We start from the raw sequence: 72,089 nt of genomic DNA, 5'->3' as shown, positions 1-72,089 counted from the left end.
TCAGTGCAGCAACATCTGCAAGAAATGACTTCTCTCCCTTCAGGCTGGCTGGTTAAAACCCTAGGAGATGCTATCTCTGCCCAAATAATTCACACCTTTGTTACCACTCAGTCAGGCAGCAGCAACACAGCCTACTTCAGCATGAAGCCTTCAGCCATGTAACAGTAACACACATCACCGTAAGCATGTTGCACTGAATTTCTAATCCAGTGGCCTGAGTGCAGGATAACTAACAGCTAACAGACCATTAAAGTCTCAGAGACAAAAAAAAAAAAAAAAAAAAAAAAAAAAAAGGAATTCAAGGTCAATAGGTAGAAAGCCTTTCTCAGCAGGTCAGAAGTTTGCATGAATTGAAGACTACTTGCTTTGGGGCCAGCCCCAGACTGCCAAATTTACTCTGTGAAAAAATAAGGACCATCATAAACTTCATTATCTTCTACACTAATTGAAAAGGATAGATTTCACATTAGGCAAGACCTTAGTATTTGGGAACTAAATGCTAAATGCTTGGCATTTACCCAATTTCTGTTATATCTTGCTTTATAAGAAGGAACTATAGAGCTTGATGCAGCAATAAATATTTTTTTCTAAGTTTTATTGCAGTGCTATGTGCCATTAATGGACAATTCTGTATTATTTTCAGGAGAGGATGGCAGGCCGAATCACAAAGTGGCTGTTGTGGCCATTACCATTTCATTAAAAGTGGAAGTCCCTTACCTATTCCATTACAAACACCAGTTAGTTTTCAATGATCATTTCTCATCTTCCACCAAATTACGTACAAATTCAGTTCTTTCCATCCACCAGTAACGATCTCACAGTCTCCAGCCCTCCTAGAAGACTGTGTAATTGGGTGCCACTTTGTTGAGGAGAGTTTTAAAACAGCCATGGCTCCTGACCTTCAGCCAGCAGCCTTCCTCAGATTCATCTACAGTGGCTGCACACTGACTGAACTTCTTGCATCTACATTTTTCCTTGAGATTAATGAACAATGGAGAAAGTCCTTAAACCTAAATGTGCGGAAATAAAAATTCTGAAATAAGCTTTGCCTATTAGACAGCGTTGGAAAGAGATTTTCAGGGAAAGACTTTCTCTGGGAGCAACCAATATCAGATAGAAGCTGTTTAGCCTCATCATTCAGGAATCCAGCTAAGACTTAGCATGCAGTAGTTCCTCTTCCACCTTTACTACACCCTGTGTTTCCCAATTTGGGTGCCCCTCCTTATTTCTATCTTTCTCTGCTGTTGATCCTCAAACAGCCTCAACCATACACAGCCTGTTTTGATTTGCCTTTAGATCATACGGACTCTGGAGTACAATCAGATCCCCCTTTTCAGTATAAATTTGAAATGAAAAGTATTCTATTTTCACAGGTCTCAATTCCTAAACTAAAAGTATTGTTTCTAATTTCTAGCTATAAAAAAGGGGGAAAAAATCCAGTGTTCTAAAGATTCTGCTAAAAATTCCTTCAAATTCTTGAAGTCCGGAGAAATCAGAAACAGTTAAACAGAAGTGGAGAAGACTGCAGGAAAGAGGAGTGAAGACACATAATTAAAATCAAAGTATTTGTAATAAAACACAAAAGAATTTTGCTAAGGGAAAGAAAAGTCTTATTCTGTACATGATACACACTCTTCTTCCAACTCCTTCCTCCAATAGCCCCTCAAAATTGCATAAATTACAAACAGTTTGTTTGGTTTTTAATGCATTTTTAAAAGGCTTTTTTAAAAAAGCAAACTGCATAAGGCCAGGTTGTTGCACCCTGTGGATGCAAAAACACTCAGCTTTGTGGGTGTCGCTCTCTGAAAATGGACAAGGTGGTACTCTCAATCTGTCAAGAGATTCAGAAGCCACAGGCATCAAAAACCAGAGTTGTTCCGCTCTGCCTGCCATACTAGGAACATCCCATGACACCATAAGTGTCCTTCGAAGGTACCCTATTTTCTCCACCCCATACCTACCTATGCAGTGGACTGCCTATGCAATGGTGCAACTGTAGATGTATTGCTTACACAATAAACCAGTTCAGCTGCCCATCATCAGTTCTGTGTTTCCTTGCCCTCTACATACTCAGTCTTGTGCTCTAGACGCACATGAAGAGCTTCTCAGTACATACCGACCAACAGTCTTCAAAACCAACTGTGCATGGCACGGAGGACCTGCCTTGTTACACTCTCCTGGTTTTTCTCTTCTTTCAAGCTGCCACGGCACAAACACTACCAATCACATTGAGTAGGTGACTAATGTCACTTTTTCATATTACACACATAATATAGTTTCAACAGAAGGGTGTCGCTATTATTAATAGAAGCAGGTTGGTCTGAAGAAGATGAAAAACAGACCGTAGGATGAAATTTCTTCCAAGAGTTGGTCTGTGACCTGGGAAAAATTCAGTTCCACTACAGTTTTGGAATATGCAACATTTTACAGCTCTCTATTGAACTCTGTTGGTTAGAAAAGGATGTAATTTAAAATCAGAATTCATGTTTAAAATCCAATACCTGAGAATTTTGCAAGAATAAAGAACAAAGAATAGAAAATGTCCAACCTGAGTTCTCTTAAAGGATTTATCACTTTTACAAACACTTCAACTGCAGGCTTTCATTTTAGACTTTTTTTTAAAAAATCAAAAATCAATTGAAGGAATACCAGCAGATTTTCTAAATGAACTAGTTGTAATGCACCATGTTATCATTCAGTACAATATTGCACAGAGTTAACTTGCATAATTCACATAAAGAATGTGCAGAGAATGCGAGAGAATCTATTGACACAAATGTTTTTCCTGATCACTGTTCCTCATCTACGTTGCACTTAGCAGAAATGCAAAAACAACAGAGGTGGAGAGCAGATGCAAACCTGAGTCGGTTGAAATGAAGTGACCTAGGACCTGGCAGCATGCAATGAAATACGGCAGGTTCTGGTAAGCTACACCAAGCAGTAGTATGTACCAGCAGAGGTGAATTCTTTCCCACTTTCTGCATGATTTCAATGCATTTTCATACATTCAGAGAATATCAGATTGAAAGGCCAATTTAAAAGGATGATGTGAGATCATATAAATGAGCTCAGCTGAGTGACCCCTCGTAACGCACGCACTAGCCAGAAGGCAAAATATTCTCTCCAGCGAGGAAAAATCTGCCTTGGTCAAGTTTCATTCCCTCTCATCAACTAAAGGAGCGCAGCAGCCTCTTCTCTTCCGCCTCATTTGGAGATAACTGCCCTCAGGGCAACCCTGATTTTTGCCTCTTTTAAGCTTATCGGAGATTCCATATCAGCTGCAGGCTCCTCTTACAGGGCAAAGTTTAAAACACAGTAGTCAAGTGTATTGACTAATAACCCTCCCCCCATAACACTATTTCAAGACAGTAACACTATTTTAAGTCTTGGAATGTGGGGTGGGTGTATAAATATATATACACACATACATATACATATATGCACACACACATATATACATATATGTGTGCGTGTAGCTTCACGACAAAATAACTCAGCAATGGCATTGAAAGAACACAGTACAGTAACTGAAAAAGGCTCTTACTTTACAGAACTTAGATTTACAAGAGGCACTGTCAGATGGGCCACGCGCACTTTCCGCCTGTCCCCTCGAGGCACTCGCAGAGCCCAGGAGCCGTCACACCCGATCCGCTCCTGCAAGCGGCGAGGGCTGCAGCGGCTCGCTCCGGTGCGCAACGGCAGCTGAGTTAGAGGCGCAGCTTTTAATTACATTTAAAAACGTAATTTGTAAACTGAAGGGAACTGCTCTCTGCCTGCTTAAAAACAGATTCTCTCGCTCTACAGGCTACAAACTGTAACGTAAAGTAGAACAACTGAACTGGCAAACTCGTCTCAGTTTAGCTAATTTATGTAAGAAGGAAAACAGCTGAATTTACATCTGAGTATTCAAAGAGTTTGGAAGAATTTGGCCCTCATGTTGTGTAACGTGTGTCTTTAACAGCAGACGTTTTCCATGCTGTTCATTTTAAATCTAGACACCTGCATGTTCACCCTGTCTGATATCCCTAGAATTAAAAAACCACGCATGTCTGTCTGTCTCTGCCTCACATGCAAAACAATTCATTATTTTTGGTTCCCTGTGGGCCAGATCCAGAGTCCTTCAAATCAACAGGAGCTTTTCATTTACGTCCATGGGTTTTGGATCAAGCCTTTAATTATAATTGCATTGCCCCTTTAAGACGTAGGACCCTCTCATTTCCCCTGCAGGTTTCTGCTGGCAACTCTAGGAGCCTACACAAGGCTCTCTTAACACCTGATTAAATATTAATCCCGAGGTGGGAGCCTCACTCTTTTATGATCCTTTCCCTAGAAGCTCCTATTAGTAAATCACAGTCCAGCACAAGAGGAAATGTGGCCATTCCATTATCCTCAGCTCACGAAGGGGCATTAATTCTTAATAAACTGGCCTGATTATAATAATACTTGAAGGATGCAAAATACGGGATAGACAGGTTTACATCCATGTCTAAGATTAAACACATGCATGGTGCTGGGAGAGGAGGGAAGGGCTGAGAGGAAGGAGGGATGTAAACTGTGTCTGAAATCCTCAGCGCAGCACGCTCGAGCCACGGTACGCTGGAAAGGTCTTCCGTGCCTTCTTTACAACCAGCTATTTCCAAAGTAAAAAATAAGCTTTTCCTTTTTAACTCAGAGGCCAACTCTACCCCTCCCCGCTCCCCAAAAGACAATATCATTCTCAGCTTTTCAGACTTCAAAATAAGCACAGGTTTCAAAGATTTGCGATAAAATCCTGTGTTGTCATTCCAAAAGGTTGGATAACACACACATTTCTGCAGCAACCCACGAGGACCCTCAAGTTCCAGTACAAAAGAAAGAAAGAAAAAGAGCGACTACGGCAGTATCCCTGCAGCAGTATCCCTGCCCTTTTGCTGTTTTACAGGCAGTGATACCAAGGAAGTAACCTGCTGCAGAACACGTGCTATTTTACTCTCGCACTCAACTCGGGCTCCTGTGCCTCTTTTAATTCTAGTGTCTCCTGACTGCACGCAACACTGGGAGGTCGCAGGGGCAAACCGCTGCCAGCAAGGTGTGACACGGGAGTCGCTGCAAACCTCTTCAGACGTCTTGCCAAAACACATCACCTTTGTTTTAACTGAGCCACATCCCACATCTCCTTCCACATCCTTGCCAAATACACCGGAACGACTAGCAAGACTCCCCAAGCACCTTTACAACGGGCTGCTGGAGCGCAGGACTCGTAACACCGCTTCCCGGCCAGCTCGCACGCACTGCGGCTTACAGCACTCGCACAAGAGCAGCCGGGAGCACGCTGCGCGCTCTCCCAGGCTCTGGGCCCAGCCACCCCGCCAGCAAGGGGATTACTCCAGCTCCGCTGCCTACAAACTCCCCGCTGCCTTGCGGCTAACAACTTTTTATTTATTTATTTATTTACTTATTTTGAGGAAGGAAAATGGATATCTAGTCTGCTCTACTCTGGCCCTATGATACCGCTGCATGACATTATGTAGTTGGTAGAAGACGCAGCTAGCCAAACAAAACAGCCTTATAACTGTGCCTTTAACGGAGAAGTGTGTTCATGGAAAGATGAATTCAAGCTTCCCTCATCCTATGCCAGATCCCAGCCAAAGTCCTCCTCCCGTTGTGGTCTTCTATCCAAACTACCTAAACATGGGATAAGTTTGGACTTGAGCATGGTCACATGCTTAGAAAAATCCTACAGCCAGGGCCATCAGTGATAACAGACGTTATCATACAGCAGAGCCATTCCTCTGCCATGAGTGGTGGTGATGGTCCTTGCTGATTATGGCAGTTAAAACTTTATAGTACCCCATAAGGCAAGGCTGCTGCAGCTTCCAAGGATGGACAGGCAGCTTCTCACGTACAACTTCCACATTCAGCTTCTCCCGAGAGCACTATTACCTTTTTACTGTAGTGAACAGACCATGCAACTCATCATATCCCTTCCAACTCTTAAAAATAAAATAAAACACCAACCACCTTAGGGAATCGTACAGGAATACCAGGAGTTTAGCAGGAACCTCAAACTGGCAAATCTCTCCGGAATCAACTCTTCCAATCTGGGAAAGGCAGGATTAATATTTTGTATGAGATAAACCTCAGGCTGTGCTACATTAAAAAAAAAATCAATTGGTATATAAAAGGGAGCAGTTACAAGATATTTGAACCATTTGATGCCTAATCATCAACCAGTTATGCCAAAATTAAATGCAAATTTAAGCAATGTCAGAGGATTTCAATGTTTCCATTACATGGGCTTGATCATTGGCTTGATTTTAGTTTCACTGACACATATAATCTAACACAAACAGAGCCTGCTGGTCACCAAACACACTAAATGAGAAACACAAAAAGCTACAGAATAAATACATTTCTCCATTTCAAGTGATCCAGAATGCTGAAAATGCCTAGAAATTAAATAATACCATTTCAAAATGTCTATGTTAAAAATATCCTGTGATGTTATCTATCATTTGTATTTGCAGCTGGAAAAACTAGTATATGTAGGATCATTTCCTGTTCACATCGGTTTATCCACTGGCTATCTTTAGAAACTGTACTACCATTTAAGTCAAAGTTTAAATGTAGGAACTAAGGAAATAGCTGGGATAAAATTATACTTTAAAAACATAAATGACAAACTTTATTTAGTAGGTGTTTGAGCAGTGGTCCTACTCAGACTTCCGCTGCTCAGGTTTCTAGATACTCTGTTCTCACCAGAGTTTAGATGTTTCAGCGCTTTAGTCTACCTATAGCAGGTAGTAATAACAGCATGGCTGTAACTTGTCCATTCAAGCCCTCTGGAGACTGATGCAGATGATAATGGTTCTCGGTATTTTATCTGAACTAATTTTGAACTAGCTACCCATGCTGCAACGACATTTTCCAGTGCTGTGCAAATTTAGCCATTTGCTTTCCTTGGGGAGGATACCACAGCTAACATACACAAAATACGAAGTCCAGAAGACCACAGATTGCCTTAGCAATCAGCAAGATGCAATTATTGCTAATCCTTTATTTCTTCTCCAGTCAAGGGCTAGTCACCCTCCATAACTCTTGCTGACAAAAAAAAAAGAGAAAATTTTCAGGTAATAACAGACCTATTGTCTTGCAGCACAGAAAAAAGGATGCTATGAACTTCCTGAACCAAACCTGAAAGCTAGCAAAGCTCTGGGGGCATCTTGGCACTAATTTCAGCAGACTCTAAACAGAAACTCTGAAAACTATACAGAGGTCTCAGCAACTCCGATATGGTACAAACCCACCCCACGCTTACTGCAGAGGAATAGCTCAATGGGGCACGTTGCCCTATTGATTTGACTTTGTGCAGTTTTGTACAAATTAAGTAGTCCCTTTAAAAGGTCACAACTGTTACCTCACCATAGCAATGAGATAGTAGCGGTCTCAGGTGCATTGGGTATGAAAGATTAAAATAGATTTCTGTGGCGGGGTAGCCTGCTCATTACCTCAGAGTCTATTCAAGGTCTCATAAATAGCCTTGGACAGATTCCACCACAATTGCAAATATGAGCAAACACAGATTTCACACCACCCCAAAAAGATAACTGTCCAATATCAGCAATGCAAACTTACAGAGAAGGCAGCTTACGAACATACCCAGCCCAGATCTGCAGAGACCTGGTGCCCTCTTTTGCTATCAGTTTTACCCAAGAGCCAATTAGGATTTATTTTATTGCTGCGCCTGTGACACATTTTTGACTTCTGCATATGCTACACTTTGGAAAAAAACAGTAATTAAGATCAGAGATTGTTTTACCTGACAGGACAAGAAATCACTAAACATCCAAGAGAAAATGCCACCAAAATATTTGCAAATCAGCTTCAAAGCCATTAAGGTATGTTTTCAAGCCCAACAGAATGCACCCGAGTCTTTGCCTTCATTTCAAAGGGTTTGAAGCAGGCCAGCAGGGATTTCACCTACCAGTGGCCATCGTTACCCACTTACACAGCCGCCTGTGCCATATGTACTATGTACTGACAACACCTGACCTCATGTAAATTCTCAAGCTGAGCCTTGGTAACTTCCAACATAGTTCACATGAATAGCAAGTAACAGAATTATTTACTACAGGTTACACTTGCAAACTCAGTCTAACTTCCAATTAAGGTATTTTTCCTGGGTGAGTACCAATCCGAGTTGATTGTATTTTTTTCCCCCCACTAAATTAAGTGGCATGCATAAATTCTTGATCATGACTTGCCTATGAGGTATTTATCCTATTTGCTACTCATTATTTACAGCTGGTCATCCAAAGCACATCATACAGTTTCTGCTTCCTGAACAGATGACGTAGTTTTTAATTAGAAAAATATCCAGATCTTTTAAGTGGAAAAACCAACCAAAAACAAACAGGAATGTCTAGACTAATTACCTTGCACCTCTGGTATGCATGATTTCTTTCACTCACTGTCAAAATACAGTCACATTCTTAGAGAAATGGCAGCAGTTTATCAATATATCCAAAACTATCATATAGTAATAGAAGATAGGACATGAAGGAAAAGACTGGTTTTCTTAGATAAAAAAACAAAGACTTAGGTAAATAAAAAGAATTTCTTTCTCTCCCCCCTTAAACAGTGAAGAGCAATTGATGTAGAAATTGAACATGTTGGGACTGGCTGCAAACCCTGATTACCCATTTTTCAGAATTTGCAGGGATGAAGGTTCAGATTTTCATCAAACTTTCCAAAAATCATCAGTTTTGGATGCCTCAAGTTTTAGGCAATCCTCTTCACACTTCCTAAGTAATGTTTGATACAATAAGCTCTTTCAGAGTGCACAGAACTTAAGGTACCCAAAATTATAGGTTATTTTTCATTTGTGCTGTCTTCTCCTTCTACTCTGTTACTCTCTCTTTATGACCCTATCAGATTTCTGGAGACTACAGTCTCCTTTACACAATTTTTCTCCTCCTAGCAGTCAAGCAGTACATGAAGAAAACCATAAATAATGTATAGCCCAGGAGAAAGTCTGGGCTTCAGTCTAGAAGGAACAGGTTCCAACCTGGATACAGGATACAGACACAATCCACAGGCATCTAAAAGCCTTAAGCAAGCCACTCTTTGACATAACTCATAGAAAAGGCTCTAGACAGGCACGGACTCTAGTAGAGTGCTCACTGCCACCAGTGCTTCCTCAATTTTATCATGTTCGTATGGACAGCTAAGATGTTCACTCTGCCTTGTTATGGAAAAAGCAGAGTCCGCTTGATTAAAGTTGTTCACTTTTTTTTCCATATTTCACCACTTGCCCTTCCAGCTAGGGAGGAATAAAAATCAAAATAACTGGACAGTGAGGTCCCCGAGGCAGGAAACAAGTTATTCCATCACTTTTCTGAGATTCCTGTGACTCAGTTTTATCAAGGCTTCTGTAACGGGCAAGCTGGGCAAACCTTTGCACACCTGGCAAGTCTAGAATCCTTTGTACTGCAAGCAAATGGCATTTGCATATGAAGCAATGATTAATGATTCCTGAACAGAAAATCTTTTTACTTATGAATGATGGAAAAGTGCATAGGCTCAGTGCTGCTGCGAAAATTCAGTCCTTCTGCTATGTTTCAGTGACTCTGAAATGTTCAGACAAATGGACTAAAGAACTAAAGGCCTACAACACGTTTCACCATCACACCTTACAATAGTCTGAAGGATGTTTTCCACAGACCTTTCATCAACGAATGATTTTGCAAGAAAAAAATTATCTTATGCTAAAATTACTAAAAATAGAGATACTCACATGAAAAGGCGACCACACTAACAGTACTTTTCTGTTCCCTGAAAATCAATTAAATTTAAAGAAACTTTGATCGGGCATGCTCGGATTTCTTCTACCATCATAGCCTGGTGCCAACCACTGGTTTAGAATTTCATGACATCATCATGGTAGTTCAAAAGAGACCACAGGTGGAATAAGAAGTAATATTGGATAAGATGGTAGTAAAGAAAAGAAATCAAAGCTTTTAACAGGAACAAATGATAAGAACATTTTCAAAAAGGGCTCAAGACCAAATCTTCAGCTATTTCATATCCAAGCTTCAGGTCATATTTTTAAATACACTTTGCACAACACAGCTACACCATACTGCACCAGAGACAACTGTTCTTCATCTTTTGCAAGAAACAAGTAGAACAGAATTCCAGCTTATTTCTAATGATTACAGATCCCTTGAAATTTGGGGTCAGAATAAGGAAAACAAAATTTAGTGTTGTGGATAACTTCTAAGTTTTAACTAGTTATGTCTTCTCTGTCTTGTTTATCAAATGCTGCTGTGTGATTCCAAATAACTCTTTCACCTTAAATACGAGTATATCTCTCGCATTTGATATTACTATTCATGCATCTAATAACTTACATATACTTTCTTGTTAAAAACAGAGAAATTTATGGAGAAAAAACACACTTTTTTTCAGTGTGTATTCTGTATTTCAACAGCAATTCTGGTTTAAGCTATTGGAAAAGGAGAATAAAGACAATGAAAAAAGAGAGATAAAAAACTTGAAGAATTGCTAGAGATGATGGTACCAGGACCTGCAATTCTTTCATGGTTATTTGTACTAAACATACACACAAACTCAGGACACTTCTCAAATCAAGGAACATCAAACCTGTAAGGAAGTCTCTTCATCAGAAGAATGCCTGTAATGCCAAATGAATATTTAAGTGAATTTGTTTCACCATTTACATTCCTGTGGAGATCACCTCCACCTAACAGTTGAGCAATTAAGCATCACTCACATGAACACTCAGGAGATGTGAATATTAACCTTGTACACTCCAATAGGTACAAGTCTGGTCACATCCTCATACTTAAAACTCAAAAAATTACCATACAGCAGCACATTTGAAACTTATCTGTATTTCACTTACAATGGCACATTATTTGACAAATACAACGCTTTCTGCATTCTGTAGGAAAAGTCACTTCTGAAGAAGAGAAGTAATTTTAACACTGGCCAAACTTTTGCCTTTCTGCCACAAAGTCATTGAGATATAGGTAGACAGGCATCAAGTAATCCAAAGATGTGTGTGAGCTCCCAGAGGGAGAGAACAGCATTAGAAAGCTGACCTCAAAGCAACGTTTGGACTGAGGAAGATCTCAAATAATTTTGAAATCGAAGTTTATGTTTCCTTTTGGCTTAGTGTCACTTCAGTTTTAAAACACAATGTTAAATAAGGTAACAGAAATCACAACTAAATAAAAACTGCAAATTTCAAAAAACAAGTTTTAAATAGATAAATGTGACTTAATAATACCTTTTCTTGGCTTTCTTTATGGGTAGGTGCAGAATTATCTTCAGTGGGTTTGCCCACATGTATCAAGTAAATTACCAATGCCTATGTCTTTGCTCAGTTCTTCTAGCCATTTTTGTAAGTCTGTTATGGACAAACTTTGTTCAACCACCTTTCTCTACTGAAAGTAACAAATGATGTTGGAAAAAGGCATGAAAAGTGCTAATCAAAGAAGTAGCATTCTTTGTTTTTCCTGATCATGTAGAGAGTGACCAAAAATAAACCAAGAGCTAAACTGTATAGTTGCAACTCTTTCAGTATTTCAAACCAGAGTTGCCAGAAGAGTTTAAAACATTCAGGTGTTTTAGCGCAGTATATTAAAGAGAACACAAAACAAAATGGAAATCTGAACACTTTGTTCTAACGGTGGATAAACTGAGAGCCAAATGAGCCACATTCTCATTCAGTTCAGTTTGCACTTCAGAATTGATATTAGAGACATCATTGCAGCATAAAAATGATATAATAGAGAATCATACCCTTTCTTTTATCCTGTACAGTTTATAAACTAGCATTTACACTCACAGTTATGTCTGTCAGTGACATCTTCAAAGTGATTTAAAACAGACCTTTAAAGTGTGGACACAGCTACTTAAACTTGCAAATTAATAGGGCTTGCATGTCCAGAAAGGATTTGTACTTGTAAATCAGCTATTCAGAATACATCAGTACAATGCAGAAAACAGCCATTTGCAAGTGGAAATGACTGTGAACCATTTTTGAAGCCTGACTCTGGTAAAAGGGTCTGAGAAGTCTCTTTCAGCTGCACCCTGCACACACAAGTTAGTGTTTTCCAATTCAAAGGCTAACTTTAGTCTAAAGTTGGGGCATGCTTACTACAGCAAGAGAGGGAGAGAACATTTAAAAAAATGTAGTCAACGTACTTCAGATTAGCTAAAAATAATTTGATCAAGAGGAGAAGAAAAAAGTCTGAAGTACAATGAACAAATTAGTTAATGTTCCTTTAAGAAGGCTTGGAAGTCACCTGTGAACCTCTTGATTTTTACACTTTTACATCCAGAGAGATAGTTAGACACCTAGCTAACCAACAGCCTGCTGAAAATACTCAATATGCTTACACAGCCACCAAATTATACAGGAAAATGATATCCAAATTGTATAAAAAGCTGTAATCCAGACTCAGATCTCCTATTTAAAAAATGCCAGCAAGAATTTCACTTTCCAAAGCATCTCACAGCTCCCATTCAGTTCAGTTGTAATCACTTGTGCTCAGGACTTCTGAAAAAAACACAACCAGCACTAACAATGGTTTCAAAACTGCATCCTTTGTAGTACCATTTATTCTATATGTTGAATTATATGCCATAAAGTGGCTCTGTCAGGCATTCAGAGCACAGCTGTGATGAGCAAGAGCCCATGATTAATTCCGTCCTTGCTCCTCATAAACTATTTGCCTTGTCTAATTAGAAAAAAACACAATAGAAGTTACAAACATTTTCACCATTTCCAACTGGCCATCAAAAACACAAGAGAAGCCAAGTTGCTTTTCACTAACCGCAATGAATAATGTATGGAAAGACAAAATCTCTAAGTTTATCCCATTTTGTGCTGCATTATTCACTCTGCCTTCACACACACTTTTATTTTGCAAAAATTGTTCTGAAACCCACTGCAACACTGTTCAGTGGACCCTTAGCAACCTCAAACGAATCATTTTTTAGTGTTCTTACTAAATTCTTAAGTTCTCTCTGTTCCTTCAAAAATGTCAGTTCAACATCCAAAGTCCCAGTGTCACAGAATTTAATGAAAAAAAAAATATCAATCTTAACAAGTTGTCTCAAACAGGGCACCCCCCTAAACGCCGAACAAGCAGAGCATGCAAAGGCAGCCATCCCCTTAGAGGGGCAAGCAATTACCAGAGCTCAGCATGGGGCAAGCCCACCGCTTCTGGAATAACCACTAGTTTGGGGCACCAGGGAATGACCTTCCCGCTTTTTCCCCACGCAGGGCCGTGGAGGAAGAGCTGCCTGAGCGGCTGCTCCCAGGTGAGAGCTGCAGGAAGAGACAGCAGCAGCAGCCAGCAACAAGTCTTGCCACAGGTGGACTTAATGGCTTGAGGTATTGCAGCATATCAGACCAGGCATGAATGAGCTCCATGGTGAGCTGCTGAACTACAGCAACTTACTCAGTTTATCTGATGCCTGAGACAACATACCTTGGATTTGTGAATGACTTGATCATTAGTCATCACATCGACTAAACTGCTGGAATAAAATAAATGTGTTTTCAATGATCTTCTGATACCTAAAGTTACCATAGGGAACAGCATTAAATCTAGGAGTCCTAAGACATGCTCAGGTTTTTGTAAGTACATTGTAGTGTATCCAGAGTCCCAATTCAGACAAAACATAAGGAACAACTCACCGACTTTTATTTCCCAGTAACTTTACAGAGCTTTGAATCAGCCCTTAAATGTTTCAGTTCCATCATTTAAAGGCCTGGTGGAGACCTGACAACCTCAGAAGCACTACTACAGCAACATGCATGTAACAAACCATGCCATTGTAGAAAAGATTTTCGAAAGCCCTAAATGGACGTGCAATTTAATTCTTGTTGCTTTAAACAAGACGAAGACACCTAATCTGCTACGGTCCCTTCCTAAAGTGAACTTCAGGGCATTCTGGAGGTTTTACAGACCATAGCTCATATGTGCCTTGTTTTGGTACAGAGATGAGCACATCCTGAGTGAGCTTTCCAGTGCCACCATAAGACAAACCACCACTACAGGTGTGGTATCCATACAAAACACTTCAGGACGAATAGGAGGGTACAAAGAGGGGGCTAGCTAAACAGCAGACCACAGCTGAAGAGGAAACCTAGACCAGCTCTACAACGTTTGGATTCAGGTTACCTCCCTTGCCTCCCTAACCCAAATTTCTGTAATTGACTTGGGCTTAACTCTGTCTGAAGTTTTATTTTGAGGAAAGACCTGAATTACTCAAAATTACTCTGAACAGAAGTCTCCTCTCTCCTCTCAGTACCCCAAAACAGGGTTGTTTGTGCTAAGTCTATAAAACCCCATGGTGGGAACTCCACACCAGCTACCAAACCGAGACAGTGCTGTGCGCTCCGGAGGAGGGAAAAGTGCTGCTGCTCAAAGCCTGCTGCCAAGCAGGCGCTGCTTAATTAGCAATGCTCTGGTGCAGCAGACTCTCTCGGGGGTTTTAAAGTGACACATGCCTGATAAAGAAAACACAGTAAAAACGTATTTATCAGAGCTTAACCAAAATCCCTCTCCATTTAGATGAAGTTTTGGTTTTTAATCTGAGATATGAGCCTTTGTGACTAGCCAGCTTGAATGAGGAAATCTTTGCCCGCTGCACAGAAGAGTCCAAAACATTCCCCAAGTTTCAGTAGGTTGTTTGGACCAGGGGCATTTGTTCAGCTCCTTGAGGAAACTGGGACAAGCTGCCAAGTTTGGATCTTGACCTGCACTTTCAAAACAAATAAACAAAAACATTCAGGATGTTTCAAATAACGTGCATCCTTTGTTAACGGGGAACTTTTCCGAGGCTGATTTCACTTTCAGAGCTAAAACAGTGCCTGGGACAGCAGAGGTTCAGCTGATGCACTACACGCACAGCGGCCGCCCCAGTTTCTTCCTTTGGATCTTGATGAGCTCTTCCCAGTGGATGGTGTCAGTCACCTGGACTTGCAGATTGGTGGATCAGGCATTCAGAGGCAGGCCTGTCATACATTAGACAAACAGTATTTTGCAGCAGTGCGTGTGTTTCTGCGAAGCACAAGATAAAATGTGCCGGGAAACCATACACGTCCGTAAGAGAATGGCAGCCATCTGCTGGCAGGTAGGAGGCAAGGAGAGTTTTCTCACAGGGTTTCCCCAAAACTCTGAACGTTCAGGAAAACACACGAGCCACCTATGCACAAAGGCATCTCAGTGTCCAAAAAAATCCACTCATCTTTACTATTTCAGATGAAATCCTTGAAAGAAACATCAGATGAATATAAGTAGGAAAACACACATTTAAAAAGTAGGGAAATACAATAAACCTTATCAAACAGTCCTACAGAATGGGATTTAAAGCCACAAGTCATTTTCTGGAATTCTGAATCTTATCTAAAGAACGAAAGATTGCCATTTCTTTAATCTACAGACGAAAAGGAGCCAGCTGTACATCTGAAAATCAGCTCCGTATTGATCCTAGCCCTGTTAATATTCATGAAGCTATATCGTAAGACTGGAGATTTTAACACAGTGCCCCTGGACTCTAAATCAATTCCCATTGATTTCAATTGGCTTCTCCCATCCAAGCATCGACCTTACCCCTCCCTTGGAAACACGCTCTCAAGGTCCTTTGAAACACGCTTGCCAGATAATGAACTCTGAAGGATTGCATGTGCTTACTGGTACGCTCTGCTCTTCTCCTCCTGTCGAGCTTCGGAGGCGGCGGACACCAGTCTCTGATTCGGTGTGAACATTGAAAAATCTGAACCTATGCACCGCAGGGCTCTCGAGAGTTTCCAGAAGCCAGAATAAACTCTTTCCTTTCACAGAGATTTTTCTGAAAAGTTCAAGGCTAATGCAGTCATCTAACAGAATCGCATTTCTTGACACCGATTGCTTCCAGGAGAAATATATGCTGAAATGTTTCTGCTTCTGCTTGGTAGACTTCTAGGGACTGCAAATGGGTTTATAGGAGTGGCAGATTCTCACAGTAGAGGGTTGAAGTGTGAACTTAATTTGCTCCTGTCTCTTGAAATGCTCAGCCTTTCGGTCTGACCTTGTTCTCTGTTAAAACTTTCCAGCACCTGACATTCAAGTCTTTTCGCAGTGAGTTATGAGAAGTTAAGGGAACTCAGCAAATAAGAAGATACATACCAAATCCAATGCCGAAATTAGGAGTTAGCATCTATGTGTTCAGTGTTCTACTTAGACATAAAAATAGTACTTAGATATCCATTCTTCCATTTATACTGTAAATGCAAAACATAGGAAAGTATTTTTTTTTTAATTACACCTTCTCCTATCAAAGCTTTTAGTCTTCCAAGTTTTTGCTTTGCCAGCTGACAAAACACTAGACTCGCCTTCACAGCACTTACCACACAGAACTGGTGGGAGGCCATGCTAGTTAGTCTGCACAAGTTAGGTCCCTGAAGGATGCTACACGAATACAGAGCAATACCTGTGAGTTTCACTTATGAGTGACTTTGTGTTATTACATTAGGCAATATCACAGCCAAAATGACAGCCCTTAATATCCAGTTGTTCACAACTCAGTTGAATATGTGCAAGGCACTCTCCACAACATTCAACATTCACTTCCTTCTCTGACACTTTGTTTACAGATTAATTAGCTGTGCCTACACCGTAATTATTTGCACATACAGGATATGAAGGTGACGCATTTAACAGCTATTGAAAATGATAATTTTAAAGACATGGGTTTTGCCGTAAGTGTTAAAATCTAAATAACCAAACTTAATCTAATATTCATTTCTAGCTGCCATCAAAAGGCTTTCAAATGTAACTGATGGAGTTACAGTTTGTCTGTTCCAACCAAACACGAGGATTTTACTTGTATCTTTAGAAAAAAAAAAACAATTAGTAGAATATAGGTTTGTAATGAGTGAGTCACATCTAAGCTTCTCCAAATATTACAGCTCTAGACAGGGCAGTCATCCACTCCAAACCGGTGCAACAGCATCACCCATCACTTCAACATCATCTCTACAATGAAGCTGACTAGCATGGAAATTCAAACTACCCAACACCAATTAGAATTGTAAAAATATATATACAAAAATCAAGTGTATTTTTTGTTCTGCAATTCCTTTTCCTTTCCAGTCTTCATACCATACACTAAGGAAATGCAGACATTGACCCTTTTATGGAGGTTTATCATCAGCCTCTCTCTATATATAGTGATACTCCTTTCAATAGCATGCATAAAATCTGTGTCCCTTGAGAAAGGTACCTCAAACTGAGAGCAGCGCTCTCTGTGTAAAATCATAGAATTGAAAAAATAGCTACACTGCCTCGGGGAAGGGGAATGATGGATTTCAAAGACGCAAGACCCCTAACCGAGGAGGACAACCTGTGCACCTCGGCAACAACTCCGTGGGGAACGGCACCCACACGAGTTGCTTTAATTCCATAAAATTCAGAAGTCGGCGCAGCTGTAGATTTGGAGAAAATATTTCAATTAGCCCTAAGCTAGCACGTCAGTCTGCCCGGTACCTGTTCTGTATTTCTAATACAATACTGAACTCCAGCATTCAGTAAGACAGAGGCGGTGAGTACCTCCAGGGCCAAGCCCACAAGCAGTATAACCCTGGTAACCTTGACACAAACACAGAATTAAGCCTTGTAATTACACATATCCCTTTCACAGCTTCCTGAGAAGCCAGCGCGAGATGCTACTGCTGTGCCCTGCTCCATTTCACTTTTCTCTGTTTAAGCGTGCACTCCTGCGCGCCTCCCGCCTGCCGTTTTCCCTTTCTGCAAGCTCCTTCCTGTCTCCAAGTGGCCTTCTCCTATCTCCTTCGCAATCAGAGAAGGCCGGACATCGCCTTGCTGAATGGGAGGAAGGCTCTGTAATTAACTGGATCCTTTGCTGTTTACATAAACACTTAAAATATACAGACAGCTGAAAGGTCAGCTTCAAATATGTAGTGCAAATTAAACCGAATATGAGGTGATTATTATTACAGAACACCATTTAACTAATGATGTGCTGTCCTTCTTGCGATTTGTATTATTATTCTAAATTAAATGAGTTTTAAATGCATTTAGCAAATCGATCTATAAGCAGCACATGAAACAACAGAGCATAGCTGCTTTCTGAGCTGGACTAGCTCGCACCGGCGAGGGACAGTCCAGGCATTATAAACATTTTGACTGAATTCCCTTCAGCTGTGAATTGTCTTTTCTGTTTTCTCCAAACATTTGGAGAAATGAGTTTAGTATCAGGCTTATTTACCGAAACAAGCAATACTTCTGGAGTTTATGAAAATGGACGTAAAGTCTTTAGTGTAAGGAAGAAAACTAAAAACTCATTAGAAAATTACACGTAATCAACAAAGAACCTGGAAAGGGGCACCTGGCATGCTTCTGTCATCGTATTGCCATAAAACATTTTCCTCGATCAAAACAGCTCAAATTTTCATGATAATTTTTCCAAAAGTGTTGTTTCAGAATACTTACAGAAACAGAAAATCAATGGAGATTTATTCTGGGTAAAATAAATAAATTAGAGTTTAATGGTTAATTACCATTAACTGGAAATCTGGAAGAACCTCTGTTCTGATTTATACCTCAGCCATAGTAAGCTACGTTCACGTCATCCATCTTCAGAACACTGAAGTACATACTTAGCTTTAACCACTTATTTAAGCACCGCTCGAGACTACTGGGTAGAAGCACATGCTAAAAACTTCTCTAAAGTCGAGTCCTCCCCCAGCGAAGGCTGACAACTATGATCCATAGAGTTGCACAGCGTCAACAGTGACCTGCTATTGTGTCCACCATGACGTTCAGACCTGACCAACATTAGGCCAAAAAAGGTATGTTTATGAAACTTGCCAAGTCTTAACAAAAAAGGCGTTTAAAAACAGAAATAATAAACAATAATGAAAAATGCCTACCTTGGAAATCAGTTCAACATTAATAAAGGAATACATTTAAACATATCTTGAGTCGCTCTTGTGCTGTGCTTTCTATTTACAGTTAAGAAGTCAAGTTTACAGATGGCAATCTTCACAGAAAAATATGTAAGTTTATTCAACTGAACGTAACCAAAATGCTTTAAAAGTTGTTTTGGAGTACTTTTAACACACACACACACACACACACACAAAAAAAAAAAAAAAAAAAAAAAAAAAAAAGGCACCAGGAAACCTACATTTCACTGTATTTGACACAGAAACACAAAGTAGCAGAACAGCATCTTGCCTACCTACCCACTTAATACACTATAATTAGAGATGAGGAGGCAGTGTTAACATCTAAGCTAGGTTTGATACAGGATATTAATTTGAACCTGAAAAAAAGCACTAGGTACAGAAAGAACTGAGAGTTACAGACTTAAAAATGCAGAATGAAAAATCTTTACTTATGGAATTTCCCTCAAATTAGGTGTTCCAAGGTCCCATTTGGATGATATGTATACATATATATATATATATGTATATATATATATAAATCTTTTGCAAAGCCTAGGCTACATCCAAAGCAGAGCTAACCTTTCTAGTTTTGACCTGCATCTTCGGCGGACTGATTTGTAAGCATAAGGACTGCAGGATACCATACTATTCCCCTTGTTTTTTTCTAACATGAAACAGAAAAAAGCCATTCTGTTGGAGAGTTCTCCATGCTCCCTTTTCGATCAAGGTGGGAAATGTTAAAGGAAGACGCTTGCCTCTGACAGTTATTTAATGATTTTGTCTTTTGGCTGCTGTGCCATGACAGATTTTAAATTTTGATAATCCCTTTTTAGCCCTTTCAGACTAAGGCCATGAAATACCAGAGCTCAAACAAAACCAGGTCCTGTCGGCCCACGTTCATACAAATAGCCCAAACCAAGATGATTTATTTACAACAGTTAATACAATTGGTAGTAACGACTTTATAGGCAACCTCTAAGTGCAGGCGAGATGAAAAATTTACTAAATTGGAGTATAAAAATTCATAAGAAAATGTACAGAATCAATATTTCATGGGCCTTGCTTTACCTTGCCTTACACAAATCTACTCCAGAGCTCACATTAAAATTTAAACCAGCTTCGTGCGACAAGTTCAAATGCTGGGGCTGTTTCATATTAGTTTAACTTCGGAGGGTATTTTTGTGTTTTGTTTCTTTCATAAATTGGAAAAAAAAAAGCACTTAGAGAGTTGTACAGTTTGAGTGCTTGTGTGCTTTCTTTCTATTTTCCTCCCTTCTTTAAAGAATAAACTAATTGCTGACATAAACGGGAGAAGCATTGTTTAAGAAAGATAATTCTAAAACACCTTTGCATTCTCTTTAATACAGCATGAAAGACAGTGGAAAAAGTACATGGAGAATATTCTTAAAAGCACCCATGCTGGGAACAGGGCATGAAACCCCTTAAAAAAAAAAAAAAAATCCCAAGACAGAAAGTCAAAATTTTCAGAGAGTAACAGCACTTGTACAGGAACATAAAGAAGAAGCTATGTCTGTAAGAGTGCTTAGCACCTAACAAAACCCACTGCTCTCCAAGCAGCTCAGCACAACCCAGGGAAATCCCCTTGCTGAATCTAGATGCTGCAACACTCTTGAAAAATCTGCTGCTATCTGCAGACAATCGCTGCAAAAGTGACCAAGACTGTTCTCGTGCAACAGCGGTTGGGTGCCAAATAATCGCAGGTGAGGGCACCTCTTCTAACTCGAGTGAGCACATTGCAAAGAGTGACTTTATTAACGTTCACTCCATGAGAGGGACCAAGTCCTGAACTGGTCTTGCAAGAATGAAACAACTTTCTGTGCAAAGATGCTCGCAACAAGGTTGAAACACAACAGCAGCACGTTGCTGTGAAAAATGAATACTTGAGATTTTATTTCATGGGTTATTCACTGGTGTGTGCAAGTCCTGTCCTTCAAATCAGCCTTCTTGGCCCTGTTTACATGATCTCGTTGAAATTTTATGCACCTCTTATCTTGACATAAGCCAGTTTGTCCAGAACAACAAGTGAGATGTCTTTCTCTTTGAAGATAACAGAAAGGAGTGATTAAAAAATCAACTCCTTGATGTTTGCATATGGTTCACAAATAATAGAGGGAAAAGATGAAGCCCAAATAAAGCGGAAAAAAAAAAATCACCTGCAAGTATTTTATTTGTGCCTGCATGCTCATATACATTCAGTTGTTGTTCACTGCAATGAAAATAAATAAAAAAAAAAAAAAAACACAGATGTTTTTGGAGGACAAGAAGTACACCTGAAAAAGGATATCTGCACCATCGCACTAATAATTTCCATTAGATTATCTTCATCAATTTGAATAAATGTGGGGCTGCATTTTCAGTTTAGCTGTGCAATTGTGTGTGAAAATAGGGTTAATTATATAAGCAAGTAACTAATTGGAAGAAATTGAAGTATTTGCACAATTCAGGGGCAAAAATGACTTTGTAAATTTATTCAAACATTTGACTCTTAAGGGTCATTCTGACTCTTACTTCTTGACAACATCTTGCTGGACAATAGAAGTCTATATTCTGCTAGTTATTCTATGCTTCTTAAACATGATCTGAGTATTGAAAATAATTCTTACTGATGCAAACAAGTGTATTAGAGAAATTTAATGATCACTTTTTGAAGTTAACAGCAGACCTCTGCACGTTAGCAAAAATTGGTGATCATTTATTACTTATTATACTGTAATTCATTAAAGTTGAAAGAAATATTTAGATACTTAATTGGCATTTAACAAGATAGCTATAGAGAGTAAATGAGACATTAAATCCTCTTCTAAAATGCCCATTAGGTTTGCTTTGGAAATTAATTGATCTAATTCACTTGTTGTAAACCGCTCTGGTCTCTGCCAGTTTTGAACTTCAGGATATTAGTAACAGAAAAAACCAAGGCTGGTGGATGTGCTCACACACGGTTATGCCAAAGGCTAATATGTGGGGCACCTGCATTTACGATACTAATGAATATACCAATAGCAAATATATCTTTTAGATATAGCCATTCACCACCAGAATCTCCACCCATGGCCGTGATTCTCCTGAGCATCGCCCACATGCTAAAAAAAAAAGGGTATATGAAGACTGCACAGAGCCTGTCTCAGCTTTTGAGTTGCATTTACTATCCCGATTTATACATACAGTTGTATTCAGGTTCTGCTAAAGTCTGATCTCAGCCTGCAACCCTAATTGAAACTCTCAAACTTCATGGATTTCTACTTTTAGAAGTGTTCTACTTTTAGGCTCACCTGGCCTTCAGGTGTCCATATATTTTTTCAAATGCATTTTTTTCATACAAGCTTTCATTTTCAGAGTCTATTTCCTCCTCTTCACTCTCTCAGAAATTCTCATTTTAGTCCCTGAAACGACAATATATAGCAGGGGAAAAACATAACAGTTTTTGCGACTTCCTACCAACTTCTGCTTGTGACCAGTCTAAACCAATATGGGAAATCCCAGGAGAGTCCTAACTCTTCTACTAAAGCCTCCATTAGTATTTCACACCTATACATGCAGACAATCATACTAACCACAACACTATATATGAGCAACATTCCTTATTTGTTAATAAAGTTCCTTGAGCTCCATCAGTTTCTGATAGATATTAAACACTTCTTTTCAGCAATGATTTCTAGGCAAATTATTGCTCATTTTTAGGAAGTAAAACAAAAAAAGGCTTTGGTGTTTATCTACATTTAAATATCTATAAATATAAAATATTCATACAATCTTGAGCACACTTTGATTAATTCCCAAATGGAAGAAAACATGGGGGCCTCTAAAGCTCTCATAACACTACTAGCAATATTAAACCTCAGACACAATTTTTATTTTTGGTTCAAAAGGCTGTTCTCAAATTGAATCCTGTGGTATGTCATGAGCTGATATCTTTGCCTCAATCTATATCTTTATCGGATCTAAAGAATATGTTTAAGAAACAGATACAGTAGCTGTTTAAGAGCAGGGTGCAAATTCTTTTCATGGCTCTGGAAATATTTACAGGCCTTAAAAATAATGCTAAATTCACTGAGAATATTCACTGAGAATATATAGCTGCCTTCTAGTGATGCAGTTATTACATATATCAAATCATGCCGACAGTGCACACCTTTGCTAAGGATACTGCTAGCCAGGAACACCGTGAGATGTGATTTCTAACCAATATAACTGTGTCAGAGAAAGACATGACCGTAACAGCAAAATTCACCTTTGAGTAGAATGACTTCTCATCCTGCAATGGGAGAGGGCTGGAAAAGAGGCCAGGAAGGACACAGTTTTTGCTGGCTTTGCTAGAGGAAGTTTGCCTATAAAGTTTGCTAGTAGCCCAACACGGACAAAACCTCCGAGAGCTGACAAGGCCATAGGTACATATTTCTGTCAAGGACTGTTTACAATTTATGAAGGTCAGCTCTTCCTCTGGTGTAAATAAATCTTGCTCTGCTGCTCGCAGCACAGACCCACCAGTACATGCCAGTGTAAGAACTGGCTCTTTCCAATCCAAGAGTCGCATTACGGACATGAAGGTAGCAGCAATCAGCATACATGTTCAAGCACATCCAACCCTCTCTATTAGGGTGACAGTCTTCAGTGCTTGTTTCTTCCACCAGGGAAACATCGAGGACCTACTGTTGCATTTTTTAGGTGGTTCATTAGTACCAACAGCAGCACGGTAGCAGTGGATGTCTGCTGTGAAGAACTTCTCCAGTTAAGGAGAAAAGCACTAAGGGCTTAGCGAGAAGATGCTCCCAGCATATTGCCTGAAAAGACATTACAGAGAACTTCTGTGAAGCACGTCACAGTATTCATTTTAATGTAATAAAAAGGGTCCTAAACTATCAGAATTAATTGTACTCTTTCTCCTAGTTTTGAAATCTCCATGCGCAGTATAAGACCTTCATCTAGCTGACCCTGGCAGCTTTTTCCATCTGCCAAGTTTTGTGCATGCCCTCTTTACAAACAGCATGCCCTTTGCCTCCCAGGGCATTTGAGGGTTAATCCTGTCATCCCAAGATCTTTCTCAGATGCCAGCCAAGCTCATGATCAATTTAACATAGATGTCTTTTGGGGGATCTGGGTTATTCTTTCTGGGAGTGCTGTCCATTTGACAGACAGAAGACTAGTGCAGCAGGCCCATCAGAACTTCTATCATGGCTGCTGTTGAAATCTCTGTATTAAACATTTAGAGCTGCAATTAAATCTTGAAAAAAAAAAGCAGCAAACTGATGTTTACAAAACTTCATAGCTAATTTACAAACTTTTTTATTCAAGCTCCCATTTTGTTTAACTACTTCAATTTGTAGAGGGAATGCATTTCAGATTGTGCAGGATGATGTATCAGAATTTGCCTAGGGACAGGTAGTGAAAAATGCAAAAGGCTGAGCTGACATCACTGGGCTAGTTTTTGACATGAATCTAGTTTTAAACAGCTGCTCAGAAAATTAGGGACATTTATTTTTAAAAAGTTTGTCACTGTGTGTGTCCATCACAAGCGTGCTCTTCCACAAGTGCTTATCCTTTTGTGCAGGAGGTAATTCGGATAGAAAAGAAACATTCACAGAGAACGTAGGTATAATTCTTACTTAATTGCAGAAAAACTGGTACAAAGACATCCCTGCCTGTATCTATGCTTTGACAGGGATTTTTTTCATGATGGATGCACAGGAAATCTTTTCAGTTCAGGCCAAATGAATCCTCACTAGATACCTATGTAAGTGACTGGATTTTCAGAGATGCTAAAAATAAATGTGTGCGATAGTTTTACAGCAAATGTTCTGCCTCTGATGGAGTCAGTGCTAAGTTCAGGGTTGAATACAATTTAGTGCAAGTTTTGCTGAAAATAAGTAGCTTCAGTTCAGTGTGGTTCATGGGAAGTCTGTTTTGTTTTCATCTGAGCTTGCAACTCTCGAATTTCAGAGACTTCAGAAAAACTTCAGGCAAGAACTAGCAATCATGTAGCAATGTAGAGCCCATGCACAAACAGTCTGAGGTTTGCAACATAGGTTCACATAAAATTTTAGTGAGGGTTTTCCACCAAAAACTAGACTGAGGTTTGACTTCAAAAAAAAAAAAAAAAAAAAAAAAAAAAAAAAAAAAAAAGGCACAAGAATTACCCATGCTTTGGAATTTCAGGATATAAGCCTCCATGCTTGCCGGCTCACACATGATGCCCACACTCCTTCAGAACAATTTTATCTATAATAGAGACTGTGGCTCCAAGAAGAATCAGTAGGATTATCAGAGAATTTGGGACACATGGGAACACTACCTGCAACTATAACATACAGAACAGATTTTCTGCAGGACTAAGCTACAGCTAACAAGAATCACTTAAGCCAAAACATCAACCCCCTAGAGTGGTTTTGTGTCCTTTTTCTTTGTGGGCATTAACTGCACAGCATCATTTCAGTTACTGAACTTTCCAAAATTTCCTCATCTGAACAAGTCCTGAAACTAAGAGCTTTTGGCTACCGCACATTTCAGCCAGAGTCAGACAGTGTGGACACTCAGCTCTACTTGTGCACTACAGCCGAAGAGGAGGCACAGTTCAGGGGAACCGGAAACAGGCGCAAACCGGGAGTCATGAAGAAAGGAAAAGCTTTGCTTTTCTTGGTCAAGTAGATCCAAAGAGACATTAAACTTCCATATATACCCATGGTTGCCTGTGTTTCAGAAAGCTGCCCGTGATGTCCAGCCATTTCTCATTTCACTGTTTCCTCCCTCCAGAGCTTGCCTGTTTGAATTTCTTTTCCAGGGCCCTGAGGATTCAGAGCTTCTCCTGGCAACTCAGCAGGCTTGGGCTGACAAGAAAACTGAAGTATTTTCCCAGCAGCTCTTATCAGGAAACAACGTGTCAAACAAGATGAAACTAGCTCTCCATTCTGGGAAGATTTACTACAATTCCCCTTATGCTCACAGAAGCAATGTTAACACTAACCAGCTACACAGTCATGGAGTGTAAATACGAGCTCCTCTCCCAAGTAACAAGTCCTATAAATGCTTTCTGCAGCAAGCCTGCGCGGGTGTCTCCAGCCTGCCATTTGCACTCTGATAAACATCTCCACGGGGGTCTATTAACTGTGTTCTTTCAAATGTAGGTCTGCCTGAGGAAAAGGCACAGAAGGAGAGTTTCCCCTGAAGAGCATCCATGCTTTACACCTCTCTCCAGCCTTGCTCTAAACGAGCGGCGCTTGTTGCCGCGCTGCTGCCGGTTCACGTGCTCCTACGCGAGATGTCACATCTGTGCAGGGAACAGTTGCGGTCGGTGGAATAAAGGGGTGACAGCCCCAAAAGCGACTGCAGAAGTGGAGACAAGGATGGGAAGAGAGTTGAGTATGGTTTTCTGAGACCCTGGAAAATCACTGACACAAAGAGAGATAAAAGGAAAAAATATGTAGATGCCTGCCTCTCACCAAATCTATTACACTGTTTATGACCATGTTTTTTCCCTGCTTAGAAGTAGAGATGTGAGTGGATTGTTGACTCCTTTAAAAATATATGACCACAGCTAAATAAACGCAAGTGTTTTCTGATGTCTGGGCTGTTTCCAGCCTTAGGCTTTTTTTTTTTTTTTTTTTCCATTTTATTTCTGGGGGTGGTGGGGCAGAAGATTACGGGTTAAATGAAGACTGATAAAGAAACAAAGCAAAAACATCTTATCTTGTGCATATGTTGGTTTAGAACTCTCCTCCTGAGATTTGTTTTTTGTTTGACCACCGGGGTCTATCTGAACCCAAGAGCCTTAGTTAACTCCTGCCAGAACAACAGTAAATCATGATCACCCTCATTATGCCATTTGATATGGCCTAAATACAGAATTAGGACAGTGTAGGATCCTGAGTCTCCAGTGCAAATTAACTAATGCTATAAATTAAGAAAAACTCCACTTATGCCAGCAATTATATCTTCCAAAGCAAGCAGCAAACAGAGCCTAAATATTTTGCTAAGTGCTTGTCTGTACTAGACTGCGGGGTTGAAGGAATTACGGGTTGATAGCACTGGAATTTATTAGGGACTGGAAGGTTGCTGGATTAGTTAGGAAGCCAGGAATCATGGAAGCAGAACATGCATCTGGCTGAGGCGTTGGCCACGAGGGGAGAGGCAGCAATGTGGAACCCACCAAAACGAACTGCTCATCTGCTATTTCCTAAGCTAAAAATGATCTGTTGCCACAGCGGTGTGCACTGCCAGGGTCCTTACAGCACACGGGCAGGCCAAAAGGACTCTGGTGTGGCACAACTGGGCCCAAGGTACTTCTTGCAGACATCTTTGTCTCGCCCACTAAAATTGGCACTCACCCCTGCAATGTCAGCTGCCTTCTGAACCCGTCTGACAGATTCCTCGCTGCCTGTAAAATGACACCTGCTGAAACTTAAGCTATTAGCGCAGATAATGGAGCCATCACATGGAGAGCATTCATGTTTTCCATGTCGTCAGATAAAATTGTTTTTTCAGGATAGGTTCTACCAAGCATAAATATTTATATCTGTATGGATGTCAAATACTTTAATTAAGAACTGCACCTATAACTGGACTAGGTTTAACTGAATCTTTGAGCTAGCTAGACAATGCCAAGACTTCAACTGTTCATCATTTAAATATATTGGACCGGACCTCTATGGGGATAAGTTTTCTTTAGGGAAAAACTCTCTCTTATTATGATTGCTTTGGGTATTCTAATAAATGTAATAGCTGCTAAGAATCTAAGAATGAAGGACTGGCCACCTGTAGCTAGTAGAAACCTTAGAATACCTGCAAGAGGAGCAGCAAGGCAAAAAGCTGGATAACTAGATTCCTTGTTTTGCCCTCCTTATATGTCTCACTTCTACCTCGAAAGGTACTGCCAAAGCGCAGCGCACCTCGCATGACCCAGCCAGATCAACAAGCCGGTTCAGAGGCCACACACCTTCTCCTAAACTGCCAGTCATAACTTCACATGCTTCTCCTTATCACTGCCCCTCTTCTGCAGTTTTGCCCACCATGCCCTTCCTTACAACCCCTGGCACCTATTCCTGAAAACAGATCTATCACCCATCCACAGCCGCCCCCTCGTCGCACACCTGCATCACCTACAGCTTCACACCCTCACCGCGCCTTACAAAACCAGGTCCTGACAAGTCACTTCAGGCATCGTGCACTGATCACCTTCACTACCCACTCGGTCTTTGCTTGGTCCAACTCTGCCTTACACACACAGATCTCAGACTGGGATTGACAAATGAGCATTTGTCCCGGAAATATGCCGTTGTGTCATTCCTAGACAGCAGTGGCTTTTTCACGTTCACAGGTTTTAAGATCGTAAAAGCCCGTTATGACACTCCAAGTCAGGTTCCTTGCTGGGCTTGCTGCTTTGCTGCATTTTCAGAAGCCAAAGAGCTACCACCGCAGTAGCCTCAGACAAGCTCTATGCGACTTCCAGGTTAGCCACACACTTTTTATATGATCTTGGGCAAATCCTATTCCATCTCTTTGCCCAAGTTTCTCATTTTTCCCACAGGAAATACTTTTGAGGATAAATATACTGTTGCTTACAAAAAAGGATAGGATGTTGTTCGAGTACTTTAAGAAGATCATTCAAACTATGATCCTAATTCTGATTAAAGAAAGAAAGAATAAAGCATAAATAAAGTCTCTTTGAGAGAGCACAGTGTGAGCCCTGTGTATAATAAAGCACTAATGGCTCTCAAAACAGCTACCCATCTCTGCAGACGATGACTTTAGGACTTAAAAATGTCATATATCAAAAATAAGATCCCTCCTCTAAAGCCCAACCCTGCAAGGCTGAGCACATTCAGCTCATTTGGGGATTTTTTAAGGGCCAAGAAGTTAGCAGATCACTTCCTTTTGTGTTGTTTTTATGTTTGGGACACCTAATCTCTGAAAATTACATAAAACTGTATTAAATACACTTCACATAGTGTACTGAACATCCACCTCACAATAACATCTGTCATCATACTGCCTTGGTCTGAATTTGAACCTCAAAACTCTCAGAGAAATAGTGTTTATCAAAGATACATCTACAGAGCACTAGGCAGAGAAAGCTATCAACGTGTAACCATGGTCTGTAAAACAGCTGATGACTTCAGTATGCTTTTGCTACACTAAATAATCCCCCATTCCTCTCAGGAGCATTAAAATCTGTCCTTTGGAAAATAAAGTAAGATACAGTATTAATAAAAAGTTTGAGTGCTGTGCTAGTTCAGTTGTATTTCTATTGACCGTCACACATTCAAAAAACATTAGAGAAGGTTGGTCCTCCAGAGACCCCGCCACGACTGCAAAAGAAAGCCTTGGCAATTATGTAAAGGCACCACGCTCCTGTTTTATTTAGCAGAGAGCGAGTTTTTTCTTCTTACAGTCCTTTTGTGCTCCCAGATGTTTTAATTACTGAGGAAAGGGAGCGGATGATTCTGGCCATATGTCTCCCTTCCGCATAAATAAATATTGTCGCCAGCCCAGCTAAGTTTCGCAGAGCTGTCGACGATCCCGCTGACACTAAAGCTGTCGGGCCCGATAAGCATCTTCAATCCTTCAGTGAGCATTGTAATTCCAGGAACACCGAGACTGATATCCCATGAAAATATTCAATCTAGAAACAATTAGGCTCATATTGCTGCAAAATGGTACCTCCAGGAATTTGGGTGCTCGCTTGATTGGAACCACGAGTACAGGCTTTAAGTGGAGACAGTGACGGGAACGAGCGAGGAAGAGAGAGCAGGTGAATTGCTCTCTTCAAAGCAGCAATTACTGTGCCATGTGTTGGAGTTGCTGTGGGCCATGTTTGCCATTCTCTGGCCTATTCCCATGGACTTGGGGTGCCACCACTTACTACAGGGATTTGGCTTTAAGTGTGTTACAGCTTTTTTGATTAATGCACGCAACATCAATTGTTTTTACTGCAGCACATGCCGAAATAAACATTGGTTAGGGTTTGTTTGTGCTAGGAAGCATGAAAACATAGTTGCAGACCCTCCCTTAGCAGTTTTCGGCATAAATAAACATTCTAATATATCCCCCAAAATGGAACATGCAACTGCAGCGACTCCAGGGGGTGCAAACAAGTTGAGAAGGCTGCTGAATGGAAGGGAAAAATTTAAGAAGGCCTTAGCTAAATGAACCGACATTGAGGAGGACAGGAGAGGGTAGCCAGTGACAATTCTTAAATGCGAGATGGAAAACGCATCCCCTTTTCCTACATTAACACAGCATCAAAATCCCCCAACAATCCCTAACTTGCCCACAGCAGCCTCAGAGAGCCAACGCAGACTGGCCCTACACGGTAGGTACTGAAGGACAATAAACTGATATGCTTTTTGATCAAACAAGAAGCAAATTCAAAAGCTGAAGTTACAAGACACTAAATTAAACTACAGGCAACTTCCAGCTGCAATCCCAGTTCCCACAACCAAGCAAGTCTGTCAGAAAGAATCTTAGCTTTCTTTTAAAATATTTATTTTTTAATACAGAAAGCCTCAACACACACTCTGAAAGCCAGTGAGCTACTGCAGTCACTGCCATGAAGTTTCAGTAGCAAGCAGGAATCACTGCTTGCCGTGTTCTGCTGACATCACTCTTACTAGAGACCTGCACAGCTGGAGAAAGGCGCACGAAGACTAGTCCATACACCAGAACACCCATATTCTGGCTTGTAAGGACTCCTCTGTCTCCACCGCTGATGCCCCAGAGATGGCAGAACCAAAGCCCACATGCTGCCACAGCTGCCCTGCAAGCAGAGCCCCCACCACCCATGCCTGGGGAGGTCCTGACGAAAGGATCCTAACAGGCCTCCAACCCCTCGTAGGTGTACATTTTATAGATGGCTCAATGGTAGGCAATAAGTATTCAGCTGTTGCCTCCTGACTTAACTCTGTGCTTACTGATTCATAGATGACTTCTGATTTTCATTAGCAGAACAGAACCAAAAGGTCTATCTAAAGTCACATAGAAATAGAGGACTGAAACATAGATGTTTCAGATGAAGAAATACTGAACTAAATGAATGGGTAAAGAAAGTGTAGTTCCACCCACTCAACAACACTGTATTCTTTATCTAGGACACTACATTAAGGAATAACCACTTTAATGAGTACTTGCATACAGTAACTCCTCAGGAGACATGCTGTCCAAAACCAGGTTATATGGACACTACAGAATACTGGAAACATTCTTTTGTTCTCTGTTGAACTTTTCCCATCAATTCTTAATTTCAGAGTCAACTCCCTCTAAGATGACACACAAAGTAAAACAAGCTGAGACAGGAGCACAACCCAGAACACAGAGCCACCTTGAGTGAGCCAGGCTACCTGGCATTGCCTCCCGTTAGCACAATACATAAGATTGGCCACGAGAACAATTACACGCCATCGTAAATACCTGAACCTAAATCAAGAGTCAAGAAGAGCTTGCTGAAGATGTAAAGACTTGCCTCTGAAAGGGCAAGTCTACTAAAAAAGTTTCATGATGTTTTCTCCAAGCTACAGAGCACTATTTTAAAAATATGAATGCTCTCAAACAATTGCTAAATGAATCAGGTAGAATACTTTTCTTAAGTATAAACCCCCAGAATATCAGTTTTGCTTTGTACTTGCTGATATTGTGAATACAAATAGAAACAGCAGCACCAAAACACTGCAAAGAAAGCTCCTCTTGAGAGATTTCTGACCCAACCAGAAGAAAAGGCCCCAGCTGAGATTTCCAGTTCACTTATGCCAAAAGAAGAGACTGAGATAAGCATCTGAACTTTTTTTTTTTTTTTTTTTTTTTTTAAGGCTTACAGGGAAAAAAAAGAAAAGTATACTGGGAAAGAATTATTTTCTGCTGAACTGAAGGATGAAAAGTCTGGAAATCTGAACTGTAATCTCAGGGACAGATTAAAAGTAAATCTACTGACATTAATAGCTACAGAAGATTTAAGATTAGCTTAAGTAAGGTCAGAATCAGCATGCAGGTTCTGGGCCCAGAATTATAACAGACTCCCACTGTGATCTTGGGAAAAATCCACATGTGGCAGAGTGATTCCATGGAGTGATTTTAGAAGTCTCGAATTTTAGATGACTACATTAAGCAATTTGAAAGAAAGCAACCACAAAAAATGATGCACTTAAAGTGCTCTGAAAAACCTAAGCTTAGCTTTTGTATGATTTACTTCTCCCACCTTTTAAAAAATTATCATCATTACAATGATGGTCATTTTCATAACAGTGGCGTTCTTTTTAAATTCTTTACCAAGAGTAAATTACTTTAAGGTTCTCAGGAGGCACTGGAGAAGCTTAAAATTCTATTTAATTTATTGTTACTTCTTCAGATATATCAATTTTCATTAATGTAGACTAGAATAATAGAAGGGAAATACTAGAGAAAAAAAAAGGCAAACACACGAGAAGAAAAATAAGTCATACTCCCTTCCTAGCTTGCTGAGCATATAGTAAGTCATGACAAACTCCCATCAAGCAAATTAGGACTGTTTAGAACGCATTTTTATCCACTTTTAAAAATACAGTACAGTATATTCCTGTCTATAAACCACCAATACTCACCAATGGGTCACATTTAGAGATTATATAATTATTTTTGTACAAAACATTTAAATTAGTATTTTGGAGCAAATATTTCATTCTGAAGACTTTACATTTTTTCTTCAAATTGTGGGAAAAAAACAGGTCTACATTAAAAGGTAGAAACTATGGTTTGCCATCCTGCAATCAAAACTCACTTAAATTGTAGACAGAGATAGTTGTTGCAGGTGAAGCTCAACTCCCAACAGCTGTGAGTAGGGGGATGGAACATACTCCAGTCTTTGCACAAATCTGAAATGAATTGTATGAGCTTGATGTAAGTATCTTCTAACCATCTTTGGTCATTAGCATTTGTGTATATGTCCTGGAACACGTGAGGAAGGATGGTGCCTTCGCTAGGAACATTACTTACCCTCATTCTGCCATAAAGCCACCATGACGTCTCCTGATGCTCTAATTGCAACACATGCACTTCATCTTGACATAGCGCATGAGATCCGAGTTTGCATTTAGATCTGTTTTCAAATCTGGAAGGAAATGAAGGCATCTAAGAATCATAGCTAAAGTTATGCCAATAACTTTCATCCTTCTATGGGGGACAGACAGAAGGCACAAATGATTGCTTCCATAGTGATATTTTTACACTTGTAGCAACAGGAGTCAAAGACGGTATATGTTATCTAACAGACCACAGTCTCTGGCCCAGTTCAAGATCTCAAGAGATTTTACATCTAACTTACCCAAGAACACTTTGATAAGTCTTGGAGTAGTGAGACTAGAGAGGAGTGAGGAAGATAGTTCACATACACTGTCTACGGAAACAGTACAAGTAAAATTGCTTAACATGAAAAGAATCATATGATGGACTCTAAGGGCAATACTCCCACCCACTCAGCAGTGCAAGGGTTTTGTTGGGGGCTGGGAAGGAGGTTTGAAACTGCCTTCCTTTGGCTAAGATTTTATACTATAAATTGACTTACATCTCACAGGAGTAACAAGCATAATACAAATAAAATAACTGCACTTTTGATGAGCAAACAACTTCAAAGTGAACTAGCATGTTTATCTTGAAGACAGGGTTCTCACCAGAGCACAGATGAGCCGAGTTCAGTTTCCAACAGGACATCTCTCTGCCAGAGCTCAGACATGAGCATTTCAGAGGGGTGGGGGGCAGCTTTATCGTCAAATCAACTTGAGAGTCATCACTTCTGCTGTGTTGCTGTGTTTCAGGGTGCCCCCAGGAGCTCAGTGGGTACAGTTTTGTCTTAAACAAGCAAGAGCTGCCTTCTTCAGGAGGAAATCTCACCAGACGCAGCTCTTGCACCTTGCAATGAGTGTGCCCTGAACACCTGTCTGTCTTCGCGGGCCTCCACTTCGCCTGGAGCCATGTAAAGTGCCTCAAACATATGCCTACACCTAAAATAAAACTTTGGGGACTAGCCTGGAAACCAAAGCTTCTCGATGCTTTCAGATAAATAACATTTTGTACTTCCATTAACCTAAAACCTATTTATTACAACAATAAAGGGCTTCTCAATAAAACACCGAAAAACTTTCCAGAAAAAGGAAATGTGAATAGTAAACTAAGGCAACCTGGTTTATTTAAGTAATCTACTGCCCTAGCACTGTTCTATGGCCCATTCCTTTCCAGGTGGCAACAGGTTTCACAGTGACCATGGAAGAAGCTGTTCAAAGAATTATCTCTGGCTGCAGACTTATACAGGCACGAATTACCCTATCTATATTGCAAACAGGACGGCAGTCATTAAGTGCAATGTTATTCTCTTAGTGCAATTCTGGGAAAATTAACCAGAGTTTTATCTGTGACATCAGGGACAAGTGAATGAGTACTGTGGTTCAAATGGATCTTTTATAGTTTGTATTTATTTATTTATTTTATGTTTTAGTCACAAAACAATTCCTCACTGAAGAGGCAGATGCAATTGTCTTCAACTCTTATAGGAGAGAGTTCCTGAGGAAGCTGAAGTTCTGTAAGAATGGCGAGGAGCTCTTTCACTTATTCTGCAACTCGCTGGCTCCACCTTAATCAGAATATATTAAATAAAATGTATGGATGCTGGAGACTGGAATGCTGCAGTTCATAACTACAATTAACCACTATTAATTAATAGCTGAAGGATAAATGAGCCATGGGATCCATTTATTCCTGGGTTGGGAGTATTTAAATTCACAGTGGGACGTGAGCCCATTTTTCACTGCAGTGAATTAAAGGAAGTGTGAATCAAAGCTCAGTGCTATAAGTTGCAGGAGACACTTCCAGTTCTGTTTGGTTCTTATCATTTAAATAGTAAAGGAAGGAAAAAAGAAAAACACACACACACACACACACACACACACACACACACACCCCAGATGCCCTGAAACTTCATGGGGGGAGTAGAGAGAAAATGACAGCATTTCCTATTCAGAGATAAGAGCTACATTTCAGACCTTCCCCTGCTGCTCCTCAATTCCAGTTCTCCAGAATGGACAAGGAGGATGGATTTCCCAGAAGCTGCACAATGCAGGTGTTCCTCTGTTTGCCATTTACCCAGAGCCTAAGGTACCAGATTTGGATGTCAGGCCAATAACACATATTTACAGCATGCTAGCAACATAATCAAGCTCATATTCAGGATCTTGCTTACTTCTCCTTGGTCTCAAGGGCATACACTGCCTGAAATGGATTCTTAAAATCCAGTCAAGACTGCTTTTGCCCTCTGTTGTCTACTTAGGCTTGGAAAATCCCACCTAAGGCTTGCCATAAAACACAGTGGATCCTTCCCATGACTTCTCTAGGAGAGTTAAAATGTGGATTTTCTCAGGAAATGTCACAAAATAACACTGTTCTTTCCAAAACTATAAGGAAGGATTGTCGTTTAAGCCTTAGTAAGGCAACAATTGCAACCACTATTAGTAATTGATTTAACCACACTGTTGGGCTTGTGCAGGCTAACAAACCAGAGCCTAGCTCCCCATGTGGAAAATCCAAGCAAGGTTGTCATATTCCTAAGCTGTTTGTGACACAGAGGATTACCTGGAGAATTATCTTGTGGTAGTTTAGGAAATTTGGGTTCTATTCTCAGAAATTCTCACCTCAGAAAAGTGCTAAAAGGAGTAAATGAGATCCTACATTAATGTGATAAAGCAAGCTCTAAAGTAGAAAAATAGCTAAACCTTGAAAGGTCTGAAATGGGGATTCCTTCCTATGTTTTCTGTTCAAAAGCTATCTTTTCTAATTGGAGTTTGTTAAAAAATGGAACTTGCGCACTAATGGAGACTCCAGGATTTCTTCATTTGATTTGATTCATCTCACTTCCTAACTGAGATGAAAATAAAACATTTAACAAACAGGCAGGGTAAAAGCAGAAAGTTCCAAAAAAATTATACTGAAGACAGAAGTGTTTTGTTTTACATCTGATGTTCATATAAAGTACTCTAAATTTTCCAAATTAAACCAATTTAGAGTCCACTTAACAGTGAAGTGCTTCTTCTTCAAATATTGTCATGCTTCACAGGAGCCAGAGTTCAAGGCCCCATGGCCTCAATTCTCCTGTACACACGATGTTACACCTCTCTTGCAAAAATCTTTGATTTTGAAAGGATGCTTTCTGTCAAAAGGCCTTCAGAACAAAACTCTTGGAATATCTGTATTTCTAAAGCTTCATTATAGAAAAAGATCTCAAAACTCTCACAAAAGCAGGCTCTCTTTGAGGGTCTGCAGTATGTTTTACTTCCTTTGGGATTGGAAACACCAGGCTCCCATGCACTATTTTGATATTTCTACTTTCCCAATAATGTCACTCAGAGAAGTGTAAAATTGAAAAATATTTGCAGATTAATATTGCTAACTTATTCTTACCTCAAAACTTTTCAGTCCAAGATTTAAATGAAGATTTGAGACGATTCTTCTCAAAGAAACCCCTTGTCTTGTCCTCAGTGCTTGACATCATAGGATCTTCTCAGTGTCTAAGAATGTTGTGGTGGTAAAACACTCCAACCTTTAAGAAGCCAAGACATAGTTTTTGCTCATACAAAACTATCATTGACTCCACATAATTTTAATGTGCGTTACTACACTGTGATAAAGAGCTTAAGTATTCCCCACTGATCCCCCAATAATACGCAGATGTTATCAATTCGTGCAGGAAATACTCAATCTGCTCATTCTCTATTTGTTTTCAATGAAAAGTAAGGAATATGCATTTAATTACTGGTGTGAATCCTCAAGAGAATATGGTTGCATTAACACTAGCCCCATAGCACAGTGCATTCTTTCCCACAAAAAAAATATCTCCTTGCCTCAGTATCACAAAACTGAAATAGGAATTATTCTGTCAGGAGTCATTTTGCTATAAAGGCAGAAATGTAGAAATAAAACAGAAATCCAATTTCACTACTAATTAGATTAAGAGGTTCAAGAAAAAAGGAAAAAGCACATGGTTAAAATAATTTGGCCATAAACTCCTTTGGCTATGAGAGTGACTTTTTTTCTGCACTGGTTCTGTAGCAGGCAGTGTACAAGCTCAACTTCTTGCAGGCTAAAGAGCTAAACATGAGACAACGTAGCTCTTTTAGGGAGTAGGCGAGTGTCGCTCTTTTTGGACTGCAGAATCCTGCAGATTTCTTGGACTTGGACTTTCCTTTTTTTCTGAATTCTTATATTGCATACAAATACATTGTTTTAGCACACGCTGGATTTTCTGCAGATGATTGGTATCGGCTAACCACGGTAGAAAAACATCTTGCTACTTCAGTAGTCCTTTACTCTCTGTTGTAGTGCTTCATTAGCAAATGACTGAGGCTGCTCCTCCAGGTCTAGGCTAGACTGACACTTCCCGGCTGTGGTGACTCTTCCATGCTCAGCCCCGTGCTCAGGGCGGCAGGTCGGAGATTGGCTCTGAACAGCACTGCTCTTGCTCAGTTTGGCATCTAGGAAGCTGTGTCTGATACCACTACATAGCCCATCTGAGAGGAAGGGTTCCCTATAGAGAGGGGAAATACTGCCTTACTGAAGCCAAAATATCACCATTTTAGCAAAGAAAATAAAGAAAGTGGCTGACAAGACTTTTTTGTACCAAACAATCTTAGGTATCTTAGGTCAAAGGTTTCCCACCTTGTTAGGAAACAGAGACTCAGGCTGCTTTCTGATTTTCACTGCTTCTCCAGTGAAGTAAGAATACACTGAATTACAGCCTTTAGCTTCCCAAGAAACTGTGAGTATTAGTTAATGCTAGTAGAACCTTATCATTGGATCCTGTCCCTCTTCTAACCCTGAGGTCAATGAAGCCCCATTTCTGAGCTGCAACAAGAAGAAACATAAACTAATAGCATTATAGATTAACCTGGAATACAATTCCCTCCACAAAATGCACAGGACAAGATGATGTTAAAAGGACACAACTGAACACACTGGTGTTCATTTTTGACCTCATTGCATTATCTCCAGTAGCACAACCAAACGTAATTACAGCCAGCAGCAAAAGGAAAATCAAGATCACAGACTCAATCCTGATTAAAATAAATAAATACAGAAAATATATAAAGCATATGGGCACTGAAGAGCAGCATATGGATCACGTCCTGAAGTACAAGGCCTACCATATGCTTGCAGAGCCTGGTTCAAAGGAAAACCTTCCTCCCTCCTCCCGATGTCTTTGGCTAGGTCACGAATCAGCTGCCTCTCAACATTTTGTGGCATTGGGCAAGTTTGCTTTTGAATAGTAAAGCAAGTTTCAGCTCAGCGTGAAGAGAATCCCAGGTAGAAAATGGACAGATGGCTGGTCCTAGTTAAGCAGACAGACTGAAGTGAAGCATTCCCCTTTGCCTTCTCTCAGACCAATCCTTACATTGTGTCCTACACCAGCTGTATGTATCTAACCCTTTTTACCTTCTGTTTCCTTAAGAAAATAATTCTTAATTTTTTTGACCTCTTGTGCTGACCTGTGAGCCCTGCAGGGAATGTTAATGAGCTGTTAACATTGCTTGGGGTATGGCATCCAACCAGTTCATAGAGTTCTTCAGGCTCTTCCTACCAAAACCCCTGTTTTTTCATGCTTCACTGGCCCTAACCAACCCCATCTGCCTCTAGATGTCTAGCATATGTTATGTGCCTGGCACTGCCCTGCAGGAAATGATGCCTTGCAGCTTGTGCAGCGTCTGGCATATGATAAGGACAATTTAGATAGCAATCAAGGAACAGGATTACTCAAGTGCAGGGATAAAAAAAGGAAGAAGGAGACAGTGATGACTGGGCCCAAAAGAGAGGATTTCCTGCCATACTGCAAATGCAGCGATGAAGGAAAGAGATAGACTGTCCTAGATGAATGCAAAGCTAACTTCGAGAACTTAAAAGACTCAGGAAACATTAAGGTCTGCCTCACTGTACGAATTCCACAGACACCATATATGAAATGTATTTGTAATTATCAGTTGTGTCAGTATGATCAAGGGGAGCAAAGACAAAAGCTCCCAGCTCTGGGGAGACCCACTGCCTTCAGCAGATCGGGCCAGGGAACCATGCTGGGTCTTGGCTTTTTCTGCACACGGGAGCAGTGTGTGCTTCAGGCTAGTAGTTGCTGCTGACAGCAGCACTGATGCTAGCCAGCTGTGGGGGACTATCGTATCTCCTTACCCACAGCCAGCAGCCCTTGGGGAGACAGTACAAGGGCTGACACATAAGCTGACCATATGTCCAAGCAGTTTAGGGGAAGGAAGGATTCCTCTCCTGGTGACTGCACAGAGTCCTCTGGATTTTGGCACAGGGCAATATTGAGTCTTGCTTTTACTCTGGGCCTACTTACACTACATATACAGTGGTGTAAACTGAATTCTTTGGGTCAGTCTTCCCTTTAGGAGGGAGGGAGAAACAAGGATTGAAACGGAAAAGCTGAAAGTCTTAGGAACTGAATCACTCTCATGTTACAAAAAGTTTGCTACAAGTTTGGAGAAGCCATAACTAAGGCCAGGACAAAATTGCAAATTGACGATTTTTGAATCTTGGAGGCTTATTCAGAGAGGACTAGCCTTCAAAATACAATGCTCTACAGCCAAGTTCCTTTTCAGTTGTGTGCTCAGCACTTATTTTTTGTCTGGAATAGTTTGTTACCTTACTCATGACAAATATTTTACTACACAGGTTACAATTCGAGCATGCAGAACACCACTCACTCTTGCACAGATAGACTTGCCTTCCTCACATGCTCGCGCACAGCAAACCAGATTGTCTTCACATGCTCACCAACGCGTTGCAGAAGAAAAAGGAAAATCTCCGAGAGAGCCAACAAAAACAAAGCATGGTAACGGAAGGTGACTTACAACTTCAGTGCTATGGAAATTAATCCCTCAGGAAAGGCAAAGCTACAGCAGAGTTAAAATTTTGACACAACAGTTCACTACTTTATCATGCCCCCCCTTTGGAATTACAATTTCCACACATTTGTTAAACTGTTTCACAAAACATATTGTTCTTCTATTTATGAAACTGCTATGGCATGAAATAGTAAAAAACAGACCAATTCCTGTATTATTAGAAAGAGCTGTTAGGAGAATATGCTTTAATGTACTGATATATGAAATACAACATCCTGATCTCTATTCCGTGCACAGATCAAAATTCTAGACAAATCCTAGTTTCCAATAACACTTTGTAAACTGGAAAAGCCAGAAACTCACATAAATAATGCACAATGCGTGAATTTCAAGGACCTGTCTTAATTCTGTTAACAGCAAACTAAAACATACTGAAAGCATAGAAAATGTTACTATATCTAACCCCCGTGAGCTGCACAGAACAAGTTAATGCCTACGAGTCTCCTAAGGAAAAATGTTCATCTTCTGGTGAGTAAACAAAAAAGTAGTATTTCTTAGAGAAAACTCTTTATTTTTCCAATAAAAGTTAGATTTTTATCTGAAAAGGATAACTGTGAAAGTTTTTATTTTGACTAAAATGCATCAATTTTAACTCTGGCTGACTAGCTCATATTTCCTAGTTCTTTTTTGACTGCCAACAGATTCTTACAAATTATTACACATTAGTCTCCCTGTCTTATCTTAAACAAGGAAAAAACAAGCATATCATTTACAAATTATTTAGTAAATCAGTTTGAATTTAAAAATGTATACAACTGGATCATGAAGTTTTATTTGCTTCTTATTCCTGATGAAGACTTTCCCAAATTTAATGGGAGGAAGCATGAAGTCACAATGAAAGCATTAATAACCAGAACTGCAAATCCACAGCTTATTTGCAGCTCTGTTGTAGACTCACCACATAGCTTTGTAGGAAAAAAATGTTAACCGCCTCATAAAATGCAAATCCTAACATCTACTAAACAGGATATCGCAATAACTAAATTGACTTTCAGATCTCTAGCAGGAAGAGGGTCCAGAAATGTGTCAGAATTTGTAAAGTCACGGATTACATTTTCATCGCTTGACCCCTGTTTTCAGACCCTGGCACACTGTGCAGGGCTGAGCGTCTCTGTATGTCTAACGCAGCAGAGGTTTAGTTTCAATTTGATTTCAGAGGGGTAAAACTATGTAAAAACCTGTGCCTGTCAAGTAGAGGTGTAAGAAAATCAGCGTGTAATTTAGAGAAAGCAGTAACAGAAGTTGGAAGATGTCCACATGAAAACATAGCTCAATTGGAAGATCAATTCATACCATACCTATCTATAAAATGCAGTTGTTTTCTCCGGGAAAGTACTTTTCCCTGTAGTCTAGGCAACCAGATCAAACAAAGCTTCAGCAGTCCAGTAGATCGTTCTCTGCCAGAACAAAGTGAAATGGGAATTTCAGAAGTTTGAGCTGGGCATCACGAACCACATTCGATTAGTCAATACTACAACTGTAGAGGAAAAACCCAAGCCTTTCTCAAATAAAACAAGATCTCACTCATGAAGGAAGAAATATTCTATGTTAATAATGTTTTCCTGGAAGGATGAAGATTTGCAAAGAAGCCAACTAAGTCTCACTCAAGTAAATTTTTGGTTCGAGGGGTGCGTGCGCACGCATGCATGTGCAGGGAGTACAGAATGTCTCGCGTAATTCTAGTTAGGAGAAGTGACTGGGCAGAAGCCAGACCTGGATTATCTCAAACTGATAGAGAGAGCACACATGTTTAGAAAGAAGAACGAGTGCCAAATATTCAGCTCCTCTCTTCCATAAAACATAAGGTGTTTTATTTCTGCATCAGATGTTTCAAACACAATTGACTTCTATTAAGTTTGAATGTAAACCACTTTGCTTTCCTAATGTAGCATGAACTTAAACGGTGGCCATTTCAGAGTCACTGCATGGCTGCCATATTACCAAAGATATGCATTTGCTCTGTCTCATAAAAATATATTTCCCTGTCTCATCCTGTATGGAAACTGGAGTTTTTTCAGCTTTTTAGCTCTTTCTGATATGTTATCTGTACATATGTTATAGCATTCTTCCAATACATTTATAATAAATACTATGTTGGCATTGTTTTATTTCATAGGACTCTAATAGAAAAGTACCGAAGTAACTTGCTAACGATAAGGCATTTATGGACATCAAGAAAGAGAATTTTGCTTCCTTCACAAAGGTCAGCTAATCAAATATTATTTGCCTGTGGGCAGTGCAGTTGTGTTAAAATACCCCTGGCAGAAGACTCATACTGTTCTGCATTCAGGACAATTACTGGAATATACATCACATTGCATTACTAATCAAAACGGCATGACAGTATGAAGGATTTCATTTAATCAGCCAACAGGAACGGCTGCTGATTAGCCGGCTTCTCCTGGCTCGCAGACTAAAACCTGATCACAGGTTTTCTAACAGCAAATTATAGGTAAAGCCAAGGGAAAGAAAGTAATTTTAACTGGCAAGGGTTCATGGGACTCCTTTCTTCAGTTTTGATTCATAACAACTTCATGCAGCCCAAGCTCCAGCTCTGCAATTCAAAACCTCACGAGTGAAAGCTGAATGCCCTGTTTCATGTCAGGATGAAAGCGCTGCATATTTCTTACGAGGGCTCTGGTGACAGTCACTTTAGGTGCAGGTCTGCGATTGCTGTTGAATTCTTTGGCTCACCTTCTGCAGGTTGCGTTTGCCTGCTTTTCACACAATTAACCCCACTCCTTCCTCAAGGAATTGGAGAGACAGCTCTATAATGAACTTCTACAAGACCTCTCAATTAACATAGTGTAAGAAAAAAAAACAATTCTGAAACTGTTCTTCCCCTTCCATCAAATTTGTTATGCTCTGCAGCACTAAAGAGCTCCTGGGAAGCGCCACCAGCCAGTCTATTGAGGGGCCAAAACAAATCCAGACTGATGTGTACTACTCGGGTCTGGTTTCTCCAAGCTGTGCCTCTGTCCTGCCCGCTTCCAGGCCTCTTCACCCAGATGACATAGGCACATGGGTCTGTACCAATAACACCTCACACCAGCAATCCTATGATGCTATTATTTCCCAGCCTCAGTCGCTAGAACATTTCAAGGATCTCCAAGTGGTCCAGAACTGACGAAGAAGTTGCCTGAAGCAATTAGGAATAAACAAGTCCTCTGAAAGCACACTTACATCTTCATAGGAGAAGGAAAGAACTGCTAATGGGATAATACATCAAATTTTCTTGCCCTCTGAACTAGGTGTAGCCCATAGTAAAGCAGAAGAGGAAAATGATGTCCTGTCATAGCAGCCTGCAGCAGCTGCAAGAGCAAACAAGTAGGGAACCCACTGTGTGCAATGGATGAAGTGTGAAATTCGTTCCGTCATGTGTACACACACCCCAGTGAATCTGGCCTTCCTGAGGGGTTCAGCACATCAGCGTTGCCAGTTGCTTAATTCAGGATCAAGGCAAGAGCACATACGACCCTGCTCCACACTTTTCCCTTGTGCTAAGTGGCCAGAATCAAAACGACGCTAAACAAATCTACCCGGAGAAGAGATGAAGATGCAGGGTGGGGAAAGAACTGACCACTTCACCTTTCGCTGCTGTTCATGGGTGCTAATTAGGAATCTGGCAGGGGCGTCCCCACAGCGGGAAGCCCACATTATTAACGCTGGCATCAAAAGCAAGCCGACTGCAATCTGCAGGAGCGGCTGCCGAACTGGCACAGCCTTCCCTCTCCAGCTCTTGGCCGAAACGCCAGAACAGATGTCTGAAGAGTTGGTGTTTCTTTTCCTATCCCCCTCGTCCCCCCACCTTATTGCATGACATTATGCCAGAGATTATATGTACTAGCGCCAAGGTAAAGATTCTTAATGGGTCAAAGAAACATCCTTAATAGGACGTTTCTTTCAAACATCTCTACTTTTAAATGGTACGACAGGGGCTGTGAAGGAGCACGCAGTCTTGTGGGTGCATGGAGAACTGTATAACCATTCAACTGTAATTATAGTAATCTAGTATAGTCAGTGCAAAAAAACAATGGCCTTTCCTCTCTTGTTATTCTGAATCATTTGTAGATGTTCATGTTTTAATCATATTTTTCCACATGAATCAATACGAGATAGAACGACAGAGAGATAATTATGTGCGCTGAACAAATATCCTACCTAACACGGAGGCAGTGCTGGGAGGGGCTGCTGGTAATTAATGAAGTCTTGCCACACGCTTGTCAAGTACAACCAGCTCTTTAAGGGCAAGCCATCGTTTCAAATTCTGAGCTCACTGAAATTTAACAGAATTGGAAAGAAAATTAATAAACTTTTGCATCGTTTCTTGCAGTATCAGATTCCAAGGAGTGAACTGAGTAGGATGGCACCTCAAATGTAAAAGTTGTCATGTTTCCAGTTGTGCTGTGAAGGCAAAACTCAGCCTCAGTTCTTTCCAAGAGTGATCAAGGGGCACAATCTTCCCAAGACGACGTGCAATTATAAGAAAGTGTTACGATTGCATAGCTGAAATGCAAAATATTTCAACTCATTTCTCATGCTCAGTTGTGGACCTGAAAGTGAAAACTCAGAACTTCTCACTTCCCTTTCACTGAAGAAAATGCAGTAAAATCTCCAAGGTTCTGAGTGGCATTTTTGAGGATCCACATCCCCCCTCACCCCAGGATCTTCTGTGGATCTAGACCTGAAGTAAGTTGTTGTTCTTGTTGTTGTTTTGTTTTTTAAAATCGTTCTCATATAAATCCCAGAGCAAAGTAGAGATGCAACCCTTGATCTTGCAAACTCTCAGATAGCACCCCAAATCCTGGACTTGTCACTCCCTTCCTGTTGAATCCAACTTTCAGAATTCAAATGAATGCTATAATCCCTACTCTGCAGCTGTCATCTATCTTGAATTGTAATACAGTACCAGCTCAATGTGCCAAAAGCACTTCCCTCCCTCTCTCTTCCCATACTAACTCTCCTATTTCTCAGCTTTTAAATACCCCCTTGTTCTCTCTACACATTCATTGTGCAACACAGTATTTCTGCAACATGCCATTACAGCAGCAGAAGTGTGAGAGTAGGTGGGGACAGAGGACAAGTAGAGGTGTGAACGGGTGGTAACATACTAAGCGCTATAGGGAGCCACCAGTCAACACCTTAAGGTTTCAAAAGGAAGAAGAAACGAGGGAAATAGAGAGAGAAAATAAACATATCTTCATGCACTTTTTGGTTCCGTGAATATTACTGAGCACTTAAACTAAGGCAGGTACAGCCTTACAGAGGGTTACACCCAACGCACTTCAGTTAGCCACAGGTAAGAGACCCACGCATATGCTAGTGTATATGCCAATATTAGCACTCCATCGTCTACCCTTACAGTGATGTGGCCCTCTCTTTACCTCCTTTCTTTTGCAATGAGCTTCTTTCTCAAAAAAAAGGGTGGAGGGAGTTAAAAAAGGAGCCATTTCAAACATGCATCCAAAATAGCATTTCTAGGCACAAGATAAAGACACATAACAATCACAGGGAAAAACCCTTACGTTTTTACATTTACAGTATTTCAAAGCAAATTTCTTTAGAATTATTTTTTCATCCAAAATATTCAGCAGTAACATTAATTTTACTAGGAAGGAGGGGATCTGAAAGACACGAAATAGTCTCTTGCCAACCATTTTAAAAACATTTAGGAAGAAAATGCAGCTTAATACAACAGCTACAGATTCAATGAAACATTTGTATAGAAACCATGCACCACCAATCAATCATGATTTCTGCAGGTGTGATGAAACCCTGCTCTTACTAACTTCATCAAGACCACAACTTCATCCATAAACCCCCAGAGAAACATGAAATGAACACCTGTAACAGATGAGGAAAGCAAACAACCAAAAAAAATAATAGCTTAAATTATTCATTACGTTAAATAAATATCATCCAAACAGCCAACACTGGAGCTTATTCTCTCCCACTTTCACCTTTCTTGGCAGACCAAGGGAAACGGTGCCATCCTGATTAGACACTATTTCTGTCACTGGGCTCACTTCTGTCTGGCTCAAGTGGCAAAACAACATCTAAGGAAGTCAGAGAAGCGATCGACTAACTCAGATACTCAGTCTTGATGAGATAAAACCAACTACCCTTCTAAAGGCTGATGTCCAGGATGTTTGATGTTTCAGTGTAAACATAAGCACTTGTACCCCAAATTCCTTGCCAAGAGCTCCTGTAGAAGGTGCAAAAAATGTATGGTAAATGGACAGTTAACAACAACCAAAAATACTGAACTGAAACCTTAAGGAATGGTGGTATGGCATAGAAGTAAAAAGGGAGATAAAGGGATTAACAGCCTTCTCCTAAAGATTTACATGCCTCTTCTGCTCCCCCAGTGAATAGCCCCATTCTTTTCAATGAGGGGTTGGTGACCCCTAGGGGGATTTAACTTATCTGTAAGTATTTGAATAGGAGACAAATTTGGTATTTAGTACAAAGTCATAGCCCGAGAAGCAAATATTTTCCCCACTTCCAAATTAAGACAGAAAATCACATGCCTCTTTTGAAGCTAGGAGAGCATAAAGCAATTGGAGTTAACAGCTTCAGATGGTCTCTGCACTAACAACTAGTTTGTGACTCATACGTTTCCCTAAGCCATGGATCCACAAGAACCCTCAGTGACAATCCAAGCCCAGCCTTGACAATACTGCCATTTTCTTCCTTGGGATCAGGATTTCACTTTAAGTCTGTTTCTGGATATCATCCAACAGGCTGTGCATGCTGCTGGACAGAGATTTGGATTCATCATACAGGAAATTTGGTTTCACGTTGGTTGACCAGTAACGACTGATTTCTTTTTCCACATGAAAAACTGGATAAACGCTTATATATAATTTATGACGTAATTCAGTCAAGACTGTCTTTTGCCACCTGGCTCATTCTTATAAGACCTTGAAAATCCCAGTTTATGCATATGCTCCAAATCACAATAGCTGTCACAATTCCCCTGTAATGTCCACTCACAAGGAAGCAGACACCAGCAGCATGAGCAAGAAATCCAGGAACATGAAGTCCCTGAAGAACAGAGAACCCTCCTCACTTGAAGACATGAAAAGCAGTCTTAGAAGATGCAGCAAAAAAAAATGGCTTCTTTACAAGGGTTAGAGAGAAAAAAGAGGGAATGGATTAAATGAGACAATTTCTACACTAGAGGTTGACAAATACACATCTCTAACAAGACCAAGAGAAAACGCATCTAGTGTTATCTAGAAAATGAAGCCTAGATTTCCTAAGACTTACTTCCTGGGAGACTTTCTCTTATGAAAACATCTACTGCTGTATCTATTTAATTTCAACCTCACTTAAGTCTACTGTCATGATTCAACTGCTTTAGAAGGGGGTCATTCTTCTCAAGAGAGAGCATAAAGTACGTTTTACATTTCCAGAAACACAGGGGAAACCACTTTTCTGTTTCACACATTAGCTGTTTACAGCAATCACTACAGAACTTTTTAATTTCATGTATACATTCCTCTTTTCTTGTTATATTGGCTTGCTTTCTCATCCTCTTTTTCGCTGTGCATTATAGAGACATGTGCTTCATTGCTCACTGTTGTGCCTTCAGCTAGTATCTTTTTTAACGTGGGAATTCTTCCTGGCAAATTGGGTCACCATCCCATCTTTACAGAGCATACCTTCCTTGAGCAGGGGCTTCACACTGAACACAGATGACCAGAAATTCAATTCAATTATAAGTTGATATATTTGGGCAAGAAATCTTGGCAGCACAAGCGTCCTCATTACCTTTCAGTTCCACTTTAACTAATACTGTAAAAGCAAAGATAACAGCCTTTCCTAAAGAGCCTCAGCACTTCTACAGCGGCCAGCAGCAGGAACAACAGAGACCGATAACAGCAAAAAAATAAACAAATCTAATATATTAAAAATAAACGATAGCTTTCAAACAGGTATCTCATGGTGACAGCTCATAGATGCCTCCCTTCCTAGTATTCAGCGGTAGTCTCACGTTAGTAGTATATGACTTCAGTCATACAAACACAATATAACACATTTATAAAGCCTGATCATTAGAAACTTTATCAGTATCTGTGCAAAGGATGAAACGTGCGCATGTTGCCTGCCTTTGTACCTGTAAACTGAGCACTAAACAACTACAATCCAGTGATCAACTGCTTCTGTACAAGTGCACACCCATGAGAGCCAAGGATGTACTAGACCGTTCTGGTCAATACAACTGGAAGCTATATTGAGGCTCAAACACATACCCACTCCAACATAGTGACATGCTCATTTCTGAGTGAGCCATGTCACCAATTTCCAATACAACCAGTTTTTTATACTTGCAAAGGAGATAGTGCTGAATTTGTGTACTTTCACAGTTCCAGGGGAACTTTTCACATAGCCATACATGTAATCCCTGTTTGTGTAAGTAATACTCCAGTAATAGCAGCTCTTAGTGCTGCTGTGGAGTGTAGCCGAAGCAGGAAGAGAGACCAGGTGGATTTGTGGATGACTTAGTGGGAACTTAAAAAGAAAAATTCTTTCCACTGGCCCAGCCTCAGCACTGCTGAAATGTCCTATTTACTCACATAAAGAGGAGGTGGCTGTGGGGCACAACTTTTTTCAGTCTCTTATTCAGTTGGAGGGGAGCTCAGGAACCGAACCACATTCAATTTAAGTTTGTAGAGTGGCTATTTGGGTTCCCCCATCTCTCTTTCCTTCTTTTCTTAATCCAAGATTCAGACAGGAAAGCAGCACCAGGCCCATTTTCCACTGAAGCCAGGGTGCTTTGGGAAACATCTCAACTGGCTTTTGAAATCTTATTTCCAAGATCTGAGAGAGCTTTCCAAAAAGTTCTGTGGCCCACCCACATCCAAACAGCACAGATTCTCTGGAGGAACCATCGCCAGCTCCAGTCTATTGCAGGACACACGTGGGTGGGCCTCCAACTTTTGGACACTTGCAGAAAAAAAAGAAAAAAAAAAGATGGAAATGGAACTTCAAAGGAAACTGGCTGAAGCACTTCAGAAATTAATCACGCCTGGTGGAAAAGATGATTAGTGGCTTCTTGTGCTCTCTTTTTAAAGCTATTGATCTTGGACACAGGAAGGAGCTTTCACATTCTCCACAAGCCACAGATGGTCAAAAGGGTTCTGAAAGGAAGCAACAACAGGCAACCACAAGAGAACCCCAAAGAGTAACAGGACTCAAGGTGCAACCCAAAGACCTAATAATACACATGAAAAGCAAAAGCAGCAGCTTGTCTTCCTGTTATTCCTTTCTCATAGCTTTCTCAAAATATTGTCTAAGCTTTCTACCTTTGGGTCAGGTAAGCTCTCTGTCAGTCATTTTTCAACAAATCAAGTCACCAGATGCTCCAGATAAAATGATACACGAAGACCTAGGTAGCATTCTCAGATATATAGACTGTACATATACGGCTCACAAGCAAGAACACTGGGACAGGAATCATAACACAAAGAGAACAAGGTCTTTCATCTTAATCAACTGTTTGAGGATTGAAAATAGTGGACTGTCTCTCTTTGGCCAATTTTGTGGACTTTTTGAAAACTGAATTTTCCACACAACAGACAATTGTTTCACAAACTATAATCCCTAAATTGCTTCCAATATAGCCTTGTACAGGGTCAACCTTTCTTCTGGGAAGCATTGTTTGTTTTTATCTCCAATCAAAATACAATTAAATGTAGGAAATAACCACCATTTCTCCATAGCTAAGATGATACATATTCTGTTTCTATTAGAGCAAAACCCGTATCTTTTAATGAAGTCATTTAGGAAACTTAAAAATATGCTCAGCTGACAGTAAGTAAGGAGGACAGAATTCCTCAGCCAGGAGGTGGTGGTGATGGTTACCCACTCCACTCTAGCATGTGACTTACCGAGTTTCTCAACCCAGCAGGGGTAGGTGGCACCAAGCTGTTAAGAGGTCTTGCTCTTCCCATCTTTCGTAAAATGCAGTACTGACCATTCCTCATCCTGAGATGCATCAAGGTGTTTTTTAAGGCATATGCATTAGCACACATGTACTGACCAAACCGAAAATTAAGGCAATTATGTTTTTCTCTTCTGTTATTTCCCTAAAAACTACCTCAGCTTTACCCAGTCCCCAGTGTGGCAATGAGCGACAATTGTAATGGCACAGTTACAGGGATGGAGCATCAGAGAAGAAACAAGCAGCAGGTAGGTGGGTGAGGAGGGGATATGAGGTTGTATAGGTTGGCAAATGTTCCCCCACCTATGTCTTTAAGAAGAAAGGTAGAGGCTCCAAAATGCTCTTAGGGAAAACAAAGCATACTTAAACACTAAATAAGGAACTGTTTCTCTGATGAGTAGAATTTTCCTTTCATTGCTTCCTTGATGCTAAAAGGAACTGGGGTGTAGCAAGCATAAAACAAATCCCTAACCACAACATGTGATCGAAAAAGCATCAAGCATCTAATTCTATTACCAAGCAGAGCTGCAAAAAATGTTCAACATCATAAAGTAAATCTGGCTATTTTACTGGCTTTGTAAAAGTGTGATAGCGTAGGGGAAAAAAAAAAGAAAAGAAGTCTACTTTTCACTAAAGGAATTTTTGAATGCAGAGTAGCGTTGTGTAGAGGTGAGAGCACGGGAGCTGAGACTTGTATGCTATTCCTCCATCAGTTTACAGCGGCTCACCACGCGAGTGGCTTAACGTCTCAAAGGCTCAGGGTACGACCACACCAAGCTTCATCAATGGGGCACTGTGTGCAACTCTAGTAATGACTGACTGCAGGGTGCTTTTGAGACCTCTGGATACATATGCTATAGAAATTGTAGTAAGTATTATTTATCATCACTGAGGTCAAACTCAAAATACTTTCTCGAAGCCCCTTAAAATATTCTCATCTTTCATTAAGATGCTTTTTATTAAGAAATTAGTACTTCTACTAAAATGAAGATGTCTAAATTTTCTTTTCAATAGGAGAAAAAACTCACCAATACAGAGTTTATTAATCATTTTTTTGACTTTCTAGACTTGAAACAGTGATTAGTGCACTTTATCATATGCTACAGACTGCTCAGAGAATGCCTGTTACTCTGCTTCCAAAATCATTTTCTCATCATGGTATTTGGTTTGGTATTTTAAACTTCTGTGAAAGCATAGCACAGCAAAGCATAGCAAATAATCCCACCATATTTTCAATATGAAATGTAAATTAGCAATTCAATAAACCGGTTTTCCTCCAACCAGCAATAAAATGGTAACATCAGATCAGAGATGATGCCGTTCCTTTCTACTATATCTGACGTTTCCTTTCATTCCTGTTTGACCGTATCATCTATCTAATACAACCGTCTAGAATTCCTGTTCAATGCACTCTTCATAGCATCACATCACCCCACATGCATTTATATAAGCCACTGTTATTTACACATTAGTCACTTAAAAAAAAATTAAATCACAGCAGTGCTACCTTCTGTATTTATTCTACCGCAGAGTTAGAGAGAGCTCCAATCCTGCTATCAGATCCTCTAAGTTAATTTGTGATTTCAAGTTAACGTGGCTTCAGAGAAAATCAGGTAAGGTGATCTATTTGCCTATCAGGAACAAAGTTCTCATCGCATGTTGAGATGGGACTAAACTGGTAACTGTCATGAGAGAAGCAATACCGAGTGAGTACTCCAGCCCCCTAATTTTCCTTGATCATAGTACTTTTGGTAAAGTATCTCTCAGTGAAGGCTTGAGACTATTAATTGGAAGCACCCAGAGCATGAGCAAGAATATTATTGACATTTAAAGCCAATCTTTATTAATCATGAATTTCTGTAAGGAAAGGTTACAAGAATCTTATATATATTTTATATATATATATAAATACATAAAATATATAGCACATAATATATAAATACAATGTTGTTCTTGTAACCTTTCCTTACAGAAATTCATGATTATATATATTTATATGCATATATATAGATAGATATAGATATGTGCGCTTAGGGTCTTTCTTCTATACAGGAACAGGACGTAAAAGCAGAGGAGCCCTTCTACAATTTTTTTTAACCTAGCTGTTACCTACTGCTTTATTAATGACTTACCCATTTTCCCATGAGCTGACACTCAGAAAAAGAATTAGCTAGGCTATAGTGTAGGTATCAAAGAAGAAAGACTGGGTCATTTTCCACAAAATGCTTATTTCATTTTGATGCCTGGTAGGTACTACCAACCTGAAGGCATTAGATGTCATAAAGAGTTTGGAGTTTAAAGCATCTACACTGCAAAAGACAGAAAATGAAAGAGAACTTTAGCCTGGATGTCTCAGCTTTTCATATGGGTGGTTGACAAGCTGGGCTATAGGGTAAACCATAATGCGCCAAGCATCACGGAGCCTGGAGCCAAGAAAGGGATAATTTCAGGCAAGACCTACTCTCCAGAGCCAAAACCACTGGCCTGAAAGCTTTTCTCAGAAGGTTTGCTGTTCCCATCACTGCTGGGATGAATTTTAACTCATTATTGATCAAGGGAATTTTAAAATCAATTTTAATTAAATGAAAGATTTCTATCATAGCTCGTTCTGTGTCGAAATTGCACAGACCACATATAAATACATGGAGGCAGATCATGCAGAGCAGATATGTAGCTGTTAGGGCCAAAATAGGTTAGAGAGAAGCCAAAGCTACATCTCAAAAGCAAATCTGTTATGCTGAACTTCTACAATACCTGTTTCTTCCCATGCCATTTTTGCCTTTGCCATTGGAATTTAGTCAGATGCTTTTTTTCTTACTAAAGTAAGTATTCTAATTAGGGTCTCCCTCAGACCAATAAATGACTGGAAAGGGGATAAGGGAGACTACTACATAGTAACGACTGAAAGCAGGGAATTGTTCAGCTTCCCAAAACACCAACAGGCAGGTACTTCACATGCTGACATGAGGACTAGTCCCTCAGCAGAGGCCCACTCTGCAAACAATACTACTTTGAGATCTCAGGCTGCTGTTATTTAAGGACAGGCAGATACTTGGATCAATGAAATGATCACCCAGCATCTTTAGATGTGCAAACAAACCCACTTACTAAAGCTGTTTGTCCTTTTTATAATGTCTGGGACTTGGGCAGGCAGATGTTCCTTCCTTGCGTGGGGAGAGAGGACACACCTTTGTTCCTCATCTCCCTTAATCATGCCAGGAAATATTCCTGAAGTGACCAAGTCTCCTCAGGTAACACCACACTGGAGAGCAAGGATTTCATCCTGCTCTAGTTGCGGTTGCTCATCCAAGAACGATTCCTCTTCGGCACTGACGTCTCGCTCAATAAAGCTGCTTATAGCCAGGCTCCGGGGCAGAACGCTAGAGATCAGGGGACTTCAGGCACTTACGGCCTTGCACAAAGCTCAGAAAGCCGTTCTGCATCCTTCAGCACCGAGATACCTTCAAGATGCTGGCTTTTGGTACTTTGCCTCAGGCAACAGGTGGTCATAGTACCAGTGCCATAGGTCACACAGGTTTAAATGAGACCGCAAAGTAAATCAATGGAAGATGACTTAAACAATTTTGTACAGACTCATGAGACTCCTGTATCATTTGCCACTAATATAAGGCTTTTAATGTACTACAGGCTTTACAACTATTAATTTATCAACATTAGTTTTTCAGTCTTCACACCAGGTTCTGCAAGGTGAGCAGTCTTACACCTGTTCTTCAGGTAAGAAATCAAAGGGCCAAAAGCTAAGTGACTTAACAAAGGTCACAGAGAAAAGTCAGTGGGAAAAATGGAATTAGAACTAAAATATACCCAATTCCTTGCTTTGTGTTTAATCTCCTTTGCCTCATCTAATCTAAGACAAATAAAATAAGCAAGGTCCACACAGCTCCTCATACTCAGAAAAGAGTTTTTCAGCCATAATGTCTCTACCAAGTCCTGCCAGCATCTACAAGGCTTCCTTGTGTTTTCAAATACAATGCATACTGCAGTAAATAGGTTATTTTACAATCCTAGTCCAATTTTCAAAGTGGCCTCAGTGTTGTGCAAAACATTCATGTCCAACCACAAAATTACAATCAGTCTTTGTTTGAATTCAGCCTGTATCCCTGGCCAGCAGTGGTTAGTCCAAACTCTTAGGTCTGTGAACTGTTAGTCAAAGGTTTTTGCAACGTTTTTGCCCTGCCTGGATTTGTCTGAATATTTATAGGCTGCTGTCCTCCAGTGACTTTCATGTTCAAACTGTGCTGCCTGGTGTGGGTGGTGAGGGTGGAAGGGAGAAGTAAATAACAGATACAGTCACATGTTTTCCGCTAGCCCCAGTTGTTTTGCTTCCAGTAAGAAACTAAATGCTACAAGGCACGTGTTGCAAACAAACAACTGCAAGGCTCGACTGTGGGACATTTCAATTAGTGCAGCAGTATTTCTACACACTTGAATATTTTCAAACATCTGTCTATTGTGAAATAAGAGTGAACTGTCGGGAGACTCAAGCAAACCTGTAGAATTAACATTTGTAGCATTGCTTAACATTTTAGTGGGTGGGGAGAAGGGGATGGTGATGAGAAAGGTCCCTTCAAAAACTCCTGACCAGGACTATGAAACATCTACAGAAGGATTTAGCCTGAAAAAATCCATACTGTGTTTTGCCCTACGATCAATACATCCCAAAGCAGGATCCATGGAGTGTAATCACTGCTGCGTGGGAACTCATACAGCGTTGATGTGATCACTAGAGAATATAGCACACATGGTGATTACTGTGTCACTGGCACTTAGGTAACTTAAAATAGCATGAAAAACATCGGAATAACATGCTAATTTCCAAGCAACTTTGTCTGCTGTGTGTGAGGCAAAAATAATGAATAAGGCTTTAGTCATATGTATCTCCTGCTTTCATTGGTCTCTAAGAGATGGCATACTTGGAGCACGACAGAAAGCTCTGCATATTTCTTAAAGGGGTCGTGATTCTGAGACACAGCATGGAGGTATCTCAATTCTGATGAATCTCAAGTCTGCCCAGATCTAGATCTGCTGACTGACCTCTGTAAATCCATCCACACAAAACTGGCTGTGCTTGTAACCTTGGCTGTTAGATGGCCTGCTACTTAAAACACAAACACAAAGCCAATTTTGTACAGAGGGAAATAAGCTGATGGCACAATCTGAGAGCTGCTTTTGGAAAACAGGCCCTTGCAGACTGCACGTGTCCAAAAAATTCCCACCAAAGGCTAAACAAAGGAAACAATCTTTTCTTGTGTTGATGGCAAAATGCTCTTTATTCCAAAAATTTTATGAAACAGAAGTCTGCTTCTGTGGATGACAAGTCCTCCTGACTAGAGAGATGTGAAAAATTGAAATGGAAACTTTGTTGAAACCGTAATAAAGTTAACTGTTGAAAAGACACAGCTAAGAAACTAAACAGCAGAACAAGTCTGTGACCTAGCAGAAATTGCTTGCATTTTTAGTACACAGAGGCAGTTAAAGCTGATCCACCGAAGTGCTGGTATCTACCTAGTAATGTAAAAGTTTTATGTTAACCTAAGCCCTGTATAAAATATTGGATCTCTCAGGGCTGCATGGAGATTTGCTCCTGTGAGGGAAGGTGTTTTCCAAGACATTTCCAGTAATTCCTATCTCTCACCAGGACAAAAATACCAGGAGAATTATCTGCTTTGTACATAAGTAAGTCTAGTCCAAAATCTAAATGTGTACATGTGTCCAGAGTCTTAAGATGGCAAAAATATAGAGAAAAAGTGAAACAGAATTTGTTTGGGGTTCTCCATTTTTCTTCCCAAAAGTTTAGTTACTTTCAGATGCAACTGTTACGGAGATAGGAGATCTATTCCCAAAGCAGGCTATTAAATTCTCTTTACTGCTCATAAAGCTGGATAGGTAATTGCATTAGAGGTTCACGGAAATGTCCTAACGTGTTTTTTTTTTGTTTGTTTGTTTTGTTTTTTTCCCCTCTAGCAATTTTGATTACAGTGTTTGTCCCTACGGCTTTTTGACTAAAAGGTAAAATCTTTTCACTTTGTAGCTATTATGAGAAAACAACATTTTCTATGGAAAATACTTTTTTTTCCCCTCTTTTAACAAGATATTTCTTTTAGTCAAAAATTAAATTTTCCAAGAAAAATCTCAGTAGGTAAAACTCCTTCATTGTTGCCAGCTTTTTGACAGTTACTTTTAAGTATTTGGAGAACAGAAGGGTCTTCCCAGTTTCTCTTGTCTTGTTCAGTCCATCCTTCCTGTATTTGAACATTGGAGGATTTCAGCATTCACTAAAACTGCAATACAGACTGGCTGAAACATGAGCAGTGCAGCTTATAGAGTACAACACAGTTACATTACAATGACCTTTCATGATTATCTTGTACTCTGTCACAAGTTAAATGAGGTCATTACTGATGTTACTTGCATTCCTCTTCCTTGGCCCATGACTTCAAAGACTAATGGGCCCCTTTTGTCACTGAATTCTTGTCAAAATGTTCACTCCAATCAGACCCCTAATAACTGCATGCAGGATAACATTCACAGATGAAAAGAACATGCAGGCACATGCCTTATACATAATTAATCCTCCCAATGAACTGCATGAATTTCAAAATTACACAAAATGGAACAAACCCAACAGACTCCCCTGTGGGCTTATGAGGTCACATAGCTTCCTAGGGGGGTGAGAAAGGTCTATTCTAACATGAATACCCAGCACTGAATCACAGAGCTTCAGCGACTGATTTATTTTCTCTTTCAGCTGTCATACCTGCAGCTAACCTGATGTCTGCCAATGTTCTCTTAAGACACAAGCTGCCTATCTATCATTCCAGAAAATGAGCGCCCAAGCTCTCACTGAAGTCTCGAGAAGTCCTAGCCTTCCTATTGATATTACTGCTATCAAGGTGGCAAATTCTTCCAAATGTATCTGGCCAGTTCTAGTTATTCATACAATCAAGAGGACGTTCAGATTTGTATCCCGAAAACGCTGCACCCACGAAATAACAGTGGTGGGAGTGGGGGTGAGGCGGACAGAAGGATTCATTCTTGGAATCATGTAAAAGTAGCGGCTGACAATTTTCTTCCTAATGAAATGTTTGCCTAATTCGGTCTTGGCAAGGCTGTGCACATGTGGCAGCCACATCAAAAGCATGGGCACTGGCACAAAGAGTAACATGGCCTGAAGTGGTTTTCTCTGCTAGTACATGCCAACTGCGTGTTCAAACTCCAGCTCTCACACTTAACATCTGTTGTCCGAGCACTTATTAGTATTGTGTTGACTACTGGCTTTGTCATGTGCGTTCAGAATCAGTGACATGAAGCTAGTAGTCTAACAATAAAATCAGTGCTTTTTCCCTCCTCCCTTTTAATTCCGCGTTAATCTGCCCCTGTGTTGTTACCAATATGCACCAAGACATGTCAAATATCAAAACAAGTAGTTTTCATTGACCTTTCTGAAATTTTCTGGAATTTTTCAGCAAGTTTTCTTTCTTCATAGGTGGATAAAAGCATCCTAAAAATCTCACTATTTTAAATATGTGAATAAGTCATCTTCCAGCCAGCTCTGTGCAAGTCTAATGCCAACAGGCATTCACAAGTGTGATGCAAAAGACCCCCCAAAACATGTAAGGGGAAAAAACAAAAGCCAAAAACAGTCACAAAAATAGCTTGAAACACATGACAATTTTAGAAGCTGTGAATTTTCTTGCCAGCAAAATAGCAGGAATTGATTTTTGTGATAGATTATCATTGAAAAGGAAGACTCAAAAGGTCAGCAAGTTCTTTCCCTTGTACAACAGTTGGGTAAGTATTTCAAGACCATTCCTGATTGATTTCAATCTAATTTGTTACTAAAAATGTACAGTGAAGGAAATTCTAAGCCTCCTTGGATACCTCTTTCAGTGCCTCAAAACTTTCATCATTTAACTCTCCTTAATATCTGGCATAAATCAACTTGCAATTTTGCAGTAATTGAATCCAATTACTTCTTGACTTACTCCATCTGATACGGTGGAAAATATCCATGTTTTATTCCTACATACAGCAAAGATAACCACCTCCTAAGCTTTCCATACACTACAAATCTGTGCTAGAAGATTTTGTGCAACCGCACAGCATACTTGACTCATCTTCAGTCTGAGAATCATTACAAGTTTCACATCCTTTTCAACATGTAATAGTGCAGAGAAGGATGTAAAATTTGACAAGTATCCATCTCTGTAGTTTGACAAGTATCCACACCTTCCTCTTCTCTCAGATATGATACTCTGCATTTCACTTTACTGAATTTCAACTTCTTAATTTCCATAGATTTCTTCCATTTATCAGGAACTTTTGAATTCCAGCATCATGCTTAAGAACTTTGGTAGCCTTTCCCAGCTCATTATTATTTGTAAATAGCACATTTCATTCTTCTAATGCATAACCCAAGATACTCATTAACAATGTTGATCATATGCGAGCCCAGGAGAGTGAACTACCCCCCCTTTGAAATGTCCTCCAAGTCTGACATCACACCTCTTACAATCATTAATTCAAAGCTTTTTTTCAGTCAGCTGTGTACCTAATTTTATGGTCACTTAATCTTGATCACATTTCCCTACTCTGTCTCTAAGATACACTGTCAAAAGTCTCACTAAAATTGAGACCTATCACAGCTATTTTTTCTCCTAACCTACGGGACTAGTTATTCAAGGAAGAATGAAAAATAGATGGGAGAGTCATTATTTATTCTCACTTGGGTAGAATTCAGGCATTTAACTGAAAGAGCAATCCATGCAATCCCATCCAGGCACTTATTTTTTGCTACTTATTTGTCTTAGCTGAATAGTTCAGGACCTGCTACTATGGCTATCCCAGAGCGCCTTAAGGAGCTCTATACAGTAGTTGTGCCTTAAGCATTCTTAACATACCAGTAACACCATGATCAGTACGAAACACCACAACTAAAGCTCTCTTCATTGAAAAAAAATGGCATGTAGAGCAGATGTTAGCAGCAGCTATAGCATGTTTTTGTATAATAGCCTAGAGGTTGAGTTAAAAGACATGGGTTGAAGACCTTTTTCACTCAAAACAGTTCAAGCCTACCAAATGATTATAGACTCAGAGGCAAAGATGAGCCATGTAAAACCTTTTTTCTTTTTTTTCTTTCTTTTTTTTTAAACAGTGAGATTCTCCCATATCTCGTTCCCAAAGACCAGAATATCTGAGAAGTTGTAACAAAATTTACAAATTGTTCTTGAATTAAAGATGCTGAAAGCTCAGCATAGAATGATGGCAAAATAATGCCATTCTGTTGGAAAGATTATTTTACAGAGATAGCAGTTATAGGTAACTTTCTCCAAAAAAGAATGGAGCTTCCATACCTAATAGAAAGCATAGGAACTGGGCTTGGTATGCAGGAACTAGTTAAAACTATATATTTTGCCCTCAATAATTAAAAGGACAGAACTATAATCTGAAGTAACCACACATACATTTGCCCTGTAGCAATGGTATGCCACTACAAGAGACTGGAAAATAATAGTTTATAGTAGTCTGCACTTAAACTTGAGGTTTTCAGTTTCACAGTGGTTAAATCCGATTCAGGCAAATAAATTCAGAAAACAAACAACAGAATACATAAAATTGCAGCAGCAGAGAGGTTAATGCACTCCATAGTTGGGGGACTCATCACCATTTTAAGTAAAAAAAAACAATAGTCTGCTGGTACTACGTTCTGAGAAGTAAGGTTTCTGAAAGTGAGTCCAACTGGCTGTGACACTCATCTAGAAAAGGATAATTTCAAAACACAATCCGCCCCCAGTGGAAAGGGGATAGAAGGTCATAATCCTCCCAAAGGAGCAATAAATAGCAAGAGATAAGGGCAGGGGATTTGCTGAAAGCGTGCTCTCGCGCTCAGGACAACAGAATGTTCTACTTCTTGTCCTCTCCTGCAGATGTAACCTTGAAGGATACAGTCATATGCAGCTGACTCATGGTAATGCTTATGAAAAATAAGCACAAGGTTTTTTCTTCTTCATCTTGCACTTTATCAATTATCTGCTATAATTCATACAGAAGTTCCAGATCAGTTGCTCGGAGCATACATAAAACAAGGCCAAATTCAGACTCCATATTAGATGCCTCAGTCTTGCTTCCTGAAACATTTTACTGAGTTACTGGGAATTACTTGTACATGAAATTAGCACTGACCATGGGGAACTGCAAGCGTCAGTATCTCAGCCAAAGCCCTCTGTTTGGTATGGTGTATAAAGTCTGACCTAGACGTGGATCTGAAATTCTAAAATGGTATGTCACAGAAAGGTTAAGGTTGGAAAGGACCTCTGGACATCATCTAGTCCAACCCTCCTGCACAAGCAGGGTCACCTAGAGCACGTTGCCCAGGATTGTGTCAAGATGGCTTTTGAATATCTCCATGGAAGAAGACTCCACAACCTTCCTGGGCAACCTGTTTCAGTGCTCAGTCATCCTTACAGTAAAAAAGTTTTCCCTACGTGCAGACAGAACTTCCTGTGTTTCAGTTGTGCCCATTGCCTCTCTCATGAGAGAGATGTTCCAGTCCTTTAATCATCTTAGCAGCCCTCCTCTAGACTCACTGCAGTAGCTCCATGCCTCTCTTGTATTGGAGCGCCCAGAACTGGCCACAGTACTTCAGATGCAGCCTCACCAGGGCTGAGCAGAGGGAGAGGATATCACATAGAGGGAGGAAATCACATGTCTATCATAGTGAGATTGGGGAACTGAAGAAGCAAAGAGCAAATCACTACAAATCAAGCCTCTGGAGCGAAAGAAATCAGACAATATGAAAACCAATATGTAGTCCAGCATTCCCCAAATCACTGTCTCCAACCAAAGCACCACTTTGTGCCTTTGATGTTTATGAGTCCTTAACAGTTACTAAAGGGTTTTAAAAGACACTTGCTTCCTTATCATCCAAAATTCTGATGAGCATTTTGCTTCAGTATTCCAGATATGAAGCATCAGCTTCTCCATAGACTTGTTACTAGGGTTCTACTAACACACTTTATTTTGTTCTATCTCACTATCTTTCTTCAAGGAATATTAGTCTCAGAACTGGAAGGTCAGGTCTGACGACAAGATGACATTTTCTAGCTATGCTGAGATGATTTAAAGAAGAAGTATCTTTTAACAGTTTGAATATGAAGATGGTGACTTTAGTAGTTCTAGTTATTAAGACAAAAATGATTAACACATAAAATGGTAATGCTTCTTAAAATCTTGTTTTGAGAAATTTTAAAAACTGACACTATGCCAGGACCAGTGAGTAAATGATTAAGTCACATTTTAAAAGTACATTTTGAATGCCACTACCAAAATAAGTATCCTTCTGATGAGCTGCATGCAGACCTTAGATCTTATCATCTCCAGAGAAAGAGGTTCTCCCATTCTACTGTTCCTCTTTTATAAATTTTTAAGGTGAAAAAAGAAAAAAAGAAACCTATATTTTACCAGACACCCTTAAAAACTGCATGCCTGAGACCTCAAGAGTTCTATATTTAAAGAGAGCTACTGCATGAATTCAACACAGAAGTATAATAGCATCAAAAGACTTTTCATGAGGTCATAAAAAAAGCATATCACTATCCATAGAGACTTACCAGCACTAGCCCTTTGCCCATTTCCCACCGACAGCTACACATGAAGATCTCAGGAGCCCATACAGGAGGCAGTGTTGTTAGACAACAATCCAGCTTTCCATTTATCTGGGGTAGAAAAGGTCATGTCATACAGTGACAAAACTACAGTCTAGAAGCTTTGCCAGTATAACTACACTTACACTAGCGACTTCTCTTAGAATAGCTAAGTCAGCCAGGAATCCCAACACAGCCCATCTCTGCCCGGTATGTCCCTGTTAGCAGATGCCTGTGCTATCGACAGAGACTCTGTTAGCTGAACTTGTGCACAGGCTTTCTATTGTAGAACACAGCCCCTGAAACAAGACTGCAATCAACTAAAAAGTCAGAAACTGCAGGGGGAAAAAAAGAAAAAAAGAAAAGAAAAGAAAAACAAAACAAGGCGACTAACTCTTTGTTTATTCTATTTTCCCGAATGGCACCAAATCAACATTGTAAATAGCCACAGGCAAAAAGGTAGAGAATGAAAGCTTCTCAGTTTAAAATGTCAACATCTTGATACCCGGGGCAGGGCAGCAACATTTCTGAGCCCCAAGAACTGGAGGCCTTTCAGCTGGAAACTCCCCTTTGTAAGACTGAATTCTTGGCCGCTTGTATTCAAGAAAAAAATATTTTATTTACGAGTTGGGCTTAGTTTTCTCTTCTGGCCAAGTTCCAGTGGTCATCATTAAGCTCTGTCTTTTCAAGTTCCCTCTGCAACTGTTAATGGCAGAAAAGGTTAGGTCAGATGCACTGTTCACTAACTGTACGATTAAACCGCATCCATGTTCTGCTCCAGGGCTCCTTCTGTTTCTGTGATGGACGGAGAGGATGGAATATATGTATCTATATTTGAATAAAGAATTCAGTGATTGAGATGATTATGGCTTTCCATAAAGTTTGAAACTTGGCATGGTGTGTGTGGGGAGGAGATCAACAGGTTTTTATCTGGTTTAGTGAAACAGGTAAACAGTTTGAAACGTTCACTAACAGACAGCAGACGGTGAGACAGCTATCACTTCTGTGCATCCGTGGAACATGGATCTTCATTTAGCATAACGCTCTGTAAACAAGCTTATGAACTAGCACAGTCATATTTGTTCGCTTGTACACCTCATTCACTATTTTGAAGACTAAAGTGAGTCAAAACCCTCTTGTGCACTAGGTTACAGGGAAAAGCCATAAATGTTACAATAAAAAACACACATGGTATTCTTTTTACATATCAGGTAAAGCAAAAAGGGCTCTCAAATGCAGATGACTTTTCTGTGCTACAAGTTACCCTAACAACCCTCATCTTTCTGAACTTCTGCAGAGCTTAAAGAGCCCAATTTGCCCATGTTTTGGATTTTGGCTTTTTACCACTCTTACAGGAGAATGAGGGTCTCAAAAAGGTATGGAAGAGATCCACTTCCTATACAGAAATTTCACAGAAGTCATTTTATCAAGGCTGCATACATCTGGTCTTGCTACACGGCTCTCTGTGCTTTAGCCCCAGGGCCTTAGAAACTTAGCCATTAGAAAACATTAGGTTCAGGACTCCAGGTAGAATTTAGGTCAGCTCAGCATGGCCCCAGGATACAGCTATCCAGCCTTTCAGATGCTCTCACATGACAAGGGAAGTCAGAGTCAAAAGAGAAAAAAACCTTCCTTCCTGCAAGCAAGCAGAGGTGAGTTTCCTAGTTCACTGCAGCAACAGGGCAATCCAATAATCTAATTTACAGTGATAAAAACATTTGCAGTCAATGGAGTTATCCCAAACTGAGATCAGCGTAACTTAAAACAAAGCAGACAAGGTCTGTTTAAGATAACAGTGATGAAAATTCATTGTGTCAAATGCCCACAGAACGAAGGAATGTCAGGACAGACAACTTGGGGAACCCTAAGATCTGAAAAGCTTTCTAGTGGTGTCTTTTTGCTTTCACTGACTATAGAAGGAGACAAGGATAATTAGACTTATTTCGGTGAATTACTTGCAGCCTAAAGGTGCGGTTCTACAGAACCTAAAACTCTCTTCCCGCCCTGCCTCCCTCCTCACGCTGCATTTATGACCCTTCTCTTGTGCTGACATTAGTGCTTTTGCAGAACTTGTTCGGGGAGCTAAACCAAAAGAAAATTAATCATACAAAAAAGCCAATAGTTCACTGCCAGTTTAGCTCCCTGAACCAACTCACCAAGCCCATGACCAGAGGCAAGGGAGGAGGAGTGTGTGTGCACACACACGTGCGCGTTTCAGGAGGGAACAGTGGGACAACAGCAGCACAGGTTCAGATTGGTTTAAACTGTGGTGGAACCAGACCTCAAATGCCGGCCTTATTTTTTTCAAAGGCTATCTTAACCTTAGAATGACTTTACAAGGTAAACTGAAAGCCATATAGATATGCATATTCTCATGCAATTCTGATTGTGGTTGGTACCTATGCATCTATGTACATCTTACATATTCATCTGTGTACCACAACATGCATGTAAATCACTCATTTACATACACAATGTAAACTTTATTTGTCAAAGAGTTTTTGGATTGCTTAAAGGGATTAGGTCAAATTTATTCCACAGTTCAGGTGGAATGTTCTTAAAAACAAAATAGAATCTTGTTTTCTTAAAAGAAGCTATTTTCCATAAAAGCTACAATCAAAAGAAATATGTTCCTATTTTCTTAATAGCATTGTGATTTAAGCAGTATTTCTTTAAAAGTATTCTTTTCTACCATTTGAAACACAAATTCTAGATCACTGACTGAAGATATGATATCTAGGACAGCAAGTTTATGGGAAACTCACTAATAAAAATGAAATTGAGCTTTCAATGCCAAAATAAATAAAAAAGGAAAGAGAAAGATATTAAAAGATAGAAAACAGCTGTGGGGGGAAGATTATTGAAAACATGAAAGGGTTAAGCACAATTATAGGATATCTTCAGTCACCAGATCCCAGACGTCTGGATGGGCATGACCTAAACAAGAGTATTTCAAAGTATGAAAGATGCAGATGAAATAGATAAAGTAAGCCATTAGAAAACAAAGAAATAAAGGGAAACCAATGAAATGTTATAGAGGATAGTTCAGATTACCTGCAGTTAGGATCATACTCTGGAGATGTTCATCTATCCCTATTAACAGTACAGAGTGTAGATGCTTGTGTTCAAGAAGTTTGGCATAGAGAGTATCATTCATACAATTTGTTCCAGTATACCAAATCAAACCTCCAGTCCATTTCAGGAAGGAATCTGAAACCTAAATTGGTAGACAGCTAACTAAAGAGATGCAACCTGTAGAGGCAATCCATGAATAGCTAGCAGTCCAGAATAACGTTTCAGCTGCTAAGCCCTTCTCAGGTACGCAGGCATAGGCAGAAGTCTATGGGCTGCTATATTCAAATACATCCAACTTTTGCTTTTAAATTTGCTCAACTCCCATAAAAAAAAATTAAAAATGCTTTTAGCATGCGACTACAGCAGCTTATGTGATGTTTGCAGAATGACATCAACTAACACCATTTCTGCAGTGCTCTCAGATACAAAGTTACCTCGCTGCTTCTTAGAGAAAGAGGAAGATGCGTAGTATCTTCTCTCATCTCCTGTTCATCTGGGTTTTTAATACACACAAACCTGGTCCAGTTGCCAGGAAGGCAAAGAAAAGGTCAACAAATCCTTTGCTGCAAGTTAGTTTGTCAAACTCCATTCTGGGCAGCATGACTTTACATGCTAATGTGAGTGTTTGCCTCTGTGTCAATAGCCCCTATTGTGCGCATTTGTAACGCAAGATTTATGGTAAAGCTTGCAACATTTTTCAGGCATAATAAGCGTTTATTCACCATCCCAGGTCTATAAGCAGAGGCCTGACAAGTAATTATTGACACATTGTGTAGAAATAAAAGCGGTGGGCGAGCTGCTGTTGCGAATGGCAGCGTGGGTTGGGGGGAAGGAGGGGCTGTGTCAAAGGAGTGACAGCCTTGGTGCCCAACACTGTCAAAGCCGACGTTGACTTGCACTGTTCTGTGTGCCTGACTGTATTTGTGCTCCCTGTCACTTGGGTGTGACATGCCAAAACACGAGGAGTGCTCCTTTTCTCATGCTAATGCTTTGTAATGACAGCTTTGTGATCCCCCAGGCTGTGTTAGCGCTCAACAAGTCAAGGTGTGACAGGCAGTAGACCCCTTTGTCAGGGTGTGCTGTACTGCCCTAATCAAATACCATATTCTTCCCGGACTAAAATGGACCTAATGCCTGAGAGAATAATAGCAGCCTATTAGCATTACTGAGCAAACATCTGGGGATATTGACTATACATGTACCTGTTCGCGCAGCCTCTGGCAATATGATCCTTGGTAGCCTGCCACGCTAACTTACTTTAACTGTTTATCACAGAACCATATGTCACCCTTAGAGGAGAAGAGAAGGAACTTTAAAATCTATTCTTAAGTCATTTTTCATGAGCTGCTTCTCTCTTCAGGGTTCAAACTTGTTTTTTCTGTTGCACGGGGAACAACTTGTTAGATTCAAACTGAGCCTTGGATTGTTATGCAGCAGTTTTATGGTGGTTTAGTGCAACTGGTAAACTCCGCTCGGGGTTAGTACAGTCTCTGAACAGCACAAGGTATCACCAGACAGGATTAGGATGCATTAGCAAAGCTGCACGGAGGAAGGTTGCAAGACGCCTGCTTACGTTACACTTGGCTGTAGCAATCACTGTAAGATTCTAAGTCATTTTAGCACAAAGCTCATCCAAAAAAACAACGCAGCCCTAAACCTGTGCTTTATATACAAGCTGGGCAAAAGAAGGTAGAGTTCAGGCTGCTTACAGTAAGCAATGAGCTGGCTTCATGGGATCTGAAGTTTGCAAATAGATTGGAGAAGTACATGAGCTTGGTTACTTACATGAAGTTTATCCAAACGATCCAAAACTCAATGATCAGGAAAGCTGGGCTAGGAAATTTGCCAGAACAGGCTTTTCCACAAGATTTATGGTGCTTCCTGCTTCTTGTTCCCAGGCATAGCTAGGAAGTGAACTGAGTAAAAATGGAAAATATTTATTAAAAAAGTTACCAATCTCTTTTTCAAGGGTCAAAGTTCACAGTAGAAATTGTATGAACTTTCAGGTCTTTTTTCCTTCTGATCTAAGCTGTATCAGCAGCTGGTGAAGAGTATTAATTTGAACAGTTAAGGTGAGAAAGACAAAACCCAAGCTAGCCCAAAAACTCAACATTCCCAAATCAAAGCCATAGAATTAGAAAGCTCAGATTATTTGTTGCCTTCATTGAGGATCCTATTACATTAGGCATTCCACCCGCAGAAGGGCAGTCTGCTCTACAGAGCTTGGCCAAAATTTCAGCACACAAAGTATGGGATGGAAGAAAGGGGATTTGAATGAAAATTATTTGATGATCAGAATTTTAGCATCACAGAGGTTGAGATTTTCAAAGCTGCCTGCGGCATCTGGAGACCATCGCTCTCTGCAGAGGTACAACCATCTCATGAATTCACAGAGCAGTGTTATGATCTTTTTCCCGCTCTCTTACCCCACGTCAGACATGGCTGAACTACGATCTGCTGAGCAGCTGAGTTAAGGGGGGAAACTCATTGGGACTGCACAGCAGGAGCAACGATGCTCAAAGGACAGTACATGGAGGTACTTGCCCAGCTGCAATCCAGAGCTGAAGCCCGAGCCCATTACAAAGGCCAGTGAACCAGATAGCCACTCCTGCTGCATGATTTAACCCAGCATGCAATCTGGCATATCTGAACTCAGAGGAAGTTCAGGTGTCTGCACTCTCATCAGGTCTGAAGGAGAGCCTTATAAGCTTGAAAAACATGGCCTTTACCTCTAATCATGAGGAAGAGCAACAGTTTTGCCAGCACCTTTCAGTACGCTCAATGGCAACATCAGCAATCTGCAGTTTTGTGTTGCCACATGCTGCTTTACCCAATACCTCATGATTTCTGTACAACCTGCTTGGTCATGTTCTAGCACCACGCAGCATTATCTGGACTCCTTGAGATGGGCAGTTTATATGTATTTTGAAGTAGTTTTAGATGCTGATCAAAATGCTAATAAAATCTTAAAATGTGTTTATTTTCCCTTTTTTCTATTTCATATCAGATGATTCATTGGTGCTGAAGGCTTAAATATACTTTCAAGAAATTTGATTAAGACTTGACTCAACTCGTTAGCAAAAAGAAAAAAAAAAAAAAAAGGTTTGGTTTTTACCTAGGTTGACTATCTGAACAGCTCAGATAAAGAAAAAAAATATTTGAGTAATGCAGGCTACGAAGAAGCACTCCATGTGCTGGGGAGCCCAATTCTATTCTGTATTGGAGAGCTCACCTGCAATCTCATTGCTGCTTCAGTCCTTTGTCTTGACTAGGATTCACTCAAGTCCAATAGCTTTTCCCTGCTTTCACTGCAGAACCTATCATCCATCTGACTTCTGAAGCCTTCTCTTTTCCAACACTATGCCCGTATGCCTGCAAGTAACAACTTGCACGGAACTAGTAGCTGCTCCAGCTATTTCCACTCCAATACTTCTCTACCTTGAGATATCTAAAGTATCAGTTGATACTTGCACCTTTCATTCTGTGGCTATCTCTAGTTATCCTCTCTTTTCAGGTTTATTCCACCAGCCTTTGTCTTCACAGAATCTGAGCTCCACAAGCAAAACCAAAAAACCAAAGCAGGTAAATCCAATTTCCGTTTCTCACCTCTGCTTGTGTTACAATCTTCTTCGTCCTTCTGAAGTTTGAATTTCTTAGATATGTTTCAAATGCTATGGAATTCAGGTGGGCCATGACCACAGCGCTCAAACTCTTGATACCCACAGATTTACTTGGAAAGGAAATGAGAGTAATAAAGAGAGATTGGTGTAAAACTCAACAGGAATAATATCCTCAAATAGAGCTCATCTGGCCAGGACCAATCAGAAATATAAGATTCTGCAAGTCTCCAGCAACTAATCAATGTGCTGATATAAATCTGCTTTCAGCCGTTTGGAATTGCTCTATTAAATTGCCTTGTTATTAGATATTCATTTTACATTTTCAATAAGATTCAGCTCTGCAGTTAAACCTGCCTCCACTCTGCCCAGCGGAAGGCAGGTAAGGGAGGGGATGAGGCAATGTGCGGCAATGCTATCATGGGGAGAATCGAGTCTGGTTTCAAGAGCTCTAGCGCAGCCTGTGGCTGCAGTTTGTGGCATAGCATTAAATCAGAAGCCAACATTTTCTGTAAACAAACGGAGGATATTTGATACATAAATTGTGGTTTAATCACCAAAAGAAAACCTTTGATTTTGCTTGATCTGTTTTCATTTCATTAATGCAAAGGTTGCAGGACAACAGGGTATTTTGCTGTTAAGTGTTACTGTGGATAACTATTTTTGGCAAGGCTTGGTTCGACGCTGCGGCAGGCTGGAAACCGAACGACAGGCTTCTGCACTTGGGCTGTCACAAACAGTCACGTTTCACCAAGCTGCCTTCGGGCAGCAGGAGATTCGGAATTGCCAATTTTAATCAAAGGCAGTATGTCCCAAAGGCAGCTCAGCCTGCCCATCCACGGTGAGAGGTGCTGCCCAGCACGGGAACTTCCAGCACGCTGTGCCAAATGCAAAGTCTGCCACTTCCTTTCAGTGTGAAACCATTTGGAACATCTCTGCGACTTTTTTTTTCTTCCTAAAGCGATGATATTGATGGATGGGTAAGGTCCTGTATGTGGCAGCCCCGAGATACACGAACATGCTGCTCAGTGAGGGTAAGCCTGCGATGTCCGTACAGTAGCGCTCGTGTTTTAGCCTATTGCTAAGGCAGACTGCTTTTCAACAGGCTGACAGGGTGCAGCTGCTCAGCTCTTTGGAAGCAGTCCTGTTTTCTTTGGATATAGTCTCCCCTGGGAACCACAGCGTGGTGATCTGCCGTCGATAGCCACACAGACTTGAGGGTGAGAAACATGCTTTCCAATTAATAGAGATTCGCACATAATTATGACAAATGCGTCCATCTATTGTCTGCGACATCAAGGGAGCTGGAGCAGTACGCGCCCGTCAGACAGCCGACCGTCGGCGCTCGCCGCGGTGAGGGAGAGCGGAGCCTGCCGGCTGCTGCAGCACGGCCCTGCAGGACTGAGGTGGGGAGCCGGGAGAGCGCAGTGTCCAGGGCCCGGGCAGCTTCGGGGAACACCGCACATGGCCGTTTATCTTTAACGACTGAAGTTCGTCTTTGAGCAGTTAAATTGCAGAAGAGATGGCCAAATGCAAGGCCTGCGGAACGTTACACAAAGGATGTGTTTAGTCCTCCCTAGGCTTGGATGTCAATTTAAACCCTGCAGATGTTTTTAACTCTAGCACTCATGAATAGTAAGCTGTTCTCTAATGATTAACATAAGCCTGCAGCTGAACACTCCCTAAGGTTTCACCTCTCCTCCCGATTTTGGTAGTGCCCAAAAAGTCCCCATCTCCATCAACAACCTGCAAAACACACCTACTAGAACCATGTGCTGAAAGCAAAGCAGAGCAAGATTTCCCCTAAAAGCCATGGCCTCCACAAGCAAGAGGGGAAGCAAGATACAGAAGGGGAGGAGATCTGCAAAGCCACACAGCAGGAAGAGAATCAAGAATAAAACCCAGGTCTCGTAAGCCTGAGGTCACAACTACATGCAGCCGTGTGCACCCAAACTGCATAAGCCTGAATGCACATGCACAGGTGGTACATATATGTACATTCCTAGGCATAAATTAAAGTGAAAGTAGGATTGAAATTGCCATGCTGAAATCATTTCAAAGTCAATTTTAGGAAAATTCAAGGACAAGGTTAAACTAAAAAGAGCTGAACTAAATAGAAATCCAGGCAAAATATGTTTTGGCATTCTTGTACAGTACCCTGCTGAAGTGCTCTGGTTAATGCATTTAGTGTTTTGGCCTCAGGCTTAACCATATTTAGCGATAACATACCCCCCTGCCCCCTTTCCTAATTTGAGTGGGTCTGCGTCCAAATTTCTTTGGATTAGTTTCACATTTGCCACTAACCTGTAGCCAATTTTTGCAAGTTTCACAAACAGACTGAAGCCAGTTGATGGTTCGTATTTCACACTTGGGAATGCAGGGTCACCAGAGAAAACAACTAGCCTAAACATTAATATCCTGGCCTGAAAACATTCTGGTCTAATCCAACACTTCCAGCAGAGCTTTTGGTGTTTTGTATGTGTACAAGCAGGGTGATCGCTTGATTACTGAAGCCATTGGGGGTCCTAGGACCACACACTACATAGCAATTAAAGTCACTTAGGCTGCAGTTAGGAGACATTTCAGCCTCCACCTGGACCTGTCCAAGGTCAGACCCTCTGCCAGCTACAGAGGGAGGTTCTGTAACCCAACAGATACGTAGCCAGTAGAGCCAGGCAGGCCTTGCCATCTTCGAGGGTGCCTACAGAGTAACTTAGGCACGCAACCAGTTGGTCCCAAGCCCTGTCTAGTACTGGTATATGATCATGAATTGAGCAATAATGGTATACGTAAGCAGAAACAAGTGTTTGTGTCAAGAGAATGAAGATCAAGTGTCCAACCACAAATATCTAGCAGAGAAAATGATGTTGTGGTTTCTTTACCAATGCATTGATTTCTTAAGAAACCCATTCTGTCAGCCCAATAAACAGTGTTTGAAACCCTACACTGTTGCCAGGCCTCATTTCCCCTTTCCTCCTAATTACACCACACTGCAATTGAGTAGTGATCAACAAGAGGCCTTACAGAGAGGCAGCTATATCTCAGGATAACTTCGAAGGGTTATGAACTAGCAAAGACAAAATCTATCAGCAGAGAACAAGCTACATTTCAAGTTCGGGGCTTTCCAAGTTCTGCTGAGCTATTCTTTTTTCCTAGAAAGCAAATGACTTTGAAATGGTCTCTTCATTCGAAATACTTATCTGGCATCTATTTACATGCAAATATAACAAAGTAGTATTTGCAGATAAAAACGAGATTACTCTAACCTTGCTCTCATGGAATTGGTTTCCCTTCATTTTGTTTTCTTTTTTTTATAAAATTATTCTTTGTTAAACAGACCAGGCCAGCCCAGTCTAGTGAGTCCTGGACAGTGAAACAGTAGCAGACAAAGACATTAAACCAATGTAATCTGGATGGATGAGCGACTGATCCATCTTTTGGCTGATCTACTTTCCATCAAGTTCAGAATAAGAGAAGGCAAATCAAGGACATCCTTCCTGCCTCATCATTATACATCTATTTCATTCTACAGTCCTCCCCTTCTGCCTCTATGGAAGTATATATTAAATAGCCAAGTTTTCCAACTGTAATAATTCACTTGTGAACTTCTCAGAAATTCCATTAGTACAGGCTCTCCTTTAATTTAGCTTTACAACATCTGGTGAACACAACACCACTATCGCTTGCAGAAAACCTTTCAAGTTGAACTTCTAGTAGGTGTTTACGGAAGACAGAGGAACGTCGTGGGAGAGCCAAACACTGATCGGCACAGTGCAAAAGCCGCAAATCACTCCAGGAATCCCAGAATGATTAAAACCACTTTATAGCTTTTTGTCTCTCATTTATGACAACTGATCTAATTGGTAGCAAGAGGAGATGGCCTGA

At 40.4% G+C, this 72,089-nt stretch overlaps 1 long non-coding RNA gene across 1 annotated transcript; it reads right to left on the bottom strand.

Annotated features, from left to right (window-relative positions):
- Positions 1 to 32,447: 32,447 nt before the first annotated feature.
- On the bottom strand, positions 32,448 to 61,543 carry LOC134147789 (uncharacterized). The gene is made up of 4 exons (XR_009960070.1): positions 61,480 to 61,543; positions 36,392 to 36,530; positions 32,942 to 33,056; positions 32,448 to 32,820 (listed from the first exon to the last, which is right to left on the bottom strand). It is a non-coding gene; the product is annotated as an uncharacterized LOC134147789 (long non-coding RNA).
- Positions 61,544 to 72,089: the final 10,546 nt, after the last annotated feature.

This window comes from Rhea pennata, chromosome 16 (assembly GCF_028389875.1).
Source record: "Rhea pennata isolate bPtePen1 chromosome 16, bPtePen1.pri, whole genome shotgun sequence".
NCBI classification, from domain to species: domain Eukaryota; kingdom Metazoa; phylum Chordata; class Aves; order Rheiformes; family Rheidae; genus Rhea; species Rhea pennata.
This window is presented reverse-complemented; position numbering and strand designations above follow the sequence as displayed.